Below are 72,089 nucleotides of genomic sequence, written 5' to 3' on the forward strand. Positions count from 1 at the left end.
TCTTCTGTAGACACTAATGTTATTATGCATGAAAATATAATTGATGTGTCTGATTCTCTACCTAGGTCACATTGTGATATTTCTCCTGATTTGCCGATGCATGAGAATAAATTTGTTGATGATGTTGATGACTCTGATTGTGATCTTGCCAATTTGTTTGATGATTGTGAGCATGTTGTGACACGTGTAGAAGACTTAGGAGATGTTGATGTGATTAATAATGATGTGCCTATCTTCCTACATAAGTCACAATCTGATGGCCTTCCACCCAATCTAGATTTGGTTTGTACCCATATTGTCAAACTGACTTTTCTGAGAGTCCCTAATCTAGGTTTGGAACTGTGTGCTTCCCAAGTCCTTTTGGACTATTTTGCATCTAAGTATAATATCTTTGAGGATCCACAGTTGGAATTAGCATGTTTGCCCGTCCCTAGCACAGTTCACTTTGAGTTAGACCTTGTACATGATGAACCCCCAAAACTGCGAGATTTTGTTTCCAAAATTTTATCCGTTGAAAAATCCAGGTTTGGGGGTAGCTCATTTTGTTTCACAGTTTCACTTGCGTATTATTATATTGTGTGAAGCTGTTGAAACCTCTACACTTTGTCTTTTGGGTTGATCCTCAACTCTTTAGATTGTTAGTGTATGGTGAATTTTTTGTATATAATCCAGTAGATAAAATTTCTTAAAACCCTTTTGTTCCTTTTGTATATATTTTGCTAATCCAATATGATCTCGGCTGACATATGTTGGATTCTTGCCTTGAATAACGGAGTTCTAATATTGCTTTCGCCGAAATCGGGTATTCTCTTTCCTTTTTCTCTACTCAACATGATCCTCTTCATATGTTGTATTATAATTTTGTTCATATTTTGAAACATTGAGGACAATGTTTAGTTTAGGTTTGGGGGTGAAAAGTAGATACTTTGATAATATGCCATAATTGAAAACAAGAACTCCTTCTTTGAAAAAAATGAAAAAATCAAAATAAAAAATAAAAAATTGAAAAAAAACATAAAAATGGAGCTCATTTACCTTGAAATGTTGACTCTTGTGCAAATATGTAATTATAGGAGTCTTAGTCTAGATATTTAGGCACCCTGATTCTAGCACAATTCACATAGTGATAAGAAACTTGCACGCGCACGATCTACCAATACATGTATAGCCTCATCCTTGAGGTGTTCTATCGAAGAAGTTTTAGTTGCCAATCACTTTAGAATACTGAACGAAACTTGACTAGCTTGTTCTTTGGTTGGTTGGGATAGAAGGTGGAGGTTACATTAAGAAAGACAACCATCGAATTTAACTGGGTGCATCAAAAAGGGCTACCTCTTGCAAAGTGTCATGTAATCTTTTGTTTCCTTTTGTATATGTATCAAAAGTGTTTCCTTATCAAAAAAAAAAAAAAAAATGATGTATATATTCAAAAAAAAATAAAAAATAAAAAAGAAAAAAAAAAGAAAAAAAAGAAAAACCAATCAAGTATTTATCAATTCCATCCTCTCTTGTTCCAAAAATAAAAGAGAGTAGTCAATGTAAATAAGAGTCATCTAAAGAGTCATCTTTTGTGTTTTATTGTAATAAGCAAGGAAGGGTGTATGCCATTGATGTACAACGCGAGTAATTGTGAAATACCTCCAACTCATTCACAATTCTCGTAAAGTACGGACAGCTAGCTAGATTTCGACCTTGGTTCTTAGCCTGAGAAACTATCTCTAGGTGATTAGTAGTCATAACATCCGATCTTTCTTTACACATGTGTAGATACACTTTACACTCTTATCACATGTCTTTATTTGTTATCAGTGCTAGGATTGTGCCTTTGATAGCTAGATTGACATCTCCATTTTGTTGTGAGCTTAAACTGACTTGCACATGTCACATTTGATGGAATCTGAGCTTATATTTTGTCCTAGAACTTTGTACGTACGTTCTAAGCAAACCTTCACGAGACTTCACTCGTCCACTAGGGACACTTAGTGGTTTAAAAGGCTTAGTGCATACGCTAAATGCATTCGAGAGACCAGCGACAGTGGTATAGGTAGGATTTCCTTAGTTTTGTTTTACTTGAGGAAAAGTAAAATTCAGGTTTGGGGGTATTTGATGAGTGCTAAAAAGTGCATATTTCTATATATTTTTCTTGGCATTTAACTCATCTTTTGTGCATTAATTCTACATTTTATCCCATATTCTGTGTTTTCGTTGTTTTCAAGAATAAATACTTTTCTTAATTAATTTTGCATTTTTAGGTACTAAATAAAGCCTGGTTAACTCACGGAGCAAAAAGAGCAAAGAAACGGCAAAAACTCTCGCTAGGAGGAAGCGAAGAATGATGTTTGCAAGAGACGGATCAACGAGAAGTGGGCTTGATGAGGAAGAATTGTTCATAAAGAAGATATGGGCTTGGCATACCCAAGGCCCAAAAACCTTACCCAAATCCATTTCCATTATCCATACCCATTTCCATGAGAGCCGTCAGATTGGATCCATCTCATCATCCAACGGTCGCCTCATCATTGTGCATCAAACTCCGAAGCTCCCGTCAAACACTATAGTACCTAATTCCATCTGAAGCCGTCAGTTTTGTTGTATCTCATCATCCAACGGTCGCTTCTATCGCGTCGTTGGATCATTCCATCACCTTTTAATCCTACACTTTCACTTTGCTGAGCATCAACCTTTGATACACCCGCCTCACACCCTAGCATCAGAACCCTATACCCCTAACCAAACGGACCCTTCTTCCCAAACATCGAGTTCTTCTCCTCCACTCCGTCTGCAGAGAAAACTCTGCCATCTCCTTCTTCCACCCGACCATGGCAGCCTGCAACTGCTGCTCCTCGAGCTTCACTACACCCCTCTCCGCCTCTACCAAAACCCGTACGTACCACAGTTTTCTCTTCCTAGCCTAGTCGTTTCCCCAAACCCACATCTCTCTGACCTAGGTGTGGAGTTGATGAAACAACTCGAGCTAGGGTTGCAGTACATCAATTGGAGCAGGAAGAGCATCAGAGGGACATCAAGAAGCATGGGTCGAAGCCAATTTACACATGGGTATGTCGAATTTGATTTTCCCCAAAAGTTAGGGTTTGCAAATTTTAGGGTTTTGTGAAATTAGGGATTTGATGTAAGCTATAAATAGAAACTGATGTAGAATGTTTAAAGGGTTCTTGGGTCATCCGAGATACCCCCTAATTGGGTTAATTTCATGTTTAATTTCAATTTCAATTCCATAATACTATCAGTACATGTTCTTCACTGTTAAATTTTGTTCTTGTGTTCTAAACTTTGTTCTGATGTTATGTTCATGTTCTTGTGTACGTTAATGTTCATGTAATTCCCCTGTTTGACTCACATGTTCTTGTTTTGAGTCTTAATGCTTGAAAAACATGAAAACTCCTAACTTCAGCATGTTCTAAATCCACAACTAGGGTGAGAAGACCCTTAAGCCTTGTTGGTTAGCCTTTAGGTTGATTCTTGTAGAACTCAAAATAGTCTAGGCTAGCTAAATTCCTAAAAGCCTCACTGACTTGTGATTAGTGGTGCTGTAAAAAGACCACTAATGCTAGGGGTTAGTGGTAGTTCTAAGGGATTAACCAGCCATATTAGTTAGAGACCTAGAAACCTAAATGACCTGTGATTGTTTATGCTTTAATCAGATAGGCAATGCTAGGGGTTAATCTAAGGATTTTAGGTTAGATAACTTGCCACATGAATTGCCCTGGCCAAGAGACTAGCTTGAACTAGACCCTCTTGTCCATTAGGGACAAGGATTTATCCCAGGCTAACTAGCTAGGTGAAAGAGAATTCTCATCCATCTCCATACACTTCCATTCCCACTGTTTTCAGTTTCTTCACTGTTTTCTTTCACTTGTTTTACCTTCATTGCTCACTGTTTTAACCCTTAGCTCATTATCAACATCTTCAAGTCACTTATTGCCTCTGTCTCTGTTACTTTTAAGTTATTATTGTTGCTCTTTCTCACCACTGTCAATATCTTCACTTTTACTCACTGTCAACATTTCTGTCTTGCATCACTATTCACTGCCTTCATCCATCACTGCTCACTACCACTCTAGTTCATTGTCACTGTCACCATAGTTTACTGCCCTTAGCTCACTGTAGGATAACTTTAGCTAGGAATATTTCAATCACACCCAAGTCCCTGTGGATTCGACCCGTACTTGTGCACTCACTGCAACAACACCGTGCACTTGCGGTATCACTGTAGTCATCCATTTATTCATCTTATTTACACATCTATATTCGCCTACCAGTTGGTCTTAGGGAGGGAAGCAAAGAAGGTGTTGAGATCATAATAATTTATTCTGAAGGTGTGTCTTTTTTATGACTTGTATCAGAATTTGGAACTGGCTTGCGGGATGTAAGCTATCAGTTCTTTGGTGTTTTCTGGATACTGTGTTGTTGTTAACCAAACTGTTGTCGTTTGGTTGAAATAGGTAGAACTTATTTATACAAGTCATATTGAACGCACCCTGATCTCGTAGAAAGTGGGAATGATTGAGTGATGGAGAAGTGGGGTCATGTGTAAATGCAAGAAAACCACGTTCTCATAATGAATGAGACGGGTTAGTTTACACCCACTACTTCTTGCCGCCATTAACTGCCCTGCTTTCTGACCCTTTATTATAATGGGCATGTTGCATGCCGCACGCTGTAAACCACCAGACCAATACCCTGATGAGTATCCCCCAGTTTGTGAAATGTTTGATATCTCGAGTGTTTTCGTGGAAAACGTGCTATGTGTGGCAAGTCAAACTCAGGAGACTTGCCGCATGAGAATAGCATGTGATGCTATTAGGCTTGTCTTGGATGGTCTCCTAAGACTTGCCACATGCCTTTCAATGAAGTAGGAAGAGGCCATGAAAGAATACTTTGAATGTTATCTTGTCGACTGAAACTCCTTCAGAAGATATTACGTGATCCAAATACTTCACTGTATTTTGTGCAAAGGTGCACTTAGACTCTTTGACAAATAACTGATGAGTTCTTAATAATTCAAATACCAAAAACAAATGTTAAATATGCTCAGATATGTTTTTACTGTAAATTAAGATGTCATCGAAAAATACCAGCACAAACCTGCGAAGATGAGGACGAAAAATATGGTTCATCAATCCTTGAAAAGTGGCTGGAGCATTTGAAAGTCCGAATGGCATGATCAAGAATTCGTAATGGCCATCATGAGTTCGAAAAGCAATAGTCTAGGCTAATAGCATTGACAGGATTCTCACATATATGACCAGGCTGATAAAATTTGTCACAATTAAAGCAAAGACCCTTTTCTCTCTTTTCTTTTTGTTCTTCCCAAGTAAGCCGTTTAACACCAGCCGGTAAAGGATTTATCTTGATCTTAGGATTGGTAGGAGCTATAGGTGATCTGAACTGGTTGGTCCTAGGAAAAACTTTGGGGGATGTCAACAAAACTTCTTCCTGATTAAGTGCCTTCTTAAAAGCTGAAGCCAAATTGTGGGTTCAAATAACTTCACCACAGAACCAATCTCAGGTTTTAAGGAATGGATGAACAGATTAATCAAGTGTGATTCAGGAAAATCCACAAAGTTCAAAAGACGTTCAAATACAGGAATATGCTCTTTAGCAGTACCTTTTTGCTTAATTGTACTAATGGCCATTTTAGCATCAATAAACTTCTCAGGAGAGAATCGTTCACGCACCAGAGAACAAAATTGTGGCCATTGTAGGTTGACGACTGTAGTTCGCTTCCAACGAAACCACGCATTAGCATTTCCTTTAAGATGAGCAGCAGCCAGTGATACCTTCATATTGTTAGCAATATTATGCTAAGTAAAATATTGCTCAGCTTGAAATAACCAACCATCAACGGCATCACCATCAAAAGAAACAAACTTCAGGTGAACTGGTGGATTGCGAGGAGGGGTATCAAGAATTCCACCACCATTATTATGTGTATTACGATTGGTATTGGTTTGAGGAATATCGTCTGTTGTGTGCAGACGAGGAATGAGTTCTTGAAGAACATCACGGAAAGCTTTAGTTAACCCAGTGGTAAGAGATTTTTCATGTTCAGCAAGATCAATTTTACGGTTAGCTCTATCGTCTTCTCGAGCTGATTTTTCCTCTGCAAGTAGTTTCTTAATCGCAACTTCATCCAACTCATGATCTTTGGTGATAGTTTCAACCAGTATACCAAGTTTGGTTGTAACACCATCAATACTCTGTTGTAAGTGAGCTAGATCATCTGTGTATGTCATTGGAAAAAAAATTTGGTGTAAAAATAGGCACATGATAAACCTGCTCTGAACCAGATGTTAGGGTTCTTGACCTTTACACTGGAGTTAAGCTGTGAAGTTAGTCTTCACAGGACAAAAAGCCGTGAAGAAAGTCTTCACGGGATTGTATTCTGACGGAAAAAAAAGAAAAACTTAGAGAATAAGAAGATTAAGAAGATTTAAGGGAAGAAAGAAGATCAGAAGTGATTGAAGAAATAGTCTTTGTATTAATTCTTAAGCTTTTACAGGGATGAAAATAAGTATTTATATCTTCTCGTACTTGTGAAACACGTAAAGCTAAAAATAGAGTTTAAATTAAACTAGGAATTTAAAACAAACTAAAAATAGAAAAACTATTTAAGGTAACTGAGCTAACTAGGAATTAGCATCGCAACATAATATAATTAATAGACGAAAATAAAATAAGTTATTCAAGTGCTAAATGCGACGGTGTAAGATGCAAAGATAGGAAGGAACAAAAACGAAAACGAACTCTGTATAACAAAGAGTCACTCTTTGTATAGGTAGATGGTGGCGTTGTATCCACATCAGTTTCATGTATTATGGTCCCGTTTGAGACAAAAAAGAACTTTAATTCATTCACCCGTTCACGGCTACTTCATTATATATCGTCATCATATAGACCATGAAAGTTAAATCAACCTAAAAAGTATCCAGTGAAACATAATAAGAATATGTTTAAGAAGTAAAATAATTCAAATCAAACGCAAAGGTGCAAAAGTTAGATATGGATGAATTAATCTTCTTCTTTTTCTCTTTTTCTTTTTTCTTCTTGGAATGGACTCAAAAGCTCATCGTAGAGCATGTTAATAACGTCTTATGAAATAGAAGACCCAAAGTGGAGGGGAAGAAGAGAGAGATAAATTCTATTAATGTGTAAATAATATAAGAAATTAGGTCTCTATTTATATAAATAGAAAAAAGTCAAAAACTCTTATGTTAGCCACGAGAGCATCCTAGTAAATAAGCAATGGTTTATAACAGAAATAGTATTTTGTTTTGCTTGGGGACATCCTAGTAAATAAGCAATGGTTTATAACAGAAATAGTATTTTGTTTTGCTTGGGGATACTTGGCCAACTATACGTAGCTTTTCTACATCATGTCATTATCCAATTACTTGGATTATTGGGTTGGAGGAGTATCAACTAGGTGATTAATAGATAGGACTTGACCACTAATCAAAGTCCAACGGTGCGGGTGAATCCGCGGATTTCAAATTCCAACAGCAACCAAACCGCTAAAAATGCGGGTTTGATAATTTCATCCGTGTCCAGCCCATAGATCTCGCGGATTGGCTGTCACCCGCAACTTTGCGAACGTATACGGGTGAAATCCGCGGTTCCGGACTCTTTACTCACCCTAATGATAACATTACAACTTTTGTTACACGATACTTAGCCCAACCCACCATTTAAGGGATAAACGATGGCCCAATAATACATCTGTGGGAACTATAGTCACTGGGTCAACTAGGGGCGTAGTTTGATTTAGAACCATAATTTTGGGCATACCAAAATCTTTCAAGGCATACTGAATGAAGACAAAAAAGGTTGTTGAATAGCAAAATCAGATAACCCCTTAACCCAAATATTTTTTAATGGCAAATCTGCCCTTTACGTATTAGTGTTAATAATCTTGATTAGTGATTAAATATTTTGTTTAGAGATTAAGATAATTTTCAGAATTACAAGAGTTGTTTAGATGAAAAATATGAGGAAAAAAAAATCAAAGTTTTGGTTTGGTTAAGAAGGAGAGAAAGAGAAGGAGAAAGTGAGAAAATTATAATTCTTGATTCAATGGAGGATGAGGAGGGTCATATATCATCTAAAAAACCTAGGAAAATACACATCAACTACACCAATGATTCCCAAATGGTTGATTTCTTAGATTATGAATCATGGTTCTGCGAAACAGGTTGAGATTCGGCTCACATCTATGAGCCGAATCTACCAATTGATGAACGGTTCGGCTTACTGAATCTGTTTACTGCATGCGCCGAACCTATAATTTCCAATTCCCACCCTTTTGTTAGACACTAGTTCGGATTATATGAAAGTTTCATAGTAAGCCGAACAACATCCTGAATAGCCCGGAATAGAATCATTACTAATTCGGCTTACATATCCAAATTCGTATGTGCCGAACATAATTTTTTAATTTCTGGGTTAAAATATTGTTACTGGTTCGACACATATGGAGAATATCGTATCAGCCGAAACCTCTTATGTTCAAGGTTCGGCACATAATATGATTACCGTCTGAGCCGAACATGAATTTGTTAATTTTTGAGTTAAAATATTGTTCGCGGTTCGGCACATATTGAGGATATCGTATAAGCCGAAACCTGTAAATGTTCATAGTTCGGCACATAATGTGATTATCGAATGCGCCGAACCTGAAGGACAAATGATTCGGCGTGTAACTAACATTAGAGGATAAGCCGAACTCTGTAAATTCGGCACATAACTGTTAAGCTATTCATTAAAACATGAAATTGTCGGTGTCCATAACCCAATCCCAGCACCATTAAAAACAAAGTTCAGCACCTTAAAGCAAAGGTGTTTGCAACACCATAAAAGTGTACTTAAAACTTAAGAAAAAGTGTACCATAAAAGTGTACATAAAAGGGCATTTAACCACGACCCCTCTTCTTAGTTCCACGACCACCTATTCTTCCACCTTGGTCTTCATCTTCCGACGCATCATTACCGGGTTGGACGGTAGCACCAACTTGGCTTGTACCTTCACCAACTTGTCGAGACATCTTAGTGGTAGGCCTTTGTTCGGGTTCCTCGGGTCCTTGTCCTTTGTTGATGATTGCATCCCACTTGTCGATGAGGTATTTCTGTTCTTCCACGGTCATTGTTGTTTTGCAACCAAGTTTGGCCTTCATTTTCTTCAACATCTCCCTACCCGCGGCAACCTATTTTTCATTTGAGAACAACTTATAACCATGAGGTTGAAGACATTTTTACCATAACTAATATATGAAAACAGTATAAAGTGAAGTCATTCTTACCATAACCTTGAAAGCCTTGACTACATCTTCGGAAGTAGACTTGTTGGTGATCTTGATTGGCCTCGCCTTCCCCTTATCAGATATCTTTTGCCTTTTCTTATTGATAATAAAGGGATGAGAAATTTGGTTATACCAATCCATATAGCCCGGATCCTCTTCACATGGATCATCAAGTAAAGGTGTTAACTTGGACGCATCTAATGTGTGATTGTCTAAATTATTCCAAAACTCAACGGTGGGATCAGGATCGTACTTTGGTTCCCAAGATGAAGTGGTGCTTTTAGTTCCCTTACCACTCTTTGGTAACAACCTGAATTTCTCGTCAAACAAAGGAACCTTTTGGACACATCCTAATTGACGGAGTACTCGCCTAGGATCGTATATAACATAACCACCGGGATACCACAATGTCCCATGATACATACCTACCGGCATATCCTCATCTTCAACAACTTCATCTTTCCTTTGTGTTCTCAAACTCCCTTTTCAAGTTAGTCAACTTGATCTTCTTATTCTTCTTATTTCTGCCACCTGGTATGAAAACGGTATCGACATCTTTAACTGATCGACAAAACTCCAACTCAGTTTTCATTGAATCCCAACCAAGGCATTCCAGGTACAAATTGTATAGCTCATCCCAAATCATGTCATAAAAACCAGCATCCACACTTACACCCCTTGCTTTAAGACCTGTAATCTTACTAGCCTCATCAGGAGTGATTGACATCTCTCCAAAAGGTAATTGAAATGTGTAAGTTTCTGGACAAAAGCGCTCGGTAAATGCAGAGGACGACACACTATCATATTCCTTATGTCCATAATTGATAGCAGGCCATAAAGCAACGGATTGTACGTAAGCAATCACCTCAGGAACCTCTTCATCAAGACTCCATTCCGCTGCCCTCTGGTGTCTCAATACTCGAACTGCACGGTTGTGATCAGGAGTCTCATAAATTCTCTTCGCCCAAGAATCGGCATAACCAATCAACACATTTCCTCCATCTTCCGGAAGACCATGAGGAAAACCATCTGATCGAGGTGTAATTACGTCATCTTCATCAGGAATGTGTAAACCAGTGATCCGTCGATCATCATCGTTCTTCTCTTTCTCGGGTTCTGCCACCTTCTTACCTTTCTTGTCTTTCTTGGGTTTTCCTTGGGGTTGTGTTTCTTGATGAACTTCTTGATTATCATAAACTTCTTCAGCTATTCCTTCTTCTTGTCTTTCAATTCTTACTTGTCTTTCAATTCTTACTTCTTCTAAAGTTCCTCCTCTACCTCCCGCTCCCAATTTTTTCTTACCTCCTCGTCTAGGATCGGGAGTTTTAAAAGTAGAAGGTGTTACCTCCATCTTCTTCCTTTTTGTAGCTGCATTGGTCCTGACACAAGTATGAAAGTTATAAGACTAATTCGAACAACAAAGAGATTTGGAAAGCCAAAAACTTGTAAGAAAATAAGAAGGCTCGGCTTACCGAAATAACACATATGAGCCGAATCATGTCTTGAAATTTTTATTAGCTTACACAGAGAGTGGATCGGCTGATACCACAAAAAAATTATAAGCCGATCCCATATATTCGGCTCACAACCGATACCGTCGAATAAGCCGAATCTATGATTATGAACTCAAACATGTATTCGGCACAACATGATATAATATAAATAAGCCGATCCTACACACTTGTAAAATTTATGAAATTTTAACAATAATATTCGGCGCAACACTAATACTATCGAATAAGCCGAATCTAGACTTATGAATCGAAACCTTTATTCGGCGCAAAACTAATACAATCATGCAAGCCGATCCTAAGCACATGGAAAAATTCTGAAATTCAAACAACAATTATTCGTCACAAAACTAATACTACCATACAAGCCGATCCTACGCACATGCAAAATTATTAGTCGATCCTATATATTCGGCTCACAACCGATACCGTCGAATAAGCCGAATCTATGATTATGAACTCAAACATGTATTCAGCGCAACATGATATCATATAAATAAGCCGATCCTACACACTAGTAAAATTTATGAAATTTTAACAATGATATTCGGCGCAACCCTAATACTATCGAATAAGCCGAATCTAGACTTATGAATTCAAACATTTATTCGGCACAAAACTAGTACTACCATATGAGCCGATCCTATACACATGCAAAAATTCTGAAATTCAAACAACAATTATTCGGCACAAAACTAATACTACCATACAAGCCGATCCTACGCACATGCAAAATTTCAGAAATTTACAAAACATATTCGACACAAAACTAACACCATCGAATAAGCCGATCCTAAATATAAGTCTCTGTGTCACCAAGTTCGGCTCAAAACGGATTTTAGATATACGCCGAGCCGTTCAAATGCACTTTCAGGGTTCAGTTTCAAGAACAGCTCGGCGCACATCTAAGATTTGTTTTGCGCCGAACCATACCCTGTAACCGCCGTAGAAACATGATTTTGACGAATTAAATCAATCAAACCAATCAAAAACATCAAATACGAGATGGGTTTGCAAAACTAACCTTCTTATTCTCATTTGTGGAGTTGGTTCTTCTTCAATCTCTTCTTCCGGTTGATTTTGTGGTTGATTTTGAGTTTCTTCTTCACTCTCTAAATCTTCTTCTTCTTCAATGGGTTGTTCAATCGCTCGATTAGAACGAGATACTGGCTTACGGCGAACCATTATATAGATGAGTTTAATCGTCGACTAAATTTTCACGAATCGACGATTAAATTTCCGCGATGATACGATGAAAAAAAAAGGAAGAAGAAGGGTTCGGCTGTTGTGGAGGAGGAAGAAGAAGGGGTTAGGGATATGAAACTGATTTTGGTTTATTGATTATAGGTTTTTGTATTAGGGATAGGGATAAATTAGTAGTAATTTAGAGAATTTAAGGGCATATATGTAATTGAACCACCCCATAGGGTACCCCTTATAAGGTCACCCAAGTTAGGACTAGTCCTTTGTATGCATCGAAAGTTTTAGGCATGTCCAAAATTGGTGTTCTTGATTTATATTTGAAAATGTCTAAATGCAATTTTTGCAGCAGATCGCTGTGATTTATTGAAAGGAGTTGGTGAAGGAATTTCAGGTTTAAAGTTTTGTTTTTTTTATAAGGGAGCATAATTGGGGCATCTTACTCAATTGATTTTCATTCTTATGCATACGTCATCATATTCCTAAGCCGTCTCAATCCGGCCGGCATTTGCTGTTTATATTTATTGAATCTCAACAAATCAGAGATTATCGATCCTCTTGCAAATTGTGATATTTTATACTAGATCTTTTCTTCTGTAAAAGACATGGGAGCTAAATCACTTTTCTCTGCTCTAGGAAGGTAATCTGATTTCAATGTATAACTGTTTTGCTTTCAGGGTTCATCCTCAGTAGTAACAAGTTCCAAATTATGCTTATTGATTTATGATGATTTACTCTTGTAGACTAGAAGGAAAGGTAGCATTGATCACTGGTGGTGCTAGCGGCATCGGCAAATGCACCGCAGAACTATTCAGTCAACACGGTGCAAAAGTTGTGATAGCGGACGTCCAAGACGAATTAGGCCAATCAGTTTGCAAGGGAATTGGTCCTGCAACATCGGCTTCGTATGTCCACTGTGATGTCACGGATGAACTTCAAGTTCAAAATGCTGTTGACACTACGGTGGCGAAATATGGAAAGCTTGATATCATGTTCAATAATGCAGGAATTGTAGATGACCCCAAAGCTCGAATCATTGACAATGAGAAATCAGACTTTGAACGGGTCTTGAAAGTGAATGTTACCGGTGTATTCTTAGGAACCAAACATGCTGCCCGTGTCATGATTCCAGCGCGTCAAGGTAGCATAATTTCAACTGCTAGTGTTAGTTCCGTTATTGGGGCTGCCGCTTCTCATGCCTATGCGTGTTCCAAGCATGCTGTATTAGGATTAACAAAGAATGCAGCTGTTGAGCTAGGACAGTTTGGGATAAGGGTTAATTGCATGTCTCCCTATGCGTTAGCAACACCTTTAGCTAAGAGTTTTATCAAAATGGAGGATAAAGATCTGGAACAACTTATGCATACATTAGGAAACCTCAAGGGGGTCATTCTCACGGCAGATGATGTAGCCAATGCTGCACTTTATTTAGGCAGCGATGATTCGAAGTATGTGAGTGGGCATAACATGATCATTGATGGAGGATTTACTGTTGCTAATCCGTCTTTCGGCATGTTTAAGTATCCTGAATCGTCTAAATAATTCTGTTTTCCCCTGGTTCGACTATTTTCATTTAAAGTTTGGCAATCTGACGGGTTACTGATTTCCTTTCTCTCTTCTTTTTGTTCGGGTTTGCCTTAATCCGCTATATTGGTCTGGTTTGCTTGCACAATTGAAAGTACACAACAACATTAACAATAACGGTAACAATTATTAAGGAAAGAATAACTTCTACACATCCATTCAAATTAACATAGTTCACAAGCGGATCGAATCATACACAACATTCAATCAACAAATTCTATTTCAAACTTGTTTTCAGAGACGTGCTGAAAGAAGGATTGGTTGTAGCATAACCTCCATCAACAACAAGATTAAGCCCACTAACATACTTAGATTCATCACTGCATAAATACACGGCTGCCTCGGCGATATCCTCTGTTGTTATAAATGTTCCTTTCAACACTGCCGATTTATAAATTGCTGCCTCCAACGCACTTGCCTCCATATTGGCGGCATTAGTCAGCAAAGGAGTTGCAAGCGCAAATGGAGAAATGCAATTAACTCTGATTCCATATTGGCCTAGTTCCACTCACAAGTTTTTGGTTAAGCCCACAATAGCATGTTTTGATGTGGTGCTATAAGCATTTGGAGTCTCACCGGCTATTACAGATGCAACACTAGAAGTGAATAATATGCAGCCCTTCTTCGACGGAATCATGACTCTAGCCGCATGTTTAGCACCCAAGAATGAACCTAGTACATTCACATCTATAACTCTCTTGAATTCTTCAAAATCAGTATCTACTATTGAGCTACCAAATGCACCAGCTATTCCAGCGTTGTTGTACATTATATCAAGCTTACCATGCTTCTCGATGGTACTGTCAACGAGATTTTCGAGATCAGTTTCTTTTGTAACATCGCAGTGGACGTAAGAGATGGTCTTCCCTGTGGGATCTACATCTTTACAGACGGATTGCCCAAGCTCGTCTTGAATGTCTGCAATTACAACTTTGGCTCCATACCGGATGAACAATCTGGCCGTGCTTTCACCAATCCCACTAGCTCCACCAGTTATGATGGCTACTTTGCCTTGTAACCTGCAAAAGTGAATGCAGTCAGTCATTAACTTCCGTTTGTTGCAGAAAATTAATCATATAACCCATAAACTGTGAATCAATATAAACCAAAATAAAAACATCTGCAACTTCGGTGTAGGATTTCAAAAGTCTTTAATCGGGTTAGCATATGGCGTAAATACATTACAGTCATTACTCCTAATCAACCGTTTTGTATAAGCTTACTACCTGTTGGCAATGGGAGCTGCAGACAACAAGGTACCATTAGAAGTACTCATTTTGTACTTTGAATCTATGGGTTAAGCTGAAATGGTTGAAGAAGAATGGTTATTGACTAATATGAGACGCCTCTATGGTACCTTGATATAGTGTTGTACAGCAGCTGTTTGCCCGTACCGTCACGGCATCGGCTTTAAATGGTAACAGATGTTTTTTTTTGTTTTTTTCCCGTTAATGTACAGGTCACCGACGTCTTTGGATTATACGTTGATTTTGATATTTGTTTCATTATTTTCTACCAAGGTTGGCCCATATTTGTGTATGATAGGTGGTAATCATGGGGTTGAAGTTAATCACGTTTCTGTTTCGAAACATGTTGTGGGGCTCCTGTGATAACTCATAGTTATGACACTTCGGTTTTTCTAGAGGCAAACTTTCATAATGTCAGAGGCATAAGTCGGATTCCGGATACTTTGTTTGTTTCTCAAGTTGGTCTGGGCAGTTTGTGAATTCGTCTAAATCTAGTGTTGTTTTCTTTTCAAATCTTCCCAAAAAGACTTGCTTATAGATGAAACTTAGCTCACTCCTAGAGCATATTTGGGGGTTAATATCCAGTGGGGGCAGACTTTAAAGTAAAAATTCCACTCATTTTCTAGTTAAGACAACTAATAGGCTCAGTGGCTGGAGGATTCAGGCTTCCAATTTTGCAGGTAGGGATGTTGTTAACAAATCCGTGTTAGATCCTTCTTTAAACCATCTTATATCTTGCATAAGATAGATCGTTTAAGGAGGAAATTTCTTTGGCAAAAAGAGATGATAACAATAGTTGCATTTTGTCCAAGTTGGCAAGAGTAGATAGACTAACACCATGTTTGTTTACTCCTGACTCATCTGAGTCGTCTGGATCTGGATCATCTGGATTTGAGTGAAATCACCTGACTCATCTGGATCTGAGTCGATATGTTTGTTTTGAGTCAGATCTGACTCATCTGACTCGGAAATAAGTGAGTCAGTGGTTTGGTCCCATGAGTCGGGGGTATTTTGTTACCTGACTCAAATGAGTCCGAGTCAGGGGTTATGTCTGAGTCAGAGGTCGAGTCAGATCTGACTCAAAATGAAAAACAAACGGTCTGACTGCTGACTCGGTCCGAGTCAGGGGTTGACTCAGATTCAAACGCCAAGTCAGCTGCAAACAAACAAGTTCTAAGTAGTGTCTGGTTAACAACTCCTCCTAACTGCATCCTAGATCAGTTAAGAAAGGATTCATCAATTGTAAACACTATTTCTTAATCAATACAACTTCGAGTTGCCAAAAAAAAAGTTACATGCTATAAATTGGGATATAATTTGCCAGTCTAACTGATTAAGAGCAAGTCCCAAATCAACATATTTGATAAGCCATATGGATGGGAAACTTAGTTTTGGGCGGTGGAAAAATTGTTTATCGTAGAATATAGAGGCGATCGTCGCACATTGAGAAGGTCGTCACATTATCCTAAGACAACGGCTAGGTTAGCCGAAAGATGGTTATTGGTTCAAGGACGCAAGGTGAACTTAGGGCAAGAAGGGGTAGAGAAAATGCCTATAGCCATTCAACAGCAGAAAAACGACTACTCACACTGTAAATAACTCGTTCATTTGACTTCTCTACTCACACCAAATTCAATCTTCTATGCAATTTTGCTCTATTAAAAATCCTTCTGATTTTTTTTATTCAACTTCTCTAAATTTTTTCTTCACTAAAAATTCTTCTAATTTTTATACGACTTCTCTAAAAAGATTCTCAATAGAAATGTCTCAATCTCAAGATATTAAGCGACAAATAAATAGAAAACCACCTAAGAATAAATCCACTCAACCTATACCGACAACACAATCGAGTTCTGATGAAGAGAACAATCTCAATCTATGTTTTGGTCCAGAATTAACCAGAGCTTAAGGTCATCTGTCCAAAAAAAATTGAACGAGATATGTATGAAGTTACCAAAGTTTATGCAGAGCTATCTCATGGTGCTAACACTATTTTCATAAATTTCCTTGGCTTACTTTGTACCATATTGATTCGAAGAAACATCTGAACAAACACTGGTAGTATACCACACACACGTTTCATTTTGAAAACTTTGAAATAGGTATGTCAAATATTTTGATTTATAGTTTTCATGCAATCAATACGAAGATGCAAAATAATTTTAATGTTTTTTACAGGAATAACGTCGATTGTATTTCCTACTTAGGATATCTTGCGGCTTGGAAGACGATGTTTCATTTGACCAAGAAAGTTGATTGGAAAAAGACAGATATAAAGATGAACTTCCATTGTGAATTGTGATAACAATATAGCAGAAACACAAAAACTTAAGAAGTGGTGGAATTTCTAATTCCGGTTTAAAGGAATTTGTATACCACAAATTACACAATAGTGACCCTGATTCGAACACATATGACTTAGAATCTTCAATGGATATGGTTCCTTTCGGGTACCACTGGACCCGAAACCTAATCCGATCTAAAAAGATGGGTTTGGGTCTGTGTCCTGATTCAGTGGACCCAGAACAAGACCATATTAAAAACCTAAATATCCATCAGGTCCGGGTGCCCGTTAACTCTTTGAAATCAACTATAATTTTTGATAAATTTATTTTATCTTCTTCATGTTCGGTTGAATCTAATAAATTTTCATAGGAGATTATTTTATATCTATATCAATGTTCTAACCAAAAATTATACTTAAGAAAGAAAAAATGAAAAAAGAGAAAAACCTAAGCAAAACTAGATGAAATCTTAAATTTTAAATAAATTAACAACAAATGCCACATATCCGTGTACTAGGTACCCGGCGAGTAATACCCGTTAGGACCCAAAAAATGTATTAAGAACAAATATAATGTTATTTGGATACGTTACGAGGATTTTGGGGAAATAAGTCGTGATGTTTGCCAAAGTATCAAAGAATCTTCACTCTAGCGTGCTGTGTTGTACGGTCCTGTCAGGGGTATTGGTGTTTTTTATTTTGGGGAAAGATATGCTAGACAGTTAGTTGGTGTAGTCGGAAAGCCACAAAAGCCTCAATCTATAGCCACAGTCCTTGGAACGGAATACACAAAAAAACGATGGAAAAGGTATGAGGCATTATTCACGCCTTGTGGCGGAGACCAGTACAACAAATGGTTCAAGTCGGTTGTAGAGACGATAATCAGTGGAGAAGTTTTACACGTTTGTGGGATGGATTTTTCCGCAATGGGTACTGTATTACCGAAAATTCCTTTTTCTGATACGTCCACCACCAATGATTTTATCTTTCACCACTATTCAACGGGAGTTTCTTCTTTATTGGAGCCTTTAAGAGGACCTTTTAAACCTTCTTCTACATCGGATGAGTCTGATTTTTCAGAATTGAGGTGGGAGCTAGACTCTTTTAATCTTGCTGGAGAATATCATATACTTCCAATTGTATCACAAGGTCTCAACCCTTCTATTTCGTATACAGAAGCATCAGAAAGTCGTGAACATTTGGTAAAACAATTGAATCAAGTGGAGTTAAGAGATTTGGGAACAAAACGTATCTACCAAAAAAAGATACGCAGAATGGGAGAGACTATGAACTTTAGTTCTAGTTTTTCAATCCATTTTGGAACTCTACCATCCCAGGATATAATGGCAGAATCATAATCCAACATTATGCAGAGTAAAGGCTACCGTCGAGTGCACAACTATTTCCATGTCGACAACCCAATCAACAAAATTCTCAAGGTTATCAAGATTATGGAATATCATTACACTTCAGGTGCTTTCCAACTCAAGGATTACATCAATAGTTTGGATATCCAAGATGCAGGATCTCAAACTGCATGATCATATCAAGGGTTTAGGTGTGTGATGCAGGGGGTGCGTATTACAGTTACCGGAGAGGGATGCCTATTTATAATTATTCATATATAAAAATGAAGTTTAATTTAATATACATAATTGAAATCGAGATTAAGTCTACTTACGTAAACAGTTATATCTCGTTAGAACTAATTTATTAAGAAAAAGGTAATATTAAATGTAATTTACATTTAAATAAAATTTATAACAACGTCTAGTTCAAATAATATGTATACATTTTAATACCCCATACAGGTTATAAGAAAACTCCTTAAAGATTGCGTAATGAGTTTCAGAATAAAAATTTGTTCCATATTTAGTTATGACTAGATATCGTTATATTTTCTTACAATTTTTTAGATTGAAATGTTACTTGAATTGTTTTAAAATACAAATTTAATCAGAAGATAATTGTTAGAGCATCTCATATGCAAGGGGTCAGGATCATCCTATGTGGAGACATCTTTTTTGTGGTCATTACTAAATGACAATAAAAAAATAGAGATAAAACTTTTTACCTTAAGTTCCTCTCCAGACTCCAGTCTCCAAGGTGTTTTATTTAACACTCTTTATTTAAATTTAGAGACAAAATGATGATGTTGACTTAAGACTCAAGAGAGCATCTCCGACGCGAGGGGTCAAGGTCTTAAAATTGAATGACACCTAAGATTTAAGATATTTTTCACCAAAGTTTCATCTTCAATACAAAGGTGAAGGTCATACAGAAGGATGACATGGCTAACTGGGGTAACGGAGAAAGTCTTTCTCTATGAACTTGGGTCTTAAGCCCACATCATCATTTGTTCTTAATTTAAAACAGAATTTGGTAGATTAGACCTTGGAGATTGGAGTTGAACTTTAGGTGAAAAATTACCTTGGGTCTTAGGCATGCTCGACCCTTATATTGGCATTGACGACATATAATCGAACTGAACCGACAATCTTGACCAAATTTGAATTGCTTCCGGCATAATAATCTCATTGGAAATCAACACCGGAATCCTTTGTATCGGCACGCTCTTTAAATAAAAGGCAGCGTCGGTACTTTGTGCCGGCATGGCCGATAAATATTTAACCACGCCGATATTTGACTTTGGAAATCACTAGTTCCTGTATAATTTTTTCTAGGTATCGGCATAGTAACTTTAATATTGAACCATGCCGGTAGCATATTCCGTGATAGGTAAAAAGTAACTTTTATACCGTCATAGATTTTTTGGTTGGAGACAATGCCGGCATGCATTTCAAAATGGGGGATACTATTGGCCGGCATGGATGTAGCATGAATACTATGCCGCTAAGGTTGTTGCCGGCATTGTATTCAAACTACGACCATGCTGGCAATGAGCTTTTTTAGCTGCAAAAATGGTGATTTCAAAGAAAAAATCAAATTTTCAACTCATTAACCCATGTACATGTGAGTTTTGGGGATCATTTGCCGAAGATTCATGATATACTCCTTGTTGTAGTTGAGCAAAAGATTCAGCAGCATTTCTCTCTTCATTATCATCCACCATATTCACCCAAAACCTTTCTCTCAAAATTTTCCCTCCCTCCTTCTACTCTCACCTCACCCAAAATAATACACTAATCATTTAACTAGTAATCATATAAATTTCCTAATTATAATTAACCACTAAATATGATTAGTGAGGAGTAGATTAAGAATTAGTTAAAATACATCGATAAGGGGTGACCCTGATTTACTATTTAAAATTGTTTTTTTTGTCTTTTTTATATATCCCAATTAGAAAAAGTATCCCCCAGTTGCGCAATTGGGGGACACTTTTTCTAATTGGGGGATATAAATTACTATCCCCATTCAATAGTGTTTGCTAAGGGGTGTTTTTGGGAGCGAAAATACTAAAATACCATTTGGGTTAATTAAAAACATTATGATAAAACCATAACACCCTTCCCTCAAAATAAAAACTTAAAATCAATAAACCAAAATCATATCCCCATTTTCACCTCTACATAGGATCACCTTAACCCCAAGCATTGGAGATGATCTTTCTCCTTTATCTCCACTTAGCCATGTCATCTTTTTTATGACCTTGATACTTGTATTGGAGATAAAAAAAAATGGTGTAAAAAGTCTTAAATCCTTGATATCAAGTATTTTAAAACCTTCACCCCTTGCATAGGAGATGCTCTTAGTTATCTCAAATCAATAAGAATGATTTATTTTGTGCACACTTATTAAAGAAATGTGCATAAAATTGGACTCCGGTTTTTAGGTAGTTTACGGGTACGGTTTATTAAGAATTTTTGTTTTGATTAATACAAATTTCCTTTTCTCCGTCGAGAAAAAACAACAACAATAACAATTATTAATACAGGAATAGATTAACTAAAATCTTCTACACACGCAATAAACATGATTCGCAAACAGATTGAAGCCATAACAATTCTATAAGGAAAATTCAAGCCGGCTATTATCCAATATTCAATCAACAAATTCTACTTCAAACTTGCTTTCAGAGACGTGCTGAAAGTAGGATTAGTTGTAGCATAGCCTCCATCGACAACAAGATTAAGCCCATTAACATACTTAGACTCATCACTACATAAATACACAGCTGCCTCCGCGACGTCCTCTGTTTTTATAAATGTTCCTTTCAACACCGCGGATTCATAAACTGCTGCCTCCAACGTACTTGCCTCCATATTGACGGCATTAGTCAGCAAAGGGGTTGGAAGCGCAAATGGAGAAATGCAATTAACTCTAATTCCATATTGGCCTAGTTCCACGCACAAGTTTTTGGTTAAGCCCACAATAGCATGTTTTGATGTGGTGTAAGGATTTGGAGTCTCACCGGCTATTATAGAAGCAACACTAGAAGTGAATAATATGCAACCCTTCTTCGCCGGAATCATGACTCTAGCCGCATGTTTAGCACCCAAGAATGAACCTAGTACATTCACATCTATAACTTTCTTGAATTCTTCAAAACTAGTATCTACTATTGACTTACCAAATGCACCAGCTATTCCAGCGTTGTTGTACATTATATCAAGCTTACCATGCTTCTCGATGGTGCTATCAACGAGATTTTCGAGATCAGCTTCTTGTGTAACATCACAGTGGATGTAAGAGATGATCTGACCTGTGGGATCTACATCTTTACAGATGGATTGCCCAAGATCGTCTTGAATGTCTGCAATTACAACTTTTGCTCCATAGTGAACGAACAATCTGGCTGTGCTTTCACCAATCCCACTAGCTCCACCAGTTATGATGGCTACTTTGCCATGTAACCTGCAATTGAATGGATTCAGTTAATAACTTCCATTGTTGCGAAAATTACTCATATAATTCATAAACTTCGAATCAACATAAACCAAAATTAAAACGTTTGCAACTTTAATCGGGTTAGCTAGCAGGGCGTAAATATACTACTCCTGATGAACCATTTTATTTAAGCTTCCTACCTCTTGGCAATGGGAGCTTCAAACAAGGCCCCATGAGAAGTACTCATTTTTTGTCTTTGAATCTAAGAATATAAACGACGGGAATTGATTGAAGAATGGCTAATGAAGTATGAACTAATATAGATCTCTTCAGTACCTTGGTATTGGTATATATAGAGAGAATACATTGCATTGGTATCTGTTTATTCACGGGAAGACTTTTTTGTAATTATAATTTGAACATGCTTGAAATTATAATATCATGCACAGTCTATCTCAAAAAAATAATATCATGCACAGTTAAATTGCAAATGGATGATTTATGGACTCTGTTGTACGTCTCCTAGGTAATTGAACAGGTAGTCTTTTGTTAATTGCATATAGTAGTCTGTAATCCGTATATATGGTTGAAGTTTTACTAAAATAATATCATTAACTTTGTTTATATGTTTGTGTAAGCCAGATCCAATAAAGGGCAACGTACATTTAGCAAAAGAGGTCCGAGACTCTCTCAACCCTGGTTTATATGCTTAGAAATGCGCTCGTCTGTTGTGAGTTTGTGATGTTCAACATATCTAGAAGAAGTACAACATTGACAAATGCGTTTGATTCCTAATTGTGAGGTTAACATGTCATCAGTTTGACGTATACAACTAAACCTGATCATCAAGACTAATTCAATTTAATTAACAGCCATTTATGAGCTATTAATTTTGTTGAGATGAACGTCTGATTAATACTAATATATAATCCGGCTTAATGGGTTGACAAAACTTTGATGCATGTGCATAACTGCATATGTCTATACGAAATAATGAAGCTATGGATATAAACAAACTAATATATTTTAGATAACATGTGTAATTCAAGTGTTGCATATGTTATGCTTTCATCACTTATAAAACCATTAGTGGGAGTAAATCAAAATGATTAAGCTAAGCAAATTAGTCCTGGCTAGTTTGGGGCCTAGTGTGATTATTTGGCCTACAAATTACTTCATCTACCTAATAGGAAATGATAAGGGGTGTCTAAATTTGTTGAAACTACTAATTTACCTTCTAAAAAATATTAATACTATAAATTTACCCCCATAACTCTTAATAATAAAACTTAAGACCAAAATCAGATTCATTCTCATCCCCTATAAACTGATTCTTCTCTTCTCCCTTTTTTTTATTTTTATTTTTTTTGAAACCAAAACATTGTTGATCATCGACGATCCAAAAACGATTAATCGTTTTTTTCTTTCTTCTATATAATGTCGAAACCAACGCGAGTGAAGCATGCTTCTAACAGGAATTATCCTAGTGCGAGTAATCCCGGAATTGTTCAAGCGATTGGAAACAAACCCAAGAAGAAAACGGTTGAGGAAGACGAACCATCTTTGATCGTACAAGAGGAGGAAATGGGTCGAATCATGTACTTTTTTTTTATCAACTTAATCCTCTAAACTAGGTTTTAGTAACATGCAATCGCTCAAAAATCGAAAATTTTGTGATTAAAATTTTTCGGTTTACCAGAATCGGATTATGTCAATGTACTTGTGAACCAATTGTGTTTAGAAACGGTTGATGTTCTTGGTCACAAACACCGATTGTGCTGCATGTGTTTTATGGTTCAAGAAATTTGAACCAGAATCAGACAATATTAATGTACACATTGTTGTTTCTCGCTTATCTCGGACAATATTATACCTTGAATTCAAAAATATGCATTCAGTTCCATTGTTGTTTGTCGCTTATCTCCGTATTCTATAGGCCAAACAAGGGAAAGCAACAACGGCAAGCCGAAAAGAAATATAAGAGGAAAAATGACTTTGATTCTACTCAGAGTTTGGGACCTCGTCGAGAGGGTGGTAAAATTTTGAATGCTTCTCACCGAAGGGGCTCGGGGAGTAAAGCCAAAGGGATCTGTATCAATGACCCATCACCTCAAGCGGAGAAACAAATACAAGAAGAATTTGATTCTGATACACCTACTGAATAAGGAGGTGGAGATAGATTGTTGAAGAAGAAAGTGGTGAGGAGGAAGTTAATGAAGAAGAAAGTGGTGGCAAGGAGATCAATGAATAAGAAAGTGGTGGCAAGGAAGTTGATGAAGAAGAAAATGAGAATGAATGCGATGAAGAAGAAAATGACAATAAAGGTGATGAAGAATAAAATGACATTGAAGTTGATGAAGAGATGGGAGAAGTTCAATAACAAGTCCAAGGAGGAGAAGTTCAACAACAAGTCCAAGGAGGAGACGCCCAAGAACAAGAATGATGGTCCAAAGAAGAAGAAAGGGGACCACATTCCCGACCCGATGAAGATGTTTCCTCGCGGACCTACTGATCCCGTTTACGGGTTACCCGATGATGGAGGAAAGTTGTTATGAGGTTATAAAGAGAGCTGGGACGCTGTCGTCTGCCATACCATAGTAACTACCTAAACCTTATGATATGTAACATAAAACTTATTATCTGTGTAGTGTTTTGATTATTGTCCATCTGATTTTTTTTGTTTTATAGAATCACAATGATGTCGTTCGTTGTATGAAGCCAGGAAATCAGTGAGTATGATGAAGAATTGTCCACTAGAAGCACCAAAATCAACCGTTAGAGAAGTTGAGGAAGTAATGAAGATAGTCAAATCTACGGTGTTGTTGCCTGCGGTCGACAATTTGGTTCTTGGTTTCACAAACCTATTTATTCTGCTTTTGCCGAAAGAATTTACAGGGAAACAGATACTTTGCATCTTCTGTTTAGCGAAATGACGATAACTCCAAATGATGCGAAGTTCATTACCGGGTTAAGCATAGAAGGTAAATACGTGAAGCACGAAGGATACGCGCAAGAGCTTGAGTGGGATGAGATTTACGATATCACCAAGAATGTGTTCCAATGGGATGATGAGAAGACCAAGTCAGAAATGCTAGTAGGTCAATCAAGGCATAGGATATTCAGTCTCTCATGCTTGAGGAAAAACTTCATAGGAACAAAGAAGCTTCGTGCTGAGGGAAAAGAGGTGACCATGGAACGTATCTTCGCCACAACCAATGCATATGTCCACTACATCCTGGGAGTTGTTATCTTCCTCGACGTTTATAGGCCCGTGTGAACGACAACTTTATTCAGTAGTTGCAACCATTTGACAAGATTCACGAATACTCTTGGGGCTCTGCTATCCTTGCACACTCGTTGAACGAGCTGAGAAAGGTTTCTAGGGATCAAAGGAACCAAATCGGAGGGAATATGGCTTTTCTACAGGCGTGGATATATTTGCACTTCCCAATATTTGTTGAAAGGGCTTTTGTGAACAAGCAATGGGACGGTAACTGTTATAGAGACATGTACACCTACAACAGTAAGTCGAAGTCCCGAAAAGAGGATTATCTGAAGTTGAGACGCCAGTTGGACAACTTGACGACGAAAGATGTTGTCTTTGACCCTTACAAGAAGGATTTGGATAAAGGAAAAGGAAATATGGTTGGGTGCGTCGAGCAAGAAAATTATTTTGGGCCTTGTTTCACCAAAGAGGATATGTAATATACAAACCCGACGAGAGTCCCAAGACAATGCGAATATGTACTGAAAATGCGGGGGTCTGACAACCACACCCAAAAATTCGTTTGGAAATCTGAGAGGACTTACTCCAATACACTTTCTAGAGAATCAACTAGACAGTCAGACTCAATCTAGAATAAAGTATATCAAAGAGTTTGATATCTCTAACTTTTAATTCAATCAGCAAATAGAAATTTGTGAGACTGATTGAATAAGAGGAGTAACTTGAACGGTACCAAAGACCAATGTTCGAGTGTCAATCAGTGTAAATCAACAACCCAAGGTTGGATATTCTAATCGATTGATCTTAACGCACAACCTGTGACATTTCAATTATATAACAAAATATAATACGGAAAAGAAATAACACAGACACCAGAATTTTGTTAACGAGGAAACCGCAAATGCAGAAAAACCCAGAGACCTAATCCAGATTGAACACCACACTGTATTAAGCCGCTACAGACACTAGCCTATTACCAATTAACTTCGGACTGGACTGTAGTTGAACCCTAATCAATCTCACACTGATTCAAGGTACAGTTGTGCTCCTTACGTCTCTGATCCCAGCAGGATACTACACACTTAATTCCCTTAGCTGAGCTCATCCACAACTTAGAGTTTCTACGACCCAAAGTAGAAGATTTGATAGACAAATCTGTCTCACATAGAAAAGTCTATATGATTGAATAAATTTGTCTCCCACAGAAATACCCAAGAGTTTTTGTTCCATCTTTTGATAAATCAAGGTGAACAAGAACCAATTGATAAACCGGACTTATATTCCCGAAGGACAACCTAGTATTGTAAATCACCTGACAATAAACTTAATCGACTAGAGAAACAAGTTATTGCGGAATCACAAACGATGAGACGAAGTTTGTTTGTGATTACTTTTCTATCTTGCCTATCGGATATATAAATATCGATCCAATTATTTCAATTGCACTCAACACGATAGAAACATCAAGATCAGATCACGCAACTACAAAGATAATAGTTGGGTATGGCTTCACAATCCCAATGAAGTCTTCAAGTCCTTAACCTACACGGTCTCGAGAAGAAACCCAAGGTTAAAGGAGAATCGACTCTATTTATGCAACTAGTAACTCACAGGAGGTGTGGGGATTAGTTTTCCAAGTTGCTAGAGTTCTCATTTATATAGTTTTCAAATCAGGGTTTGCAATCCAAGTTACCTTGGTAACAAAGTATTCAATAATCATCGTTAGATGCAAAAACTGATTCAACTAAGCTAATATTTTTCAACCGTTAGATCGAACTTTAGCTTGTTACACACAAATGAAATGTACCCTCATTTAGGTTTATGTAACCGTACCTAAACATGTACACCAGGTTGGTTCAAAAATAGTTAACCGAGGTTAGCCATATGATTACTCTCATATCAACCTTATTCATCTTAACCATAACTAGTTCAAATGACTCAAATGAAACTAGTTAAAGAGTTGTTCAATTGTTTAGAAAACACAATTGGAATCAAGGTTTGATTCACTTGAATCAATCATGGACATTATAGCCACGGTTTGCAAAGATTGCATTCCTTATGATTTAAATGTTTAAGTCCATGAACTGACCGATTTAACAAAGTAACCAGCTTAAGTATGCATATGGGTATGCGTACTTAAGCAACAAGATTTTGAGTTTGTTAAGTTTCCAAACTCAGCAGAATTTTTCGGTTCGAAAACTTCCGCCATTATGCGTACGGGTACACATACTTAACCTGTCTCCTTCACCAATTTTGTATACACACATATGCATACTCTTGGCTTCCGGTTTATGGATTTATAAACTAATGTGCGAACACACTATATATGCCTATATCCAAAGATGGTTACATCATCAACTCTTTATTTCAATCATTGAAAAATTCTTTTATAATGACAATAGCCGTTTTCACACATTATTAGCATCAAAGCAATTTTCAAGATATTGAAATAATCATTATCAAAGAATTCCAAGCCTACATCAAATGATTGTATCACACAAACCATGTAAGATGTTACCCGGCAATTTTCTCATGATATAAGATGAACTTGGTCGAAGCGAAAGCTTACCAACACATATTTCGAGAAATATGTAAGCGAGATATATCAACTTGAAATTTCAAATGTGTATAGAGAAAACTATATCTTAACACGACTTATGTCTCAATATAGGAGATAGTAGAAATAGACTTTCCAAGTGATAGATGAGTTCAAGTCTCCACATACCTTTTGTCGAAGAAGTTCCACAAGCTCCCCTTAGTAGTTGTTCGTCTTCAAGAGATGAACGTCGAGAGATCTAAGCTCAACTACACTATCTTTGTCCTAGTTCGAGACATCTATAAGTAGGCTAGAAATCAAGACTTATAGTTTTGATCACTAACATTTACAAACATGCTTGAGATAGCAACGCATGCGAGTTCGACCGAGCAATGCTCTAACACGTACAAAAAATCCCAAAGAAGATCAAGAAGTTTAAAATCAATGAGAAAAAAAGCGAGATATTTGATAATGACATTGAGAGTTTTCACCACCTTTTACCATCATGTGAATATTGGGAAGACAGAAGGTTCAATGGATATGGTATGGATTATCGATCGAAAACAGATGATGAGGCGATTCCGGGTTACATGTCATGGTACCTCAATGTTTCGCATACTCGAGTGATATGAGTAGATGAGAGGCCCCAGATAGAGGACAAAGATACATCTTTTGAATACCTAGTGCGTATTGTTACTCAATCATGGTTTTGTTAATGTTTTTAGCAGTATTTGTTGTTTGTTATTTAAAATAGAAAAAGAGAAGACGAGTCGGGCACTTGGTAACCCAAGCAAGGCTAGATATCAGAGAGGGGAAAAATGTTAAGGCCAATGAAAAGCTGATCGATGAATTGAACAGTCTTGAAGATGTAGAAGCGGGTGAAAAGTTTGGGGAAGCAGAGGTGGTCGAGAAGACAAAGAAAAAGAGGACGAAAACCACCGCAAAAAGGAAGTCTGAAGGTGCATCGAGCAGCACCCAACCTGCTAAACGAGGAAGATATAGTCGTGGACGTGGACGTGGTGAGGATGTTCATGGTGATGAAGATGTTGATGAATGAATGGTGTCTTTGTTTCCCACAATCATGTCTTTAACTATGGATAATTATGAAGTCAACTTATGTCTTAAACTTATTGCCGAATTATGTTTGGTTATGTTTCGTAGTTTATGAATGATTGAATCTGTTTTTTTTTTTAAAATTGCTTGTGTTTTCTTAGAACCAACTTCAATTTGTGTGTCAAAATTATGGGATTCTGGCAGGTTTTTCTCTCACAGTCAATTTACATGTACTTATATAAAAGCCGATTCTACCATTTTTACAGGGGCACAATTTCAGGATCGGGTTTTGAAGGTGCACCACATAGACCGATTATGAAAATTTCATTCACCTGGTTTGTAAGTATTCAGAATCGATTTATACGGATACTTTTAAAGTCTGATTCTGGGAAAAAAAATAATCCAGAGTTTCGATAACCTTAAGAATCTGTCTATGTGGACATTTCTTGTAATCCGATTCTTGTGAGGAAAAGTGATAATTTTTCTGTATCTTTTTTTGACAAGAATCGAATTACAAGTGAAATATTAAAAACTGAATGTTCAGAGGCATATTTTGACAACCTTCATAATTGGTCTATGTGGTCATTCCATGTAATCCGATTCTACTAAGGAAAAGTGGCACCTTTTCTGTAACTTTTTTTTTTGCCAAGAATCGGATTACATGTGCAATATTAAAATCCGATTATTGAGAGGCATATTTTATATGATTTTGCAAGGACACAATCGGTTTATGTGGACATCCCTAATAAATACAATTGTGTGAATTGAATTCGAAAAAAATAGCCGTTGAGTCTTTATCTATATAAGGACAATCTCTTTGAGCCACTCCCATATCACACACTTAGCTTAGTAAATGGAATGAGATCCGGAAGAAGATATGCAGCTCGTGAAATGGGAATCGTATGAAGATTTGTGTTTCTTTAAATCGTTTGCTAATACGTTCCGTGAACGTTCGAATAAAATTTATTCAATGTTTTAGAAGAGGGTTAAAGAGTTCTTTTACAGGCGTACCGCGAATCCTAATAAACGCAAATGGAGAGACTTAGCATTTCGATTCAACTAAATAAAAAGTGCAATGCGATAGCATGTTAAAGTTAGAAATATGGTGCACCAAAATCATCCACAAGCTCCTCTTAGGGAAAAAGTGAGTACTCCGATAATATTTATACTTATGTCATCGTTAAAAGTTCGCATACAAACATTTAAGAATTCATTGAATTTCAGCTGGAACGTTTCAATGGACTATGGGGAATTCGTAATGGGGAAACCAAGTACATTCACCACAAAGAATATACGACGTTGTACCAACGTGCTCGGAGGTTCATTAACGAACATTTTATGTGTCAAATTCTAGAATTCCCATACTGAATCCTATATATGTAATGCGCTAATTTCTTAAACTATGTAATAAATATTTTGTTTCTGAAAGTAAGGTATAATCGGATTATGTGGACATCCATAAACACCGATTTCAACAATCGGTTTATGTGAGTGTTGAAAAAACCCGATTCTGGGTTTACTTCGTCATTTAAAAAACTCAACTCAGAAAAAGTTTACAACTACACTAGCATCAACCGATTCTGGATCAAGTTTAAAAAAAAAAATTAAATTTTTTCAAGTTTTGATGATGAATTAACGGCAGTTAATTTCAGGGTTAACTTGATTAAACATCATTTAATAACCCAAATTAACATTAATTAATCAGGGGTAGTTTTTCCATTTAGTAAAATAGTTGGAAAAGGGGTTATCCATTTTACTTCAAAATATTCTTTTTTGTCTTGTAGTCATAGGCCCCAAATTAGGCAAGAAATTAATCTATACTCCATTAACGGGCAGAGTGGGTCGCACATTACTGAACGAACAATGAAAAAGACAATGTCGTTTGATTTGGGGTTACATGTCCTCAACATTCCGTTAATGAATGATATCCCTTGTCAAACGACAGATTCATCTTCTGTTGTTCCTCCATCGTACTTGGTTTTGTACTTGGTTAGAAAGGGATGTGCAGTCACCCTTCCATTTTGGGATCCATAGACTTATCTTAGTTAGTCGCAATGAAAATTCAACAAGGGCATCTGATCATGTCATGATGTAGTGAAATGAATAATGAGCAATTTAATTTGCTGAAAATCGTAATCTTAGGAATAACATAAGAGAGTAAGTAGTGTGAGAATTGTGTTTGTGTGAAATGAGAGTGTGCAGGATATGTGATAATCAGGAGTAAGAGTGAAGAGAATTCGTGATAACCAATCCTATTAATATTGTTCTCTGTCTTTGTAACATGTTTGTCTTCTTTTAATCAATACGATTACAACCCGTTAGCAATGTAGATATCAGGTTTACCTGTGTTACTATGGTATTAGACTAAGAAATCATCAATTTCATAGGGTATCGATCCTAGCCTGTAAATTTCTTAGCCAAAATCATCATTATTTCATCTTCAACAATCACCACATCATTGATTCATCATCATCTTCTGTTGTTGCTACTGTAAATCGAATTTGAAGGCTGATTTCATTAATTCATCTCAGATTTGAGTTTAATTCGACTCAACGGTGCGTTTAGATCTACATCTACAACAACAGTTGGTAATTTTCTTCATCCACCTCCATTAATGGTGTTTTCTAGTAAGAATTAGGGTTTTGATTTGGTTTGATACTTATGATACGTCAACAAACAAGATTAAGCATGTATTTTAGATCAAGAATTTAGTTCTATTCCTTGAGCTCTTGGTTATTTTGATTTATAGTTTGGTTGTTTGAATTGAAATCTCTTACCTCAACAGCTAGAATTTGAGTCTCTGCTGGTAGTCTCCAAATTCATCTTTAGATTACTTTGGATTTGATCTCATGTTTTCAACTTCTACATCACTAGCTCAACATCATCCAGTTTCATCTTCAACTGCCTTATACTTCAAAATCTAACTTATTTTGCATCTAATTTCTTAATCAAGATCTGTTTTTCTTGTTTCCTGATGCCGAAAGGGTCTGACCGTGTTCTAGTCCGCTACACCAAGGTGTAGTTAGGGTGAAAACTTAACGTCGTTCCACTCGACTGGATTCAGCAGAAGGTTGATATTTTTTGTGTGTAAATGATGTTGCACATAGTGCATCATGGCTCATTCTTCATACTTCCGATCTCAATTCTTATTTCAAGGCAGTCCTCACTGCGATTGAAGTATCTAGCGGTTTTTAATGATGTTTCTGCATTTGGACTTCGAATTGGAGGTGGTGAGTTATATAAGTACACGTTAGAGTTCTCTTTGTTGAGTTTGTATAACTTAGTATGCAACCTGGTGTTAAGTTTGCATGTGTAGTCAATACGCAATCTGTTGTTCTTTTATCTTTCGTGTTTATTGAATAATACAGTTGAAGTTCATCTTCAATGATGTTGTTTACTTCTTCAATAAGTGATTCATGGTGCATACCTGATTCTTTATCTTGTACTTTCATGTTTGTTATTGTTTCTAAGTGACTAATACAAGCTCCAACTGAGTCCATGTTGTGAGTACATCAAAATTTATATATTTACACACATAATATGCAATATATTATCCGATATTATGCCATAAAATAATTTGATTTGAAAATAAAATCTCCGGATAGTTGGTATAAGAATATTGTCATGCACATTCGTTTTTGAAATTTTATTATAGAAAAATGTTGTACACATTTATTTTTGAAATCTAAATTTGGTAGGTTTCGATATATTAACTTATTAATTAATCGATAAACTAATGTCTCGCTAAATTGATAGAATTTAAGAGTTCCAAGACTATTAATTTATCGAAGTTTTACTATACATAAACAATTATATCTAATTAGAACTAATTTCTTTAGAACGGAAAGATTTTTTTTTTTTAAAAATGAATCGATTATAATGTTAAATTTAATTTGATTTACATTTAAATTAAATTTACAACAACGTCTTGCTCGAATAGTATGTGTACTTTTTAACATCCCTGTACGGGTTAATAACAACTTCTTAAAGATTGCGTAATGAGCTTCGTAATATTTTTTCCATATTTAGTTATGACTAGATATCGTTATATTTTCTTACCATGTTTTATATTAAAATATGACTTAAATTAATTTAAGATACAAAGATAACAAAATGTTGGACACTCAGTTCTTCAACACCTTTTTGTTAGAGCACTGCTTGGTCAAAATCGAAAGCGTTGCTATCTCAAGCTTGTTTGTCAATGTTAGTGATCAAAAGTATAAGTCTTGATTTTTAGTCTACTTATAGCTATGTCTCGGACTAGGATATATTGTGTAGTTGAGATTTAGACTTCACGGCGTTCATCAGTTGAAGACAAAGAACTACTAAGGAGAGCTTGTGGAACTTCATCAACAAAGGGTATGTGGAGACTGAAACTCATATATCACTCGGAAAGTCTATTTTTACTTTATCTCCTATATTAAGACAAAAGTCGTATTGCTATACAGTATTCGATTATACACATTTGATATTTCGAGCTGAGTTTAACTCGCTTACATATTTCTCGAAATATGTGTTGGTAAGCTTTCGCTTCGACCAAGTTCATCTTATATTCTTGACAAAAGTCAAAATATGATCATGTGAAAATCGCCTGGTAACATCTTACATGATTTGTGTGATGCAGTCATTTGATATAGACCTGGAATGCTTTGTGATGATTATTTCAATAACTTGAAAATTGTTTTGATGTTAATAGTTCATGAAAACAGCTATTGTCATCCTCTAAGAATGTTTCAATGATTGAAATAGAGTTTAGAACACCTAACCACAATTGCACTAAAGACATAGTATGCGTACTTGCATATATGCTGATCCAAGACTAGTTTAGTATGCATACCCGTATGCGTACTGGAGAGGTCAGGTGAAGTCTGGGAGCCTTGGAATGTGTACCCTACGCATACTGATGAACTCAATTGAAATCCGGGAACTGTTGTATACGTACCCGTACGCGTACTAATTCAACTGTTGTTTTGGATGTGTGATAGTATGCATACTGTCGGACACAATCCAAGTCCGGCTACTTAAGTATGCGTACCCGTTTGCATACTTGAGTGGGTTAAAGTTCTAGTATCGGTTGTAACATGAACTAATACGTTTATGTAATAAGGAATGCAATCACTTGCAAACCGTGGCTATAATGTTCATGAATTGATTCGAGTGGATCAAACCGATTTTTCTTCAATTGTGTTCTTGTATACTTCTATGAGAATATAACAATTGAACAACTTTATAGCTAGTTTCATTTGAGTCATTTGAACTAGTTGTGATTAAGATGAATAAGGTTGATATGAAAGTGTTCATGTGGCTAACTTTGGTTAACTAGTCATTTGAGCCAACCTAGTGTACATGTTTAGGTACGGTTACCCTTATCTAAATGAAGGTACATTTTACTTGTGTTTAACAAGCTAAGTCTATCTAACGGTGGAGAGATATTGCTTAGGTTTCAAGCAAACTTAGCTTGACTCTTAGATCAGATTTCATATAACGGTGAATATTGATTGCTTTGTTCCAAAGCTATCAAACGCTGATTTGAAGACTATATAAGGGGGAACTCTCGCAACTGGGAAACCTAATCCCCACACCTTCTGTGTGATACTAGTTGCGACTTGAGTCGATTCTCCTTTAACCTTAGGTTTATTCCAAAACCTTGTAGGTTAAAGACTTGATGACTTCATTGGGATTTTGAAGCCAGACCCGATTATTGTCTTTGTAGTTGCGTGTTCTGATCTTACTTCTACTATTGTGATTGAGTATTATCTTTGCTAGGATTTTCTTGAGATTTATCTTCGATAGGTAAGATTAAAAGAAGTCACAAACATCTTCGTCTCATCGTTTGTGATTCCAAAATATCTTGTTTCGCTTCCATACGATTAAGATTATTGTGAAGTGGATGATATTACTAGGTTGTTCTTCGGGAATTTAAGTCTGGTTTATCAATTAGTTCCTGTGCACCTTGATTTATCAAAAGAGGAACAAAAATCATAGGTATTTCTGTGGGAGACAAATTTATCTATATCAATAGACTTTTCTGTGTGAGACATATTGGTTTATCAAGTCTTCGACTTTGGGTCATAACAACTCTTGGTTGTGGGTGAGACAAGCTAAGATAATCAAGTGCGTAGAATCTTGTTGGGGTTCAGAGACATAAAGAGCGCAACTGTACCTTGATCAGTATGAGATTGGTTAGGGATCAACTACATTCCAGTCCGAAGTTCATTGGTAGTAGGCTAGTGTCTGTAGCGGCTTAATACAGTATGGTATTCAAATATAGACTAGGTCCCGGGGTTTTTCTGCATTTGCGGTTTTCCTCGTTAACACAATTCTGGTGTCTGTGTTATTTCTTTTCCGCATTATATTTTTTTATATAGAAATATCACATGTTGTGCGTTAAGTTTAATCAGTTATTAAATCCGACCTTTGGGTTATTTATTGAATTGATTGACACTTGGATATTGGTTTGTGATACGGTCCAACTTATTTCTCTTATTCAATCGGGCTCGCAAATTCCTATTTGATTGATTGCGGATTGAATTGAGAAATTGAGATATAACTCTTTAATATACTTTTATAAAGATTGAGTCTCACTGTCTAGTTGATTCTCTTGAAATTATATTGGAGTTTGTCCACTCATATTGCCGAACGAAATATTGGGTGTGGTTGTTGTACCCCGCTTTTTCACTTTTTCTTGTGAAAACTTAAAGTCGTTCCACTCGATTGGATTCAACAGAAGGTTGAGATTTCGTGGGTGTAAATGATGTTGTACATAGTGCATCGCGCCTCATTATTCATACTTCCGATCTCAATTTTTATTTCATGGTAGTTCTCACTGCGGTGTTGAAGTATCTTTCGGTTTTAATGATGTTTATGCGTTTGTACTTCGAATTGGAGTTGGTGAGTTATATAAGTACAAGCTGGAGTTCTCTTTGTTGAGTTTGTATACACTTAGTATGCAATCTGGTATTATGTTTGCATGTGTAGACAATATGCAACCTGTTGTTCTTCTATCTTTCGTGTTTATTGAATAATACATTTGAAGTTCATCTTCAATGATGTTGTTTACGTCTTCAATAAGTGATTCATGGTGCATACCTGACTCTTTATCTTGTACTTTCATGTTTGTTATTGTGTCTGAGTGACTAAGACAAGGTCCAACTGAGACCATGTTGTGACTACGTCAAAATTTATATATTTACAGACATATATGCAATATATTATCTTATATTATGCCATAAAATAATTTTATTTGAAAATAAAATCTTTGGATAGTTGGTATAAGAATATTGTCCTGCACATTCGTTTTTGAAATATTATTATAGAAAAATGTTGTACACATTTATTTTTGAAATCTAAATTTGGTATCTTTTGATATATTAATAACTTATTAATTTATCGATAAATTAATGCCTCGTTAAATTGATAGAATTTAGCAGTTCCAAGACTATTAATTTATCGGAGTTTTACCGTACATAAACAATTATATCTAACTAGAACTAATTTCTTTAGAAAAGAAAGATATATTAAATTTAATATTTTTTTAAATGAATCGATTATAATGTTAAATTTAATTTGATATACATTTAAATAAAATTTATAATAATGTCTTGCTCGAATAGTATGTGTACTTTTTAACATTCCAATGCGGGTTATTAAAAACTTCTTAAAGATTGCATAATGAGCTTCGTAATATTTTTTTTTCCATTTTTATTTATGATTAGAAATCGTTATATTTTCTTTCCATGTTTTAGATTGAAATATGACTTAAATTAATTTAAGATACAAAGATAACTATTATGCAAGGGATCAAGGTCATCCAATATGGAGGTTCTATTAACACCTTTTTCTTGTGACATAAAAAAAAAACGGTTGCAGTGGAAAATATGGGGAAAGTAAAGAGACAAAGAGAGGTTTCTATTGATCAGGATAATAGAGTTACATGGATACAATATCCTTTATATATATGTAAAGGGAAACCCTACGTTCCTAGTTGAGCCGCACATCCGTGGGTTGTAAGCCCTACAACACTCCCCCTTGTGCGGTCCAATAGAACTCCGTATACAGTACTTCACATAAAATTATTCGAATATAGTTCTTCAAATGTTGTCCTCTCCTTAGTGACTTGTTCCGGAATCAATTGCCTCATTAAAAATTTGATAAAGAAAATCCCAGTGTGGAAAACCTTGGTACAACTCTTCACATGTAGTACTTCACATGTTGTCTCGTACTTTACATGTAGTTCATCACATGCAATACGATCTTCAAAGATCGACGAGTCTAAGTTAATTGTCTCGTTAAAACTTTGTCAGGCTAACCCAGAGGGACAAAACCTGAACTAAAGAAAAAGAGTACAATATTAAGTAAACTTAGAACATAGTTGGATGCATATACGTTGCCTCATTAAAACCTTGACAATGAAAACTCAGTGGGATAAAACCTTGACGAAGGGAAAAGAGTACAACGTGACAGATGCAACTAAAGGTGATACGTTGCAGAGGATCACTTTGCTCCATTGAAGTTGACTAGTTGCTTCACAACTCGTAAGGCGGAAGATCCTCGTGGGAAAGACAATAGCCTTAGATGGGAAATTACGTTCCCGATTTTTGTTGTTGTCTCATTAAAAACCTTCCAGAATAACAAAACCATGTGGGAAAAAGCAACCTCGGTGAAGGAAAATAGTTCAACATACCATTAGATGCTCCCCCTGATGTCAGAAAATTTTCATTAGTCTAATGCATCCAGAAGAAGTTTATCACACTTTACTTTGGTGACTTGAATGTTTATAAGACCTTGTTATTGATTCTGGAAGTTACGTTGCTTAACATACTATCACGTTTCATTTCTTTGATTCAGATATTTTCAGTAATATCAACGCGGTCTTTATGTCTTCAACATTCAACATACTTGACGTTTTAGTGTTATCTCGCTAAAAACCTTGTCGAGTAACAATACCCTTTGGGAAAAACTATTCTCGATCGAAGGGAAAAAGAGTACAACACAGCTTCAATTTCGAAGTAAAATATGTCGACATCATATCCTTGGATCCTCCCATGATGTCGGCGTCTCCCCCTGATTACTTTCAGAGTTTTCTATACAGTTCCTTTAGTCATGTACTTTTCGAAAATGAATATCGGTAATGACTTAGAAAAATAGTCTACCATATCTCCCCTGATTACTTTCGTTAGAGAAGCATTATTGTCCCTTCATAATCAACAACTTTTGGATTGCACTTTAATTAGCAGTCCTTTTTATGTCTTTGCAGGGATAAAACAAACTCATGTCAGTGATTACTTTTAAGTACATAAATTACATTCAGTGTACCATTCCAAACACGTTGGGTTGGCGCTGAGCTATATCTAGCTAACAAGTTCCCCGAGGATGTAAAATTTAATCGAGTATATTACGATACTAAGTGCAATAATGTGTATATTGTACTTAGATATGGGAATTTCATCCCCAACACATCTTCGTCATCTTTATTTAGACGAAATGGTCACTTACTAACATTTGAACCTCGACTGATTATGGGAGTGCTATCAGGATGCATATCTTTATTAAATTTCCTGAAAACTTTAAACATATGCAAACTGGTGGAATAGTATACCACAAGCTCAGTATTCGGTCGAGCTTTCCCCAGATTTTTCATCTAAAATTCGGATTTCAAATAGCTTTTAAGGTCTCTTATTACATCAAGAGTACTCATCATGTCTGTATCATCGACATAGATATCTACAATTCCAAATCAGGAACTTTCTTGTGAGTACGCAATGAATAACTTACTTGTCTATCCCCTCCAAATCAAATAGTCAGTTAGACAGGTATACCACATCCGCCTGATTGCTTCAATCTATAAGTGAGCGTTATATCTAACTGTAAACGCACTCTGTGGTTTAGAGTCACTTGATTTGGGAAACAAAAGGCTATAAAGTACTTTTGTAAATATCTGTTATCTATTGATTCTTTTAGATATTTGTAACAACCACATACATATGCTGCATTTCAAGTCCTTTTGAAATTACCAAGATAACTAAGTAGCGGAACGTTGTAACGTTCATTACAAGAGAATAATTCCAGGGCTTTGTGAGAAACCTCGCGCCAAAAGGTGAATCTTTATCCTTTAATACTTCTTTCTTCTCATTATGCTTTGTGACAAATTAATAATGTATGTCCATTAGGATTTACACTTGGTTGGTTAGCACTACCATACCAAATACCGTATATTTGTCAAAGAACCAAGTTTTACCTGGATTGTATAGGCCAAATATGCTCTTCGTTGACATTAAGCAACAAGGAGATTGGTTCGATCTCATCTTGCTCTATTTCCTTAAGCAAGTGTATATGAATTTAATCACCAATATGCTCGCATGATCTTTCCATTGACTCGTGCACATTTTCATAATCCACTTGGGATGTCATTGTTCTCTGGAACCATTAAACTTTGGAGCGTCCTCCAGTTTGATTCATGGACATATTCAGAGACAATACTATGAGATGATTTCTGATGACATAAACAAGTTGTGCCTTCCTAGCCTACTTCATTTCTAAGTAAGCATTGATCGAACCAAGTGGTCTCTCCAACTTCCTTTATGGATCCACGACCTCAACCACACTTCCAGTAAGTGTAGTTGCAACATCTTAGTCTATGGTGTATATCCCTTATTGAGGATTTGTAACCTTGGAGGTAGGTTTGCAGCTGGTATGTGTGATCTCATTACTTTAGCGACGTCAGTGTATATTCTGAAAATTGATTATTCGTTGTCACTTCACATTTACATTTGTGGAGTACAAGAATCAATATGAGACACAATGGGAACACACCACGAAAATTCATGTCGTTCCCTTAAAAAATACATTTTCTTATCTCCCCCTAACGATGAGAAGACTGGCTCATTAAAGTGATAGCCCGCAAATCTAGCGGTAAGAGATCTCCTGCCAAAGGTTTTAAAATGCGGATAATTGTTGAAATATCCAACAAAATTACTTAATCATTTTCGTGACCCATCATAGTACGATGTGGACTCGTAATGGCACACATATAGTGCAACCAAAAATGCGTAAGAACACAAATGTCAGGCTTATAACCAGTTACCAACTGGTACGCAAAAATGGTTGACTAATTGTGGGTTCTAAAACGAATAAGTGAATATGTGTATAATATTTCATATCCCCCAAGCATTTGTAGGAAGGTTGTTACGCATAACCTATCCTTAGACACCATATATAACCTATGGTGGTAGCCTCTGCGATTTCCTATTAAACATGCAATATCCATCAAGTCCTTTTGATGTAAAATATTTAGCAATAACAAGGTTGGTGAGACCTTAAATTGTATAATATGTGCTAGAATTTTTTCAAAAACGCATAATTTCTTGTGAACAATAATTAATTCAACACTTCGAATTATCCATCAGAGTCATAAATCACTTGAATGGACCGCATTATGTATGGATATGTCCACAAATATAACCTTGTTTCTTTTGAAAAAAATGGGTTGTTTACCATTTGCATCTTAGGATGGTCTCAATCCTTTTTACTAAAGCATGACTTTGTAAAACAAGTTACATGCTTTATTACTTTAAAAGCATAATGGGAGGGGAGGTGGTGTTTCTGGTACTTTAGAAAGAGTTGATTATGAGAGATGTGGTGAATTTGCATTCTTTCAATCTTTGTGATTCCCATTTTCTTGTTAACTCAAATAAAAGGATGTCCATTTGAGTTCTTTCAAAACAAAACATCATATCACAACCAAAGTGTCTTTATGGTTATGTCAAAACCTGAGTGAGTCAATTCCCAACATTATATTGTCAATTATCCAAGTATTAGTGATTTACAGTTCACTAGAATAATTGACTCATTATTTTCTCTAAAATGTGATTCCTTTCACAGCCATTGGAGGTAATTTGTAGATGCATTCCCATTCTCACGGTTAGTTTTCGTTCAATAACCGTTTGCACAGACTTCGTATAAACTTAACAAAGTGAACTAGCTCTTGGTTCTTACAGAGCTCATGTAACTTTTAATCTTTATACTGATCAGGCAACAAAGATTGAGCATTTCTTCGCTCGGATATTATCTGTAATGATCCAATCATCGGATGGTATTACATAAGGAAACAATTCAACAAGCAGTTTAATATATTTCCTTAAGAGCTTTGTGTAATAAGTGGTGTGGCCTTATTACGTAACAAACAAAAATTTATCTCATTTACTTTAAAGTGTTACGATTCATGAGGATAATATACTTTTCATCATAATGTACGAATGATCCTTTTAACTCAAGTACTTATGAGTATATCTCAGGTGCTTTAGAGTATTTCAGTCTCATGGAAATGATATACTTTTACTAAACTACCATACAACCGATAGTCAAGGATCAAATCATACAAAATTCAGTTGAATAAAGATAATTAATAAAAACTTAACAAAATGTAAGTGTATTAATTGGGCAAGTTTCTTATTGCCATTGAAGTTGACAAGCGGGGGTATGGCCTTCTTTTAACATATAGTAAGTTTGTTGTCATTTGAACTCTCTATATATCTTGTAGTTGGCTGCTATTATATAATACTTGTATTCCATCACTTGTACCATACTCAGTGAATGTTTATACCAAGCGTCCAACTCTCATTCCAATGAATCAAAATTACGTCTCTGTCTCATGCTCAGTAAATACATTTACTTTGTATTGTTATTACTTGAGCCAATATTAAAAGTGTTTTAAATTCCAATGAACATTCAAATTTTCGTGGGGAAAAGTTTCATGAATGTTTCAAAAACTTCCTTCAGAGCATTCCATCGTCTGAAATCAATATTTCGCCTTAAAACGTAGAAGTTATGCCCTCATCTTTTGAACAATGCATCGTCATTGGTTGAAGGTTTTCATGATGGAAGTAAATACCTTGTATCCACAATTTACTTCTATATCAGAGGCTTTTTAATGGCGCTCAAGTACTTCTGAGTCCAAAAGGTCAAATTTTATTCGAGTTGGTTTAATCAGAACTCAGTCAACGGATTGATCAATGACTGGTCCATTGGTGACTATGTCATGGTTAACAAAATTCCACATATATGTTCCATTATATATGAAGTGCTTAGGCTCATTTTTAATAACCTTGAAACTATTAGCATATGAGTCCAAAAAATATTGTTAACGTTAAAATTGGAAATTTCATCATCCAACTTTATCGATCAGAAAACAATTCTAAACATATAGATGATTATCAAATTTATACAGTAACTTCATAATAGTGTTTCGACAAAAATAATAGAATTTCAACTCAATCCAACGGCTAAATAAAAACTTATCCATGACTCCGTATAACTGTTCTAATTAGCGTTTCTGTGGACATAGTTGGAAATATCACGTACTTTTGAGTATTTCCATGGTTGGATCTTTATGAAATTTTTACAGTATCTCACCAAGAACGATATACAAAACATACCAAACATATATCATAATCCAACGGTTGAAATTCACAAAACTTAGGTTTTTCGACGCTGTTAAATATTATGGTTTTTCTGAACGTACACAGTTTTATTGAATGAAGGTTTTGGAGATTGCATCATATTCCGATTTGATTTAAATTTTAACATCGTATGTAATGACTGATTGGGTTGAACATATTAAAATTGCATGAAAATCTAACGGTGAAATTTCTATGTTTTATAATCATATGTTTGTGGAACCCTAATATATACTACGAAAACGAAATTTCTTTGTTCAAAAGAAATACCTGGTAACACATCCATGATGATAAACAAATAGGATCAGAACCACCCTAATCTTCAAGGAATAGTCCATAATAAATCTTGAACTTAGAAAAAAAATCGCATCAGTTGGTAGAGTCGTGCATGATAACGTGTTGCAGTGGAAAATATGGAGAAAGTAAAGAGACAAAGAGAGGTTTCTATTGATCAGGATAATAGAGTTACATGGATACAATATCCTTTATATATATGTAAATGGAAACCCTAGGTTCCTAGTTGGGCCGCACATCCGTGGGCTGTAAGCCCTACAACAAAAACAACTTTTTACCTAAAATTTATCTCCAGTCCCCGAAGTCTTATTTATCACTCTTTGTTTATATTTAGAGACAAAATGATGTGGACTTAAGACCCAAAATCATGAGAGCATATGTTTAGGCTCATCATTTGGAGAGAAGTGAGATGCCGATTTTTAGGTAGTTTTATTTTTGATGGTTTATCGAAAGTTTTTGTTTTGATTACCATTGGTTCTACATGATTTGTCAAAAAAAAACTACTCCAAAACCGCATTATTCCAAAGATACCCATTTTCAAAAAGTTCCAGAAATACCCATAAAATGAAAATATTGAATAATTTCCTGCTGAACTTAAAGATTTTCTCAATGAGATCCGTGAATATGTTTTGCTCACTAGCTAGGACAGGAACCGTAGGCCACACTGTCATATCTTCTTTTTTTTCTTCTTCTTGGCACAGAATGAAAGCATGAAGTGAAATAACAGCTTCTTTTATAATATTTAGCCGAAATTTAATACTCCCTCCGTCCCAAATTAATTGAGCTATTTGTAGTTTGCACAATTATTAAGGCAAAGAGAAAAGGGGAGTATGTTTAAGTATTTTTTACAATTATACCCTTATGGATAATAACTAGTAAAACTTAGAAATGATTTATCTCTTAAACTATACCATGGTTTTTCGTAAACTTTATACCATTGTAAAGCATTTTAAAACACCTACGTAATGAATATAAACTGTCTTGAGTTATTGCATTGAGTTTTTCGAGGAATGGATAGTTTTAAAAAAAAACTAGCATTTGGGTGATTCTTAGCTATAAAATGACCTTTCTCCAACAAAGAATTTGTACAAAAACTCTCAAACTCTCTAATTATTGTAATAAAAAGGAAGAAAAATGGCTTCCTGATACACTACCGAAGAAGATGTTGCAACTGTAAGAGCATCACTCACGGTGAGAAAGCATGACGAAAATCAAGGCATTAACGTGGGTGAAAGTGATGATTCTCAATGGAACCGCGTATTTATGGCCTTTGTTGCCATAGATGGTAATGAAAATGGAAGATCAATGAACCAAATAAAGGAAAGGTTCGAGGAGATCTACCTAGAAATGGAGATTTTATGGGTGCAATTGGAACGGGTGAAGGCGAAGTGTCCCCAAAAGTCTTTTTTCGTAAGAGTGAGTATGTGCAAAAAAAAATCATCAAGAAAGTTTTGAATAATATACTAACTTCAGCTTAATTTGTTTTTTTAGGAAGCCTTTGGCTCTTTCCCAATACAAAGCTATTCGCCGCAAAGATTTTGATCACGAACAATGTTATTGGATCACAAAACAGATTATTGAGATTTTCAACAAAGCTCGACTATTTAAGTGTAAGACTCTAAATTTTCTTTTTTCCATTTAGGTATAATGGGATGTCACGCTAAATAATTATTAATGGTGACATTATCAATTAATGAATGAAAGTGAAAATTTTGATGAATTATAACTACAAAATTTGGAAAACCAACCAGATTTACAGCTAGGTAAACCAGCCGTGAATATGGAAACCTTGTTAGTTCCCGATCTCCGAAAAACATATTACGGCCAGGAAATTCTAAGGACCCAACCGATTGTTGTTTTACGGTTTGGTCATGATCCGTTATCCAAGCTGTAAATCTCAAAATTTCAATTTTTGGAAACTTTTAGGTCAAAACGGCTAGGTCATAACCGTTAAAAACCTAGCCGAAAATAGTTATAATTTTTGGTTTATTCGTTAGAAGAAATTGAAACGAACATAAAACTCAATCAATAGACCAAAGTGGTTTTTCATTTATTGAATAAGAAAAGCATACATCTTTGGTAATATTAATAGGATAGTTCATAACATTTCAAATAAACGCTTAATCAAACACCTAATCATTGTATTGGGTAAAATCATAGGTACTGTGTTCCAAGATAGGGAGCAATCATCAAACTCAAACTCTTTTCCATGAACTGCCTCGTATCCGGCTCGTACACCTCTAGAAAATAATAAAAATCAATTAAAAGTTAGATAGTATCATTGATAATTATTTATAATGAAGTGTCATATTGAAAACTTACTCTTATAGAAACTTCCATAGCGGGTTGGGCTTCATTTACTGCTTTAACTTCCTTTTGGAAAGCTTCGCATTCTTCAAAAAATTTCTCGAATCTTTCCTTAACAAGTGCCAAAGTTCACGAGTTACGATTTCCGTTCAAACGACACAAAAACTATGAATATACGGTTCCAAAAAGACATGGAGGTTTGATCGATGCCAATGTCGAAATCTTCATCATGTTGTCTGACCGTGACCTATGATATAGTAATAGCAAAATCTTATTCATATGTGTAGGGAGTAGCCATGGTATTTTCTTTATGTCAGCGATAGGTGAGAATGAAATTGAAAGTTCAAATGTGTGTTTTGGGTGAAAAGGAGATTAAATAAAGGCCTATTTATACATCTTAAGTACCCAACAACTAGTTTTTCAAACAAATAGCCGTTGAGTGTCTCAACTATATTTGTCAAAGTAAAAAAAATAATGCAATAAATGCATTGGCTGAGAGAATAGACAGAATTACAAATAGGTTTCCAGTCGTTCTAACAATTACGGCTGGTAACCCAAACGTGAACCAGTCACAGGGGATTCTGAAATGTTGTTGTGACACTTTGTTACGGCTGGATGTGCATGAACTCTCAGTCGTGTTCTATTTTTTACGGCTTGAAACACATCAGTTCCCAACTGTCACTCGGTATAACGACTGGGTCGACAAATTATCTAAGTCGTAAGTTCAAAAAGCCCAGACTTTTCCCCTGAAATTTTAAGAACTTGAATCAATAAAACTGTTATTAAGAGTTGATTATAAGTTTTTTGAGGATTTTGACGAAGGGTTTTATCATTTTTCTTCAAAGTTCTTCAACAAAATTTAATGAAAATCACCCTTCTCTTTCTTCAAAATCCAGGAAAATCAAGGTTTGTGATTACTCTAACCCATTCACTAATAGTAATTAGTTAACTTAATCACCTTAATTAACACTAAATCAAATTGAGGGTAGATTAGGCATTATTGAAAATATCATGATAAGGGCCTATATGGATTACTATTTGATGACCAATTGGGTTGCAGCGCCAATGATAGAATTCTTGTTTATATGTTGTGTAAACAAGATGCAATAAATGGCAGTGTACATTTAGCAATAGAGGTCTGAGACTCTGCGTTATATGCTTAGAAATACGCTTGTCTGTTGTGAGTAATGATGTTCAACATATCTAGAAGACGTAAAATATTGACAAGTGCATTTGATTCCTTGAGAGGTTTGCATGTCATCATTTTTACGTATACAACTAACCTCATCCAAGACTAATTTGATTAATTGATTGGTACTAATCTAAAATTAATATTATATGAAACAATACAATTGGATAACTTCTGTGATAATTCATAGTTTTCAAATTATGCTTTCATCACTTATAAGCCGTTAGTGGGAATTGTTAATCAAAATGATTAAGCTAAGAAAATTTAAATATACTCCATTAGCGGGAAGAGCGGGTCACACAGCTTAACGAACAATGAAAAAGACGGTATCCTTAGATCGGGGTTAGCAGCTGTCCTCTACATGTAATTTTCCAGGGAGAAATGGCCGGTGGTTAATGTCCCTTCTCAAACGGCTCGTACTTGGTTTCATACCAAGAGGGGGGGTGGTGGGCGGGTGCCAAGTTACCCTTCCATATTGGCACACATGGACTTTCTTTTTAATACAAATTCTTCAAGGTCGGTCTGAAATGAACGATAAGCAGTCTACTTGGCCGAAATCGCAATCTTAGCAGCATGCGGTTAGCACACGAGTAACAAATCGTCGCAGCACAAAAAGAAAAAGAAAATCTTTGACCAAGCAAATAACCGAGCGCCGAGGTAGCTCACCCTAATTGACATTTTGTCAAGCAAATTTATACTACATATGTGAAACCAAATACAGGAACCGTCCGGAATGGAAACAATCAAATTAAAGAAGAAAATCAGCATTACAACATTGTAGGAGGGAAAAAAGAGTGGGATGTAACATCACAACCGAGAGTCAGTCAAAATCGATTTTAGTAAGTCAGATATACATAGATCTTGTATTTGCCTAGTACATTACCTTTGAGCAAGTATGACCGGTCATTCGTATCGTACGTAGGTTCCATCCTAGTGAGGATCTTACAGCCCACACTATTATTAGCCATAATCCATGCTATTTATAACCTATAAAAGAATTTCAATTTATTAACCAAAGTCCAAATCATCTCCCCTGAGTTATATGGATTTTAAAACTAGTAAGTACTTAGTTGAGTCGGCTCAAAACTGAATGTACCATTTTAGAAAAAAGGAAACCCTACGAATTTTTTCTTCTTCCTCTGACAAAAATAAACCCTAAATTTTTATTGAAAAATCAGATCCTTCTCATCCATTCGATTTTGTTTGTTTAGTTTAGTGCTACTTCTTTTTCTTTCTTATTTAACGAAGTCAATATGATTCATGTCTGCAATTTCTCAGCGATATCACAAAATTCTTGAACTCTTAAGTTAAATGATGACCCAAGAACCGCTTTTAAGTTTTTCTTTTGAAGAGAAAAAGAAAGTAGGATGACATATTTAGTTGGGTATATCATGCAAGGTTTTGTGAATCAAAGAATATTACCCACAAACATGGAAAATAACATTGCCATATACATATATATGTTTATCATTTAATTGATCATATAGAAGGTTTTGTGAATAGGACTAGTTTAAGATCTTTGCGAGGCTGCACCTCTTCCAAAGGCGAACTATACGGTGGAGCATTAACACAATACGTAATAGATTTTGTTGTGCAAACCGACTGAAAATAAGAACTCTCCACTGCACATATATAATAAATAATTTGGATTTAAGAAGCCTAAGAAACAAATAACTCATCCATTGATCATTATCAGCTTCACGAGACCCATGATTTGGCGAACATACATATACGAGGATAACTGGTCATTTGAGTCGCGTCATATTACCATCACACTGTTTTGATAAACGATCTCTAAGACAAAGAGGCGGAAACAGATAGATGGGATTTCAGGTCATTGAGTCAAATGATTTAGTGACTCACTGACCTAGTTTATGGGCTATGAATAACAATATAGAAAGGTCAAACTTAGAATTATGGTCAGACTCTACAAACCAAAGTCCATGGATTATGGTTAACAAAAACGTGGGTTATATTTAAGAGAAGCCGGATCTTATCGCTAAGACATACCATTTGACAGGAACTAAAGTCAAAATAACCTATAAATAATTGAACCGTTTGCCTCAAACACGTACAACTATTATATTGTGTCTCATGGAATTTATCTTGGGACCCACAGCTCCCAAAACATTTCCCTTTTGGGCATAAGGGATCCTGATGGTTTTGGAATGTTTTTTGACAGTTTGTCTAGGACTGTTTGATTTAGAAAAAAATTAGCGCTCAGAGCTCGGCGTTGGATCAAAATTTGGGCCAGAAGGAATGGATAAACCTTCAGCTTCTATTATGGAGGCAGTTTTGATTCCCTTACCTTTCCAAGATCCAAACCGCCAAATTTGATGGGTCAAGCATATGAACCGGCTGGGGAAGAGAATTTCTTTAAATCCAAATTCGAATTTTTGTCCTCTCCCTGTCCATGGATCTGATAACTCTGGTTCGTCGGAGTTTTCACCACGAATCATGTTACGTTAATGACTAATTCTCTTCCTATAAGATTTATTTTATATAGATACTTAATTAGGATTGTTGGACTTTATGATAATCACACAATAAAATATGTAAGAGTAGTTTACACGGAATACCTGGTAGCGTTAATCCATTATACGATATCGTTCATCTTTGTAGCAGCGGTAATACCTTGTGGAGGTCATGGTTTCTCTCTCTTGACCTTAACCGTAATGAGTTGTTAATTCCTTGGATACAATAGTGATGGTTACTGTTTCCCTTTCATAGGTAGAGAGAGGATCAAGTTCCTAAGGTTTTAGTATTAGCCTTAGATCTCGACCGTCCATCAAAGAAGAGATATATTAGGAATCTGACTCCTTATATAAACCAAGTTATAGATATTTAGCAATATCCTAGTTATGACCAAGATTCTCACATGGGCCCAATAAAGATAATTAATCTCTTAAGAAATTATCTTACATTCTCCCTCTGGTCCATGTGATTATCTAGTAATGGTTAACTATAGGATTCATAAGGCGCGCGTAATTACTAAATATAATACATTAGTGGTTAACGTAATACCTTGATTAAACAAGCTACTCATGCGAGTCATAGCGGTTGCACGTTGTCTTGTTATCGACATGTTCCCTTCCATGTACCACAACATAAACAACTTACTTAACTAGGCCTTTAAGAGGAGTATCATAATGGTCCGGTATGTCTTCAAACGAAAGACTATTTTTGTTAACATTCATCCATCCACATAAGTGTATACTAAACATGGATATAGAAATATATTCAGAACTGCATTAATAAGAGCTCAATAAGTATTCAAAACTAAGCACATAAACTAGATGAATTCAATAATTAGTTACTCCCACAGACCTAAGATTTACACTTTCTTAAGAGGTCTTAAAAGGTAACTGTTCGGTAAGTGCATTTGCATAAATAATTGTGCTTAATGGTAAATAAAAAACTTATTGTTCTGAAATTCATAATTCACATATGGATACTCAAGGTTCATGTTTTTTTGTTCCCTTTGCATTCATATTGTGCTTTAATGCTGCGAAGTTAAGACGATAAGTTTCAGCAATATAGAGACAAACTTAAATCTCTAACTCTCGCAGTCATATTCAAACTCAATTGTGGAGCTAATCTTAAGGTATTCTTCCTTTATAGAATCCGCACATCCAGCAAAATTGTAGTCTGAAAACCCAATCAATTCTAATTGGGTTGAGTAACTAATTGTAAGACATAAGTCAAGATTAGTATCTTAAAAATCTTGATAGCTTCGACATAATTTGTTCTTCGATTCCATAACTATATGCTAACATACCAACAACTCGTTATATGTTCCATTTTAGAGACATAATGAAGATTAAATTTATATCTTCATTCTGATATGAAACAAAATTTGTATTTATGTTATTATCTCAAAAAATTCTTCGAATATTCGATATACGCTTTACATGAGGGCTTTAGTAATCCATATGATATGTGACTATCACATGGTAAAATACCAAGAGTGTGAACTTCTCTCACAGATCTTGAGGTATATGCATCGATCAATAATAAACTCATATAAAACCAGATAACGTTAATGGTCTTGTTGAATTTTAGATACACAATATTCGAGAAGTTTGCTTAATTTCATACATTGATTCTCAAGTTTTGCAGACTACGTGTTCCTATCTTTATAAGGCGAGGCCTTCGTATTAACACGCGTAATTTTCTTTATAGTTTATCATCAAGAAAGGCCATTTCACATTTAGTTAATGCAACTCTTTGGTCATACCGAGCTACTAATAATACTATTATTATTCTGAATAAGTCTTTCTTTGACACGAGAGAAAAACTTATTTATAATCAATGCATCATTTCAGAGTAAAACCTTTGGCAATAAGTCTTGCTTTATACCGTCTAACATTTCTATTACAGTCGTGTTAGGTCAGAAAGACCAACTTTCATACAACTGATTTGTATCTTTCGAGCAATTAAACAATATCCGAGACTTGACTTTCAACCAACGATTTTTGCTCACATAGCATCAATCCATTAATCAAAATTATTACACATAATATTTGTGAACTGTAAACCGAGTCTTTGCCATTCCATATCTAAATGTAATAAATTCTTGTAAGAAAATCACTGAAACAACATGAATAACTTTCTTTCAATCTTTGTTGAGACCTTCTTAATGCTGGTTCATGTTGTTATCAAAAAAATTCTTTATTGGCACTAGTTATATTATGGAGTATTGGATCAGTAATTTGTGGTCTTTCATTATCTAACATTCTGATAATGAGAAGATTCACAATATCTGTAGAAATCTTAAATAAAGGGATCATTATCATGATTTCTTGAACAAATATATCCACGTACTCCCACTGATTATGCCATCATTAACGAATTTATATTTTCGGTTTCAATAAGTCTCATACTACAGTTAGAACGTTAAACAATACCATTTGGATTATTTAGGAAAACCAATTAACCAATAATAGTTTCCAAATCCAATTTTCATTCTTTGGAATATAAGCGCTCACTTCCAACTGAACAACCATAACTTAAAGATAATTTAAACTAGGTTTCCAGCCATTCTAGTCCAAAGTGTGTCTTTGAAACTGCTTTACTCGGAAATCTATTTAAATTACACAGTTGTTGAAAGAACATACATTCACTAATATGTGGTTATTATGCATAACTCATCATGCTTCTAACCATTTTCATAAAAGTATGATTTTGCCTTTTGTTATACACCATCATTCCAAGGATAAGCTGGCCTTGTGTATTGAGCAACAAATCCAAACTTTTGGAGATACTATGTAAATGATTTAGGATATTATCCTGTATTATCATACCTTTCACAATATTCACCACCTTTATCAGACTTTATGATTTTCACTTTCTCTATAATTGCCTTTCAATTTCAATAAGGAATGTTCGAGAAAACATCCACGGATTGAGATTCATAATGCAATTGATAGATGTACACAGTTTCGCAAAAAAATCATCAGGTGATAAACAATTTTATCTTCAAAAAAATGGACCATTAAAAGTCTACAAAATAATCATAATTAACAATTAATAAGAACAGAGGCTGAAATTTATAATAGAGATAAATGACAATTAAGCTTACAATAGTTTCATACCTTCAATAGGATTCTCCTGTGGGTAAAACCTTATTAAGGAACAAGTAAGACACGAAAAATATCTGTGGATATTTTACATTCTCATAATTCAACATTATGTTTGTCAAATACTACAACTAGAATCACCTGTGGGTAATTCACGTCCTAAAATGTATTAACAAACTCCAATAATTCTAAATATGTTCAACCTAATATAATGTGAATTGTAGTCACCTGTGGGTGGCTATTATTTCACATGTATATGAAACATTTAGATAACCTTAATGCTTGTTTAATGTGTGAAGAAAAACTACTTGTGAGCAGCATTGTTCTAATCGTTAAATCAAACTAAGAGGACTCAAAATATACAACACTTACCAGATAAGATCATAACATCAATGTGGTGATAACTAAACTATCCAGCAAACATGTATAACTATAAATATCACACTAACTTTTCTTATGATATTACACAATCCCACTCAATGATATGGACATACTTGATCTGATCTGAAAAAATATCAACACCCTATAATCGAAAAATATCCAAACATAATGAACTTTTTCTTAAACCAAAATCGAGCATGAAGCAAGTCTATAAATATAATTCAATAATGAAATTTCGTTGAAGAAAAATTCTTTGATGCATCGCTCATTTAAATATGATACAAGCTTAAAGATCATGATAAATAACGGATATATGATGAATTAATATGAAAGGCGTTAAATAGTCAATGAATATCATTTTCAGAAATATGGAGAAATTTATCAAAAATAAAACCTCAATTTCATAGAGGATGCAATAAGTTTTGGACAACATAAGAAAATTTCGTAACAGGTTACTCAACTCGATAATGAGTTAATTTATGTAAATTTTCTTTTATGCACTTTTAAGAAATAACGTAAAATCATATGCCGATTATTTAATTACCATAATTTATGATAAGATATTGTACACTTCAATGTTATCTTAAACATGTGAATTCAAATTACCTGTGGGTAATTGTTGTTCTAATACATTTAAGAAAAACATATTATAAGCACTTGACATGATAACGATTATGACTGGAAAAATTATTTGACATCACCGTGATGATAGCCAAACAACTCAAAAATAATGCCATAATAACAACTAAACCTTGCCTTTACGGCATGGCGTATTCGTGCTTACAATAAAATTATTATTATTGCTAAGATAAAACACTCTAGTATCACTGTGGTGATAGCTAAAGAATTATGACCTAAGAATGTTAAGCACAATAATTTTATACGTAGAATTGAAATTATCATCAACATTGAGAGAAAAGTGAAACATAATGACACAAGACACCCTCAAGATTCAAATCAGTTCATATCCATAATGTATGATCAACAATCATATTAGTCAATGTTTTCTTAAATACATGAACTCTAATTTCCTGTGGGTAAATTCTGTTATAATATATTTAAGATAAAACAATATTACAAGCATTAGAAAAACTGTGATCATGGCCAAAACTGATTTGAAATCACTGTGGTGATAGCAAATCAACTAAAATAATGCCATTATCACATGATATCGATAACTGCAAAACCTACATTTTACGGTTTGCAAATTCATGCTTATAATAAAATTATGATTATATTGAGATATAACATTCTAGCATCACTCTGGTGATAACTATATAGTCCCATAATAATTTCAAGTATAATCTCATAAAATCCAAAAAGAAAAACAATAATCTGAGACAAACTATTCCCTAATGCAAAAGCACACAAACCATATCATAACATACACACAAACTTTACAATGTTAAACATGGTTCGAATTAAAATTTTATAATGAATTCGGTAAGAAATCACCTCAGATTATAGTACATTAGTTTTCAATAAAGCAGAAGCATATTGGTAGGTTCATATTTCCTTAAGTAAAACTCGTTTATAAATTCTTGGGCTTCATAGAATTTAGTATCCATTATTAACTGTTCCATTTATTATTTTAATTTTATAATGATCAAACCTAAATTGTACTGAGTTTGAACCAGAAAAATTTTAAACCAGGAAATTTTTTAATATTTACATGCATCCAATATTCGGTCAAAGTCAACACTAACAGGTTGACAGCGGATTCGTCAAAACTTAATCGGTCCTATTTAATGGACCTAGAACAGTATTAACCCATATTGAAACCATTAACGCCCAACTTTATAACAACAATAAATAGGACTTAGAACAGTATTAACCCATATTGAAACCATTAACGCCCAACTTTATAACAACATTTGCAACCATTTTGATCCGTTAACAACACCAATAAATCACATGCCCAAAATAATTAAATGAGTTTATCTCGTCATGCGAAGATTTAGGATGCCATATTGCCATTAATTAATTAGCTTTAAAAACTGCAACATTCCCGTAACCAAAAAACTTACTCAACCATTTTACACAGCCCATTAAAATTACAAATCACGGGCCCAATAAAAGAAAACCGTGAGACCCATTTTCAAAATAATATATGAACCCTAAAAGTTTATCAGCGGAAAACTTACTGTAAGCATAAAGGAATTTGCGCCGATTGTATTTTTCATGGGAATTTAACTTTAACACTCTTTCATATTACATCCACAAAAGCCAGATGCACCCAACCCCAAACGAAAAGAATACGATCATTGCATATTATCAATGGACAATCATGAGTTCTAAACGTAAGCTCTAGATGCCAACTATAAGATTTATTTTATATAGATACTTAATTAGGATCGTTGAACTTTATAATAATCACACAATAAAATATGCAAGAGTAGTTTACACGGAATACCTGGTAGCGTTAATCCATTGTACGATATCGTTCACCTTTGTAGAAGCGGTAATACCTTGTGGAGGTCATGGTTTCTCTCTCTTGACCTTAACCGTAATGAGTTGTTAATTCATTGGATAGAATAGTGATGATTACTGTTTCCCTTTCATAGGTAGAGAGATGACCAAGTTCCTAGGATTTTAGTATTAGCCTTAGATCTCGACCGTCCATCAAAGAAGAGATATATTAGAAATCTGACTCCTTATATAAACCAAGTTATAGATATTTAGCAATATCCTAGTTATGACCAAGATTCTCACATGGTCCCAATAAAGATAATTAATCTCTTAAGAAATTATCTTACACTTCCAGCTATGGAATATGGTACTGCTATTCACCAATTGGAAACTTACCTGATTACTATGGATATGAGCTGGAAATGTGTAACTAAAAAGCTCAAAATAATAATAATCAAGTTTGGAAAAAGAAGCCCCAAGACCCATTAGGTCCGATACGACCCAATTTTTTCTTCATTAGATATTTCATCGAAATCTTAATACGAGATGAATTCAAATTTGGGACCGTTACGACCTATTTTTGTTTCTATATCTTTTTCCACTAATGAGAGTGATTCTTATATGGGATTGAAACTTAAGATTGATTATCATGCAAATTTTAATAAAAAATTGGGAATATCTACTAACCAACGAAATCTAAGAAAATTTACAAAAACCTAATTGAAAAAAATTCAATCAATCAATTACAATCGGTTAAAAATGAATTAACTGATAATCATTGTTTGGGAGAATATAATTCTGATGAATTTATGGATGAGTTGAAAGCTAATGAGGATGGAAGAATTGACACATCTCGTGATTTAACTTCGCTTAAATTTTTGTAATGATCTTCCGTTCAAGACAGTTGCATTTTTTTGGGGTTACTAATGTTCCTTAATGGATTATTACAAGATCTTTTATTTGAATTATTAGGGGTCTCGGGAAATACCTGAAAGTGATTATTGTTAGAAATGTCATTTTAAAGAATAATGTCAATATTTGTTTTACTCTGGAGCTTAAGGAAGAAAATGTAGATAATGCTTTGATTTTCTCATTGAAAAAGCGGGGGTCTAACAGTACCATCCAATATTTTGCTTAGCAATCTGTATGGACAAACTCCAATATACTTTTTATGAGAATCAACTAGACAGTTAGACTCAATCAATAAAAAGATATATCAAAGAGTTTATATCTCAATCTCTCGATTTGATCTTTACTCAAGCAAATGGAAATCTGCGATTCTTTATCAAAAAAGAGATTACTTGGACGATACCAAAGACCAATGTCCAAGGATCAATCAATATCAATCAACAACCAAAGGTTGGATTTCCAAATGATGATCTTTAACACACAACCTGTATTATTTCAATTATATAAAAAATATAATGCGGAAAAGAAATAACACAGATACCAGAAGTTTTGTTAACGAGGAAACCGCAAATGCAGAAAAACCCCATGACCTAGTCCAGATTGAATACACACTGTATTAAGCCGCTACAGACACTAGCCTACTCCAAGCTAACTTCGGACTGGACTATAGTTGAACCCCAATCAGTCTCCCACCGATCCAAGGTACAGTTGTACTCCTACGCCTCTGATCCCAGCAGGATACTGCGCACTTGATTCCCTTAGCTGATCTCACCCACAACTAAGAGTTGCTGCAACCCAAAATCGCAGACTTGATAATAAACAAATCTGTCTCACACAGAAAAGTCTATCAAAGGATAAATCTGTCTCTCACAGAAAAACCCTAGGTTTTGTTCCATCTTAAGATATAAAATCAAGGTGAACAGGAACCAATTGATAATCCGGTCTTATATTCCCGATTAACAGCCTAGATTAATCAATCACCTCTCAACAATCCTTCTTGACTACACAAGCGGTTTGTCGAGGAATCAGAAACAGTGAGACGAAGATGTTTGTGAATTCTTTATCTTGCCTATCGGAGAACTCTCACGATTTCAAGCCAATCAATAGATTGTACTTGTAAGATAGAAGATGCAAGATCAGATCACACAACTACGATAAAAGTAGTATCGGTCTGGCTTCACAATCCCAATGAAGTATTTAAGTCGTTAACCTGGTTTTAGAGAAGAAAAACAAAATTTAAAGGAGAATCGACTCTAGCGAGCGCACTAGTATCACACAAACGTGTGGGGATTAGTTTTTCACAATGCTAGATGTCTCTTTATATAACCTTCAAATCAAGGTTTTGCCTTAGTTACAAAGCAATCCATATTCACCGTTAGATGAAAACCTGATTTAGATTCAAGCTAATATTTCTCAACCGTTAGATCGAAAACTTAGCTTGTCACACATACTTGGGTAGACGTTTACTAGGTTTGTGAAAACCATGCCCAAACGTGTACGTGTATGTTGGTTCAACATAGTTACCCAAAAGGTTAACCATATGAGCGATTCACATTAACCTAGTTGTTCTTCACCATAACTAGTTCAATTGACTTAAATGAACTAGTTAGAGAGTTGTTCAATTGCTATGAGATCTTATGTAACTACACAAGACACAATTGAAACAAAGATGATTCGAGTCGACTGAATCGTCTCATGAACTTTAGCCACGGTTTGCATAAAGCATTTCTTAGTAATTTAAGTTTCATGTTCGGAGCACATCCTTAGATCATAACCACTTAAGCTCACAAACAAGTTCGCGGACTTAAGGCAACCGGCAGAGTTTTCCAAAATCAGCAGAAAATATCGGCAAAGAGATTTCCGCCAGTTCACGGACTAAACACGCAAACGAGTTTTTGGAAAATCCCAACAAAAATTCTCAGCAAGAGAACTTCCGTCAGTTCGCGGACTGAGTTCGCAAACTGGGTTCGCGGACTTGGCAAAGCCAATTCCTCCGGTTTCTCTCAATCAACAAAGTTCGAAAACTTCGGATTAAGGATTACATGGTTATGTAATCTAAACTCTCATTCCAATCATTGAGAGATTCTCAGAGGACGTTATATAGTTGTTATTCACAGACCGTTTCACGTCAGAGCAATTCTCAAAGTAATTGGAACTTTCCATGACTTTCGTCACTAGGTGAAGATAAACTTGATCAAAGCGAAACGCTTTACCAACATACGATTTCGAGAAAAATATAAGTAGTGAATACTCAGATCGAAATGTCAAATGTGTATGATCCAGTCTATATAGCATACGAATTTTTTTCTCATAAGAAGTAGGAGATAGAGTAGATAGACTTTTGAGTGATAGATAAGTTCAAGTCTCCACTTACCTTTTTGTTGATGAAGTTCCACAGTTCCTTGTGTAGATCTTCATCGTTGTATGATGAATCGCCTAGAAGTCCTTGATCTCAACTACACTTTTCTATCCTAGTCCGAGACTTAGCTATAATAGACTAGAAATCAAGACTCATAGTTTTGATCACTAACATTGACAAACATGCTTGATATAGCAACACATGCGAGGTCGACCAAGCTATGATCTAACAATCTCCCCCTTTGTCAATTTTAGTGACAAAACTATTAATACATGTGGAATACAAAAAAGATAAACTTTAGTGGATCCTATTCCATAGTCTAATCTTCAACGTTCCTTGAAATATTCGTCCTTCCAAGTACTCCAATGATCCCAAAGGTTGTAAGTTTAGCACCACCATTGTTGAAGATCCGTAGCTATAATAATGAGGGAAATCGAGATTCTCGATCATTATTATATAGTGTCATAGTATCATTATGTAACATCAAATTCCAATTGCATCACGACTTTAATAACAATACTATGGTGATATGTATCACTCCCCCTTTGTCAATACTCCATATCGATCATGGAAACCACTCCCCCTTACACAATGATCCGAAAACCATATGCATTTGTAGTGTGAACTACATTATTTCTCCCCCTTTTTGTCAATAAAATTGGCAAAGGTAAAAGAACGGGATCATAATGAAATTTCCACAAGAGACATTTCATAGACTAAAAGAAAAATACATACCAACTTAACTTAGATGCAATCATAAATCCGAAGCTAAATGCATTCATCAAGGAGTTTTAAGATACAAGATAACCCCTATAAAATTCCACAGCCGCACACCCGCAAGATATTATCATTAAGCACAAGTTCAAAAGAACTCTACCCCATTTGATGTCATTCCCGAAAGAACAACAAGAGCGGCCTTAATTTCGAAAGAAAACAAGGATTTTAAAGAACTAAAGAGATACTAAAAAGACAATAACGACAATCCTACAGAAACTGAACTGGAAAGTACCTACTGGAGTTTCAGACTCAATTGCCCAAAATATAAGGATAAGCATAGGGGCAAGAGTCAATGAAACGTTTTAATGAACCAAAACAACACCAATAGACTGCCGCAAGTGTTGAAACGTTGCAGTGTCTAAGGGTTTGGTGGGAATATCATCCAATTGTTGTTCGGAAAGCACAAAATCCATACTGATGATACCATTTTCATAAAGATCACGAATAAAATGGTGCCTTATGTCAATGTGCTTTGTTCTTGAGTGCTCAACAGGATTCTCAGTAATTCGAATCGCGCTGGAGTTATCAGAAAAGATCTTCATTATTCCAGTATCAATTCCATAATCAACAAGCATATGTTTCATCCATAGGTGTTGAGTACAACATGATACGGAAATAATATATTCTGCTTCACATGTGGACAGGGATTGAGAGTTTTGCTTCTTTCTATGCCACGCTACAAGATTGAGACCTACATAGTAGAAGCCCCCTGATGTACTTTTTCTTTCTTCTACACATCCTTCCCAATCAGCATCAGAATAAGCAAAAAGGTCAGCATTAGTATCAAAAGTGTACGAGAGACCATACCCAACAATGTGATTTATATATCGTATGATTCTCTTTTCAGTTGCAAGATGAGATTCTTTTGGATCCGCCTGAAACCTGGCACAACAACCAACACTGAAAGAAATGTCAGGTCTAGTAGTTGTAAGAAACAAAAGGATACCTATAATGGATCGATATAATTTTTGATCCACTTTTGCTCCTTTCTCATCCCTGTGCAATTTACCAGTAGTAGTCATAGGAGTCAACTTAGGAGACGACTTATCCAGACCAAATCTTGACACAAGATTACGTGCGTACTTCTCTTGGGATAAGTAAATACTCTCCTTATGTTGTTGAATCTGTAATCCTAAGAAGAATTTCAATTCACCAAGATTGCCAAATTCTTTAGCAAGAGAGACTTGGAAATCTTTTGTGGATTTTTCAGAAGTTGATCCATAGATGATATCATCTACATAGATTAGAGCAATGACCACATCTTTCCCACTCCATTTGGTAAACAATGGTTTATCATCCCCTCCTCTTGAAAAACCTTTTCTACTAAGAGAGGTAGTAAGTTTCTCAAACCAGGCTCTTGGTGCTTGCTTCAATACATATAACGCCTTTTTGAGCTTTAGCACATGATCTGGGAAATCAGGGTTTTCGAACCCCTTAGGTTGAGCGACATAGACTTCCTCTTTTAATATTCCATTCAGGAACGCTGATTTTATGTCCATATGAAACAACTTAATCTTGAGAAAGAAGGCATGGGCCAATAAAAGTCGAATGGACTCAAGATGTGCCATAGGTGCAAAGGTTTCGTCAAAATCGATTCCTTCAATCTGTGAATATCCTTGAGCTACAAGTCTAGCTTTATTTCTGATAATTTTACCGAATTCATCGGACTTGTTTTTGAATATCCATTTGGTACCAACAATATTGACATTTGGAGGACAAGGTACACGTTCCCAGACATCTTGTCTTTCAAATTGATTTAACTCTTCATGCATCGCATTTACCCAAAAGGGATCTTTCAGAGCTTCATCAATATTCCTTGGTTCCACTTGTGAAAGAAAAAAACCAAAATTGCATATATTTTAAAGTTGACCCCTTGTTTTGGCTGTATAATATCTTCCTCCAATGATATTGTTGGGGTCATGATTCCTTTGAACCCAAAGATGTCGTGGAGGGACACGTTCTTGTTCATCAGGAACGACTTGATTAGTGCTCTTCTCCTCGTCACTAGAAATGTCAGGATCAGTAACAGTTGGGATAACTTCAACTGATTCTGGAATTTCTTTGACTTTCTCAATTGTCTCAGTTGGAGGAACTCAGTAGGAGAACTATCTTGACGAAAATTACTAATGTCGTCGATGATAACATTAGCAGATTCCATCATGACTTGTGTTCTGAGATTAAAAACTCGAAAACCACGACTATCAGAAGCATAGCCAAGAAAGATACCTTCGTCACTTTTGGTGTCGAATTTCCCTTTTGTTCTCGATCTTTCAGAATATAACACTTACTTCCAAACACCCTGAGATAGTGTAGGTTGGGTTTCCTTCCATACCATAACTCATAAGGAGTGTTAAGGGTTTTAGACCGTAAATACACACGGTTGATCAAGTAACATGCTGTAAAGACAGCTTCTCCCCAAAATCTTAAAGGTAAGTTTTTGTTGTGGAGCATTACCCTGGCCATTTCCTGGATGTTCCTATTCTTTCTCTCAGCAACTCCATTAGCTTGAGGAGTAATTGGTGGTGAGTATTGTTGAATGATCCCCAGTTCGTCACAGAACTCAAATACCTTGGTGTCTTTGAATTCAGTGCCACGATCGCTTTAATTTTCTTTAGTTTGCGACCTTGTTCGTTCTGGATCCTTTTAACAATAATCTTGAATTCACTAAGGGTTTCATTCTTATGGGATAGGAATGCAACCCAAGTAAATCTGGTGTAATCATCTACCATAACTAAAGCATACTTCTTACCGGCAACAGTGGGTTGTTGAATTGGTCCGAAGAGGTCCATATGAATTAAATCAAGTGGAGCTTTAGTGAGAATATCTCGAGATGATTTGTGGTGAACTTTCGTTTGCTTACCCTTTTGACAGGCACCACATACACCTTCAATCTTTGCATTGATTTTGGGAATGCCTCTAACAAGTTCTTTGTTAATGATCTTAGTTAGAAGGCGATAATTGATGTGACCAAAACGCTCATGCCAAAGATGTGTAGATTCCACCTTAATCAAATTGCAACGGTTGCTAAACTGAGTATCAAGAAGATAACAGTTGTTTTTACCACGAGTTCCTTGAAAAATCACTTTCCCAGATTTGTCAACAATGTCACATCCATTCGCATTGAAGAAAACTCGACGTCCCTTGTCTCAAATTTGATTAATAGAAAGAAGATTAGCAGTCATACCTTTAACGTATACCACATCATGTATTTCTGAAACACCGGGTAGCTTGATCGTTCCCTTTTTGCTAATGTAGAAACAACTTCCATCTCTGAATGTTACAGGACCTCCTTTATAGTCAACAGACGAAACAAACTAAGTAAGATCACCTTTCATATGTCGACTGCATCCACTATCAAGAAACCATTGAAAGGGAGATGTGGATCTTAAAGCAAAGGCACCCATACTACTAGTACTTCGCAATTTAGAGTTTCCTGGTAGTGTTGCATGAACTTTTAAAGAATCATACAGTTGTTTAGCTTTATTACAAAGATTACTTGCAACGTTAAGACTCTTTTGAAAGGACATACAAGCTTGATGTATATGATCGGATGGATCACAACATGAGCCTATGCTTTGAAGATTGTCTGACTGGTTCCTTGTCATATCAGTTTTCTCAATATTCTGTCGTTGATTACTATCTGATTTATGACTTTTCTTGAAAGAGGAACAACTGAGATTTTTCAACTTCTCAAAGGGAGTATTTCCAGATATCAAATCCTTAAGAATTGCAATTTCTGCAACAAGGCCATAGTTGATCCGGATTTGTTCATCCAACCCTTTTTGAAGAGACACCAGTTTGTCAGACCTTTTCTTGCGATTGTTTTTTAAACCTGGTGAAGCGTCTATTGATACTTTATAGTCCATATAGTCAGATCGCTACAAACACAGACTTTTGAGGTCTTTAATGTGTTTGCCTGCTCTGATACCAATTGAAAAAGCGGGGGTCTAACAACACCACCCAATATTTCACTTAGCAATTTGTATGGACAAACTCCAATATACTTTTTATGAGAATCAACTAAACAGTTAGACTCAATCAATAAAAAGATATATCAAAGAGTTTATGTCTCAATCTCTCGATTTGATCTTTACTCAAGCAAATGGAAATCTGCGAGTCTTTATCAAAGAGAGATAACTTGGACGGTACCAAACACCAATGTCCAAGGATCAATCAATATCAATCAACAACCAAATTTTGGATTTTCAATTGATGATCTTTAACGCACAACCTGTATTATTTCAATTATATAAAAAATATAACGGAAAAGAAATAACACAGTCACCAAGAGTTTTGTTAACGAGGAAACCGCAAATGCAGAAAAATCCCGGGACCTAGTCCAGATTGAATACATACTGTATTAAGCCGCTACAGACACTAGCCTACTCCAAGCTAAATTCGTACTAGACTATAGTTGAACCCCAATCAGTCTCCCACCGATCCAAGGTACAATTATACTCCTACGCCTCTGATCCCAGCAGGATACTGCACACTTGATTCCCTTAGCTGATCTCACCCACAACTAAGAGTTGCTGCAACCCAAAATCGCAGACTTGATAATAAACAAATCTGTCTCACACAGAAAAGTCTATCAAAGGATAAATCTGTCTCTCACAGAAAAACCCTAGGTTTTGTTCCATCTTAAGATATAAAATCAAGGTGAACAGGAACCAATTTATAATCCGGTCTTATATTCCCGATTAACAGCCTAGATTAATCAATCACCTCTCAACAATCCTTCTTGACTACACAAGCGGTTTGTCGAGGAATCAGAAACAGTGAGACGAAGATGTTTGTGAATTCTTTATCTTGCCTATCGGAGAACTCTCACGATTTCAAGCCAATCAATAGATTGTACTTGTAAGATAGAAGATTCAAGATCAGATCACACAACTACGATAAAAGTAGTATCGGTCTGGCTTCACAATCCCAATGAAGTATTTAAGTCGTTAACCTGGTTTTAGAGAAGAAAAACAAAGTTTAAAGGAGAATCGACTCTAGCGAGCGCACTAGTATCACACAGACGTGTGGGGATTAGTTTTGCACAATGCTAGATGTCTCTTTATATAACCTTCAAATCAAGGTTTTGCCTTAGTTACAAAGCAATCCATATTCACCGTTAGATGAAAACCTGATTTAGATTCAAGCTAATATTTCTCAACCGTTAGATCGAAAACTTAGCTTGTCACACATACTTGGGTAGACGTTTACTAGGTTTGTGAAACCATGCCCAAACGTGTACGTGTATGTTGGTTCAACATAGTTACCCAAAAGGTTAACCATATGAGCAATTCACTTTAGCCACGGTTTGCATAAAGCATTTCTTAGTAATTTAAGTTTCATGTTCAGAGCACATCTTTATATCATAACCACTTAAGCTCACAAACAAGTTCGCGGACTTAAGGCAACCGACAGAGTTTTCCAAACTCAGCAGATAATCTCGGCAAAGAGACTTCTGCCAGTTCGCGGACTGAGTTCGCGGACTAAACACGCAAACGAGTTTTTGGAAAATCCCAACAGAAATTCTCGGCAAGAGAACTTCCGTCAGTTCACGGACTGAGTTCCAAACTGGGTTCGCGGACTTGGCAAAGCCAATTCCTCCGGTTTCTCTCAATCAACAAAGTTCGAAAACTTCGGATTAAGGAATACAGAGTTACATAATCTAAACTCTCATTCCAATCATTGAGACATTCTCAAAGGACGTTATATAGCCGTTATTCACAGACTGTTTCACGTCAGAGCAATTCTTAAAGTAATTAAAACTTTTCATGACTTTCATCACTAGGTGAAGATAAACTTGATAAAAGCGAAACGCTTTACCAACACACGATTTCGAGAAAAAGATAAGTAGTGAATACTCAGCTCGAAATGTCAAATGTGTATGATCCAGTCTATATAGCATACGACTTTTTGTCTTATAAGAAGTAGGAGATAGAATAGATAGACTTTTGAGTGATAGATAAGTTCAAGTCTCCACATACCTTTTTGTTGATGAAGTTCCACGGTTCCTTGAGTATATCTTCGTCGTTGTATCATGAATCGCCATGAAGTCCTTGAGCTCAACTACACTTTTCTATCCTAGTCCGAGACTTAGCTATAATAGACTAGAAATCAAGACTCATAGTTTTGATCACTAACATTGACAAACATGCTTGATATAGAAACGCATGCGAGGTCGACCGATCTATGCTCTAACACTCATTATGGGATAACTCAGGATGTAATTATTTCAGCTTACCATCTGAAGGTGCTGTTAGAGAAATGCTCGGTTGAATCCGTAAGTTTTGCTATCCCAAGCTTGTTGACAATATTAGTTGAAAAAAACTATATTTTCGTTTCTAATATATTAAGTCAAGTCTTGGACTAGGTTACAATTTGGTAGTTGAGTATCAGATATCACCCTCGAATAATAAAGATCCACGAAAATATTTGGAGAACTTCATCAACAAGGTATGTGAAGACTGAACCATTTTATTTTACTCACCATCTTACGAGACTATGTCATATGAAATCTAGTAGATTTATTCAAAAGAAGAAATTTCGAGTCAAGCTTGTCTTGTTAAACATCTCGAAATATGACCCAAGCGTTGGATGTTCAAAGGTCCTTAACAATATTATTTTGAAACAATTTATTGTTCAAGAATTAATTTTCGGATCAATTTGAAAATAACCCAAACAATGATTTAATTATTTGGGAATGTTTCAAATATCAAAAGAGATAAATTCAGAACTTCTGATATTTCGACTCAGAGTAGGTTAGCGAACCAGTTCCAAAACATAGATATCTGAGTTTCTAAAATACAGGAAGGTTGGTGAACCTGTTCACAAACCCTAAGTTCAGAAGGGGACTGTTCACAAACCATGGTGATCTGAATTTTTAATGTTGGTCTAAAAGTCTAAGAAGTTGGCGAACACGGTTCATGAACCGTGTCCATCTGATTTCACGAGCCAAATAGGGTTGGCGAACCCGGTTCAAAAACTATTGTATCCTGACTCGTGCACTGCCTATACGGTTCACGAACCGTTTCACCACGGTCCCAGTAAAAGATTAGAAAATGCTTAAAGACTTATTTTTTAAATATGTTTAGCATTACTATGACTTTCATAAACACCTCTAAGACATCATTGATCACTAAAACCCTTGTATATGTGTATCATGATTAAATTATTAAGGGTTTAACTGAACATCTTGCCAAAGAACAGTTATTGTACACGGTTCACGTACCTGGACCACTATGTATATTCTTCTATGTGATCTCAATACTATCTCTCACATGCTTACTTGAAATCCTAATTAGAGTTTCATCTAAATAGAAAAAGTGTTTTCTTGAATCTCAAGTTATCTTAGCTTGAATTCTAAGCAACCCTTGTCCTTGAACATCTACAAATAAAGATTCTCTTTGAACTGGGAAATTCAATCCGTGACACTTTTGTGTCCTAATTGATAGCTAGAGTTGTCCTCTATTGACCTAAGTTTCCTCTGTGAAACGTTAGTAGGTTTACGACTAAAAGACTCCATTTTGGGGATTCGTGAGGCCAGGTCCAACTATTTTTACCTTGATAGTTCGTGTATCCTGATCTTTCTTTTCTATATCGAGGTTCTCGTAATCTTTTTCAGGAAAGATAGATAGTAATTGCAAAGTTCTCTTTGTCTCAGACTTTGTGATTCCTCAAGATAGATATCTGAAATTATTCTTAATTGATAAGTTGAAGATTGTTATTGAGAGGTGGTAAAGAATCCAGGATTCCCATCTAAGTGAGTGTAAGATTGGTATCAAAATTCTTCACTTAGACTGAAGAAACTCCTAGGTTGTAAAGGACGTCGTCTAAGGGAATCAATTGTGCAGAGCCTTGCGATATGTAAGGAGCACGACTATAACTGAGTCGCTTGGAGGGTGGACTCGGTTTCAACTAAATTCCAGTGTGAATTTTGATAGTATACTAGTGTCTGTAGCGACTTAATACAGTTTGGTGTTCAAATCTGGACGAGGTCCCGAGGTTTTACTGCTATTGCGGTTTCCTCGTTAACAAAACCTTTAGTGTCTCGTGTTTTCCCCTATCTGCATTATATTGTTTATCTTTATAATTGTATTTACACAAGTAATATTCAGCATTAGTAGATACGTTCGTGTAATTGTAATCGATTAGTAGACTTGTTTCTTGTAGAATTCTTATCTTGGAAGATTTGTTAGACAATTGCTCGGTCGAACTCACAAGTATACTATCTCAAGCTTGTTGTCAAATTTAGTTGTCAAAACTATATCTTGAATTCTAGTCTACAATTAGTTAAGTCTCGGTCTAGGATAGAAGTAGTTGAGAAACAAACCAGTCGTCATTGCGTTCTACCGTTTGAAGGAGAATATCAACTGAAGATTTTGGAGAACTTCATCAACAAAAGTTAAGTGAAGATTGAACCACCTATTTCTCAAGTTATATTTATTTTTTTATCCTTGAGAAGTTGTCTCGTAACTTATAAGACTATTATGCATAAACAAGAATTTCTGGTCAAGTTTATCTTGATAATTAGTTCTCGAACTAAAATGACTAAGCTTAATGAACATTTGTTCATACTTGATGAATTTCGGTGAAAGACAATTTATTGTTCGGAATCAAAATCATGATTCAAGTTTTTTATCATTCGAAAATAACCTGGAACAGTAATATGTGTCATTGACATTATTCAGGAATGTTTTGAAATATAGAACTACTATAGATTCGGATACAAGATAGTGGTATCAGTCTTACAAACTGGGAAAACTGTTGTAAGTCTGAACCTGTATTACATGTACTCGTACACGTAGCCAAGTAGCTATATATTGACTTACAAATTTTTGGTACGCATATTCTTATGCACATTATGTGAAAATATGTTTAAGTATGTGTTTAAAGAAGTCTGACTATATGGATGAGAGTAAAATCTCTGATAAACGTTGTACCAGTTTGAAAGAAACTGTTTCTATGGATTCTGTAGATGAGCCTGATTTATCAAACTCTCTTAGAGACGAACAGTATGTTTCCATAAACCATTTATATATTGACAAGTTTCATCCTTATTATCTTACTGATAAGTCTGACTCAGAAGTAGAACGGGAAACAGCTAGAGAAAGTTCTCAAATTTTCGTATAGAATTTCAGGTTTCTGAGGTCACTCGGCTGAAATACAAAGTAAATTCACTTATCGGTATTATTTCTGAACATGATTCCAAAATAAGGATTTTTCTTGATGAAGACGCCAATGTGAAATCGAAAATTCTTTCACTTGAAGCTGATCTTAAAGATAGTGAATCCAAAGAAACTACCGTGAATATAGTCTCTGCGCAAAGCGATGAGTTGGTAAAAATAAGAACACCTGCAGTTCATGATATGCTAACCAAATCAGAGTTAGAAACTGTTAAACAAATTACTACTACTTTGATAAGAGATAATGAGTTAAAATTCTCTGACCAAGAAAAAACTGTGTCTCTGATGAAGAAAATTTCTTTACAAGACAGGTATGATAAAACTACCTATTCCGATTTCATTGAAACTTAGAAAATATTCTATTACTACAACACCAAAGGACATGTTCAAAGAAAGTGTAAACTGAGGTTGAAAAACTACCAGTTTGGACGTCTTCAACACACCTTGAATTTAATTATGAAGGGTTTAACTGATATTTGGATGTCTAAATCTATTGAGGCAAAATAATATTCAAACAAATCTGCTTCTGAAAATGTCAGTACTTCATGGTCCACGAATATTCGAACAAGTCAAAAGGGTGGTATGCAAAATCGGTTTGAGAAGAACTTCATGACACCATCTCAAATATGGGTTCGAAAGAATTCCTATACTCCTCCTAAAAGGGTGGAAACTTTTGAAACAACTCAACAAGCTAACATGAATTTGTTCATTACAGGTGTTGATGGTGGTTTTTAGCTTAGGGTTAAAATTGTAAAACCTTGCATCTGATGTAACGTCACTCTGTAATGAAACGGAGCCGTGAGTGTTAACCTCTCAACTGGCATATTTATTGAGTCGTTCAATATATTTATCCAGACTGACGCATGTAGCAGCCATCCCAGATGTTCTGTAAATTTCGGCGCCCTGCCTATATTACTTACTAATATAAGATTCACTGAGTACTTTTCCTGTGCTATGTTCCTCGACAGAACCCTTAATATCGGTATGGCATGACGGATTTGTGTTCACTCGCAGCAGAGTAGCACAGATTTCCAAGTACCAAAGTTAAGTCCATTGCACAAAACACTCAGACAGAAAGCACACTGCACTCTGTAAATAAGGAATTTTATGGCAGCACACAAAATCCAATTAATTTTGTGATAACTCACAAAAAACTCATAAACCTGACTAATTTGCAAAATTAGGGTTTTTGCGCCCTGCGCAGTATATTAGACCCCGTTGGTCGAAATTACGCTTAAGCAACTAAGCAATTGATTCACCGCGGATTAATATGTGCAGAGTCCTGCCCAAAATCAGAAAACAAAGAGTAGTGGATCCACGGAGAAGGAGCAATAATGAGAGGAAGCGTGGCCAAACCACAGGCCAGTCGGCGCCACTTGGCCACGCCCCATGTTACCTAACCGGCCCTACTCCTTTGTCGGCCAATCAGGTCTCCTCAAACCTTCCACACTCCCATGAGTTGTGGCTGGGACCATACTTGCCGAACCTATTCCCCATCGACCAATCAGGTCGCGTTAAACCTGCCACGCGCACCAAATGGTAGCCACGCCCATGCTTGGTCGGATCCCTACTTTCATTGACCAATCAGGTTTCTTTAAACCTGCCACAGCCTTAAAAGAGGTGAAAATTTTGTCAAGAGGTCGCATACTAAGTTTGCTTCCCAAAACCATGCCAACATACTAACGGCATGCCAAACATGCCAAAAACAAACATGTCAGGCACACATGCCAAGTGCACATGCCAAACGCGCCACTTACCGCGATAGCATGCCAAAACTTGCCAACCCACTCTCTGTGCGTGACCAACTTCACAACGGACTTCAATTTGGCTAGCCTGAACCCTAGGCGCAACCATGCTCTAGTGCAGGTGGATGAAACCTTAATTTCTAATTGTGGCCCAAAACTATGTCAATTTGGCTAGCCTGAACCCTACCCACTCGTGGAAATATTTGTTCCTGTGGCCGTTTCTGGATGGTGGCCTGTCTATGGCTCCTCCGGCATGACTCTCGCATCGTTTGTATAAAATGCCATGCCGCGGCCACCTACCGCATGCTACATGCCATATATGCTAATTAGGGTTCCGACATGCCAAACCCTAATTTAGGCAAAATTGCCACGCCAACCGAGCCAAACAATGTTCTACAGAACATGGGGATCAATGTGGCCATTAAAACTGATGTTGCTACACCACGTTTGAGTCTAACACCAACGTGCCAAAATTTCAGTGGTCATGGCTACACCAGGCGCCACTTGCACCATCGTGCCGCTGGCATGCACAAACTATGCCAGCCACTCCACCACGCCACTGGTATGCACGAATTATGCTATCCATGCCGCAATGCCACTGGCGTGTGGTAGGTTTTTAAGAAAGCCTACAACTACACCTGCAAGTATACAGGGTCAATTGTAGCTAGAATGGGAAGAAAGGGAAAGTCCACAGGGACAAGGGGGTGCAAATGTTGTTTCTACTTTTCTAATGACAGTGGGAATGAATTTTGTGTTGTGTTGAAACACAACTGAGCTGTTTTGGTATGTGACTGAAATAGTGACAGAAAGTAAAGGTAACAGTGGCAGGGTACTAAGGCTTCAAATCCACCATTTTACCTATGCTAAGGCAATCTCAGTTCAATACTTCTCTTGTCCCTTGTTAGTTATCAGTCAGCTTCTAGGCTTTATTACTAACTAGATGGCAGTGGAGGTTCTATGCCTGCTGCTCATCAAAGGGTTGGGTTAGAAAGGAGGCTAAAGGCACTAAGATAATTCTAAACCTTGTGATAGTTGGGGCTCTCACACTGCAACTACCCGCAGAGAAGCCACTTAGGTGTTTTAACAACCTAAAGGATGTTCTTTGATTAAGACTATCCTAAACATTTCAGCACAACAAGCACAATATCTAGCTTGGATTAAATTAGCAGAAGCATCATGATTTCATCTCCCCCTTAGCAATCAAACGAGAACATGATGAATTTGATGAAACAACTGAAGATTAAAATGAATTGATATTGAAAAAAAAAATCAACAGTTGAGGTCCTGGCTATTCCAGGCCTCTTGGTGGTGCTCTGGCTAGTCCAGGCATACTTTCTACAACACCCAAAGTCCCATATTTATACATACAGTTGAAACCCCAAAATTCCCCCAAATCAGCAAAATTAGGGTTTGTAAAAAATACAAATTAACCTCACCTAATTCTCTGAATTCACTCAGTAGCTCTCACCCATGCTTCCAATTCATACATACAATCATTAAAACATAAAATCCCCAAAAATCCAAAATTAGGGTTTTATCAAAAATTAAATTAGCCCTTACCTAATATCTGAAAACTCTTGAGTATGTCGACCCATGCTTCCTTATGGTCTCCTGATGCTTCCCACACCTTCAATTGCGTTTCTAGCTCACTAATTTCATCAGCCCCTAAAACTAGGGTTTCAGTGGGAAGAATAGGTTGAGGGGTTGATGTAATGAGTGGCTAGGGGATAGGAGAATGATGGAGTGTAGTGGTGGCGGTGTAGGCAGAGCAGGTGGTGGTGATGGCGGACATGGGTTCTGCAGACGGAGAGGGGAAGAAGATGGAGTCGATGTAAAAGAGTGAGGGGGGGTTTGGTTGGGTAGGAATAGGGTTAGGTACTAGGTTGTTAAGCGGATGTATCAGAATTCGATGTTTTTTGAGGGGAATCCGTAGGATGATAGGATGAGGGAAAGATCCAATGACGTGATGTGAATGGATGTGGAGCGACCGTCGGATGCCTGATACAACAAAACTGACGGCTCAAGATGGAGTTAGGTGCTGTAGTCTTAGACAGGAGCTTCAGACTTTGATGTACTGGCGATGCTGCGACCGTTCGATGCATCTGTGGATCCAATCTGACGGCTACGAGCTTAGGAAGGCTTTGGGCTTGGTCTTGGACTTAGGTTAGAGTTTGGGCTTAGACAATTCTGAGCTCACTTCTTCTTTAAGAACAAATTCTTCCTTCCAAGCCCATTTCTAGCCTTTGAGTCTTGTGCAAAACATTCTTCGCGGCCTTCTTGCTGGATTCCTATCGACTTTCCACCACTTTTCTGCTCTTTTCGCTCCGCAATTCTATCCAAGCTTTATTTAGAACCTAAAAATGCAAAATTAATTAAGAAAAGTATTTATTCTTGAAAACAATGAAAATACAGAATATGGGTTAAAATGGAGAATTAGAGCACAAAAGATGAGTTAAATGCCAAGAAAAATATATAGAAATATGCACTTTTTAGCACTCATCAAATACCCCCAAACCTGAATTTTACTTGTCCTCAAGTAAAACAAAACTAAGGAAATCCTACCTATACCACTGTCGCTGGTCTCTCGAATGCATTTAGTGTATGCACTAAGCCTTTTAAACCACTAAGTGTCCCTAGTGGACGAGTGAAGTCTCATGAAGGTTTGCTTAGAACGTACCTACAGAGTTCTAGGTCAAAATATAAGCTCAGATTCCATCAAATGTGATATGTGCAAGTCAGTTTAAGCTCACAGCAAAAT

The 72,089-nt window shown here is 36.0% G+C and overlaps 2 protein-coding genes and 1 pseudogene across 2 annotated transcripts; 1 reads left to right on the forward strand and 2 right to left on the reverse strand.

Moving 5' to 3' along the window:
- The first annotated feature begins 12,585 nt into the window (after positions 1-12,585).
- Positions 12,586-13,575, forward strand: LOC113308280 (secoisolariciresinol dehydrogenase-like). Its single transcript, XM_026556767.1, has 2 exons — positions 12,586-12,668; positions 12,772-13,575. Exons 1-2 carry the CDS (start codon positions 12,634-12,636, stop codon positions 13,568-13,570), a joined length of 834 nt encoding a protein of 277 aa, XP_026412552.1. The 5' UTR covers positions 12,586-12,633; the 3' UTR covers positions 13,571-13,575.
- Positions 13,576-13,829: 254 nt separating this feature from the next.
- Positions 13,830-14,896, reverse strand: LOC113312545 (annotated as a pseudogene).
- Positions 14,897-20,932: 6,036 nt separating this feature from the next.
- Positions 20,933-22,273, reverse strand: LOC113314223 (secoisolariciresinol dehydrogenase-like). The gene is made up of 2 exons (XM_026562999.1): positions 22,135-22,273; positions 20,933-21,961 (listed from the first exon to the last, which is right to left on the reverse strand). The coding sequence occupies exons 1-2, from the start codon at positions 22,179-22,181 to the stop codon at positions 21,163-21,165; spliced, it is 846 nt and encodes a 281-aa protein (XP_026418784.1). The 5' UTR covers positions 22,182-22,273; the 3' UTR covers positions 20,933-21,162.
- Between the last annotated feature and the right edge of the window lie 49,816 nt (positions 22,274-72,089).

The sequence above is a fragment of the Papaver somniferum genome, chromosome 9, assembly GCF_003573695.1.
Source record: "Papaver somniferum cultivar HN1 chromosome 9, ASM357369v1, whole genome shotgun sequence".
In the NCBI taxonomy this organism is placed as follows: Eukaryota; Viridiplantae; Streptophyta; class Magnoliopsida; order Ranunculales; family Papaveraceae; genus Papaver; species Papaver somniferum.

What these genes read in the sequence shown, in the direction of transcription:
- LOC113314223 (XM_026562999.1), bottom strand. Translation starts at nt 22,181, where the DNA reads ATGAGTACTTCTCATGGGGCCTTGTTTGAAGCTCCCATTGCCAAGAG. An exon ending in GAAGCTCCCATTGCCAAGAG is followed by an intron (nt 21,962 to 22,134) that starts GTAGGAAGCTTA and finishes ATTCAATTGCAG; the next exon opens with GTTACATGGCAAAGTAGCCA.
- LOC113308280 (XM_026556767.1), top strand. Translation starts at nt 12,634, where the DNA reads ATGGGAGCTAAATCACTTTTCTCTGCTCTAGGAAG. An exon ending in CTTTTCTCTGCTCTAGGAAG is followed by an intron (nt 12,669 to 12,771) that starts GTAATCTGATTT and finishes TTACTCTTGTAG; the next exon opens with ACTAGAAGGAAAGGTAGCAT.